Source organism: Nicotiana tabacum, chromosome 10 (assembly GCF_000715075.1).
Source record: "Nicotiana tabacum cultivar K326 chromosome 10, ASM71507v2, whole genome shotgun sequence".
Classification (NCBI taxonomy): domain Eukaryota; kingdom Viridiplantae; phylum Streptophyta; class Magnoliopsida; order Solanales; family Solanaceae; genus Nicotiana; species Nicotiana tabacum.
The window spans coordinates 40,358,448-40,430,536 of record NC_134089.1 but is presented as its reverse complement, the minus strand read 5'-3'; the positions used below and the strand labels follow the sequence as shown (position 1 = coordinate 40,430,536).

The 72,089-nt window shown below is 37.5% G+C and overlaps 1 protein-coding gene, 1 long non-coding RNA gene and 1 pseudogene across 2 annotated transcripts; 1 reads left to right on the top strand and 2 right to left on the bottom strand.

The window, feature by feature from the left end:
* The first annotated feature begins 15,843 nt into the window (after positions 1 to 15,843).
* Positions 15,844 to 23,085, top strand: LOC107797767 (wall-associated receptor kinase 2). Its single transcript, XM_016620687.2, has 4 exons — positions 15,844 to 16,526; positions 17,795 to 18,285; positions 21,138 to 21,314; positions 21,669 to 23,085. The coding sequence occupies exons 1-4, from the start codon at positions 16,006 to 16,008 to the stop codon at positions 22,946 to 22,948; spliced, it is 2,469 nt and encodes an 822-aa protein (XP_016476173.1). The 5' UTR covers positions 15,844 to 16,005; the 3' UTR covers positions 22,949 to 23,085.
* A 417-nt stretch (positions 23,086 to 23,502) lies between these two features.
* On the bottom strand, positions 23,503 to 28,814 carry LOC107797769 (wall-associated receptor kinase 2-like; annotated as a pseudogene).
* Positions 28,815 to 45,411: 16,597 nt separating this feature from the next.
* On the bottom strand, positions 45,412 to 49,034 carry LOC107804861 (uncharacterized). Its single transcript, XR_001652316.2, has 2 exons — positions 48,865 to 49,034; positions 45,412 to 45,962 (listed from the first exon to the last, which is right to left on the bottom strand). It is a non-coding gene; the product is annotated as an uncharacterized LOC107804861 (long non-coding RNA).
* Between the last annotated feature and the right edge of the window lie 23,055 nt (positions 49,035 to 72,089).

Below are 72,089 nucleotides of genomic sequence, written 5' to 3'. Positions count from 1 at the left end.
TCTTCTTCAACTTTTGGGCCCGCCTTACATCTGCTACCGTAGGCTTGAATCCTAGCCCAAAAGTGTCCAGGTTCTTGGGCAAAGAAACTGGTTAGACCATACCTTGCAGATCAACCCCCAAACCTTTTTCTGGTACAAACCCGTTGTTTAGCATTTCCGAGGCTACCATGAATGTCGCAGATGCGATCCTGGGAAGTGGAAGGTCCTCGCATTCAGAAATTTTATCCACTGAAACCGCGTCGAAAACCTGGTACACCCATGGACCTTTGTCGTCATCAGTTTCTATGAATGGCACAACGGCATCACTCACAATGCCTGTACCGTCATCCCCGTGCACCACTATCTCCTGCCTGTCCCATTCAAATTTCACCATCTGGTGCAATGTAGAAGGCACTGCTTTGGCGGCATGGATCCAGGGTCGCCCCAATAGAAGATTGTATGATACTGCCACGTCTACCACTTGGAATTCCATGGTGAATTCTACTGGACCAATGGTCAATACCAGTATGATATCACCCACCGTGTCGGTACCACCTCCATCGAAACCTCGGATGCATACGCTGTTCCTGTGAATCCGGTCATGATCAACTTTCAGCTTGTTCAGAGTAGTCAAAGTACAGATGTTGGCGCTTTATCCATTATCAATCAATACTCGGGTGACCACCGAGTCTTCGCATTTCACGATCAAGTATAAGGCTTTGTTGTGTTCTGTACCCTCTACTGGCAATTCATCATCAAAAAACGTCACTCGGTTTACCTCGAAGATTTTGTGCACTATCCTCTCCAAGTGATTTACAGAGATTTTATCCGGAACATGGGCCTCGTTCAGGATTTTTATCAGTGCCTGGCAATGATCGCTGGAATGGATCAGCAGTGATAGTAACAAAATCTGCGCTTGGGTCTTTCTTAACTGCTCCACAATGGAGTAGTCTTGTGCCTTCATTTTCTTCAAAAACTCCTCAGCCTCTTCCTCCGTCACTGGCTTCTTTACCACCGCTGGGTTGGACTTTCTTAACTCTACGGGAGCAAAACACCTTCCCGAACGAGTTAAGCCCTGGGCCTCACATACTTCTTCCACAACCTCCTTCCCTATGTACATTACCATCGCTTTACTGTAGCTCCATGACACGACTTTCTCGCTGGTTATCGGCATCTGCATTACTAGCCTGATGACAACTGGCCCTATGCATGCTGGCTTGCTTGGTACCCCTCGCACCGTTACTTTGACCGGCTCTGGATTCTTTGCAACAACAGGAGAACTCTTCCCCATCACCACTACTTGCTTGACGTCTACCTTTTCCAACTGTACCACCTCTTCTCCACCTGTCGACTTTTCTTTTGGACTAGCACGGATTATCATCACCGTTTGTGAGGGTTTTTTTAGCTCCCCTCCTTCGTGCACAAGCTCGATCATGTAGGTTTCGTGGTGTGCTGGCAACGGGTTCTGATTGATGTTGGGTGCCTCCGGTGTCTGAACCTTGATCTTGTTGGTGTTAATAAGATCTTGCACTGCACGTTTCAACTTCCAGCACTTCTCGGTATCATGTCCGGGAGCCCCCAAACAACACTCACAGCTTACCGAGTGGTCCATATTTTGGGGAAGGGGATTCGGCAATCTGGGCTCAACAGGACTCAACAAACCTAATGGCCTTAATTTGTGGAACAAAGCAGTATAATGTTCTTTGTCTCTGCACCCTTTCATTTCTAAAAGCTTGATTCCCCCGGAAACCTGGCCCTGCGGGATTCCTGTAGGCCCTTGGTGGTGGATATATGTTTTGTGGAGGTGGATATGTATTCTGTGGAGGTGGATAGGTATTTTGGGGAGCCAGTGCGCGCCACTGTGGGCGAGCCGGAGGCTGGGTATGTGTCTGGCTTGATGGATGGAGAAATGTGGTTCTTGTGGTGGGTAGTAGGGCTGTGGGGGTAATTTGGAGTGTGTGGGTAATTTGGGTGATGGGGTCTGGCTTGGTAGCGGGGGAAAGGACCTCTCGATCTGGACCAATTACCTGCCTCTATTGTTGCGACCTCTTCTCTTTTCTTCTTCCCGAGCGCACCTCTCGTGCCGCTCTGAATAGCCTGGGTTGTTTCTTTGATTGCCGAATAGCTCAGGATTTTGTTGGACTTAAGTCCCTCTTCAATCATACCGCCCATTTTCACCACCTCGTTGAAAGATTTGCCAACTGACGTCACCAAGTGACCAAAGTAAGTTGGCTCTAGAGTCTGTAGAAAGTAGTCCACCATTTCCCCCTCTCTCATCGGAGGATCAACTCTTGCTGCATGTTCTCTCCACCGGAACCTAAATTCTCTAAAGCTCTCTCCCAGCTTCTTCTCAAGTTTCAGCAATGTGAGACGGTCAGGGACGATCTCAAGGTTGTACTGAAAGTGACCTGCGAATGCTTGTGCTAGATCGTCCCAGGTGTACCACCTGCTCGGATCCTGTCTTGTGTACCATTCTAGTGCAGACCCACTTAGACTTTGACCAAAGTAAGCTATTAGCAGCTCATCTTTACCACCTGCTCCTCTCATCTTGCTGCAAAACCCTCGCATATGTGCCATTGGATCACTGTGCCCCTCGTATAGATCAAACTTTGGCATCTTGAACCCTGCTGGTAATTGAACATCAGGGAAATGACATAGATCTTTGTAAGCTACACTGACCTGATTGCTTAACCGATGTATATTCCTGAAGGACTGCTCCAGGCTTTTAAATTTTCGAAGCACTTCGTCCTACTCCGGGCCCTTAACCGTCTTTTCAGTCTCCACCGGGATTTCAAAGTGAGGATTATAAGTATATGGCTCGGGTGCTTTGAGGGTAGGTTCAGGGGATAATATTGGTTATCGTGAGCTTGAAACAACGGGCCACTAGATGATCTTTGTAACGTGGCTGGTGGGGGTGCCACGAAAACAGGAACATTTGGTGGGGGAAGGTTCTGATTGGGTGGTGGAGCTTGGGGATCATAGGGATTTCTTCCCTGATAGTAGTGGTGACTTGGGAAGCTTGTCGAAAGGCCGAATGAAGGGTATTCCGGCGTGTGTCCTGGTGGGAGAGTAGGAGTAACGGGTGGTTCGGGCCCCTTTTGTACCCTACCCAGGGCTAGCTGCATTTCGTTCATCTCCAGTCTCATTTTTTCCATTTTTCCATTGCCTCTTTCAGCATCTGACTTTCCGTCCTTTCCTCTTCAACACTATTTTCTGAGTTAGTCATGCTTTTCGATATGGGCCCTTTGGATCTTGTTTGGTAATGGTAATCTGCCAGAACGTTCTAACAAACTAACTTGTTTGAAATCTCTTAAAAATAACAAACTTGTTAGCGTTAGAGTTTAACACATATTGCAATTGCACGTTGGGGAATGCAATGTTCCTAGGCAGTTTAACCATTTCTAACATGTCTTTGCTCCGTATGCATCATCCCGGCTTATTTTACTTGTGTCCTTTAGGTGTTTCTGAAACTTTCCTTTATTTGCTTTCTCTTTCTCTCTTTTTCTTTCTTTCTTTTCCTTTCTTTTGTTCACTTTTTCTTTTAGCGGTGGTCGAATCTTATGTGGATTGCCTACATATCATGTCCCCACATGAATCAGACCGTGCGTAGTTCTACCACAAATAAAGACACCAATTTTTGGAAAATTTATTTCATTACTAAAACTTCTATTACAAACTACCCATTTGGAAAAGGAAAACAAAATACAGACTCCGAAGTACTAACATAATTTGATGCCAAAAGGAAACACACGGATAGACAACAAACTTTTGAAACTAGAAAAATACAGATTTGAACTAGGAGTACATTAACGCTTTGAATTTTGGTGCCCACGGGGCATCGTTCGGCCTTTCCGCGGGCTTTGGTGCAAGGCCCCTTTGCAAGCTTTTTAATTCTTCCATGATTCGGTGGACGTAAACCATGACTGAAGCAAAAAGGGTATTACGGGGTATTTCCTCACATGCTAGGCACCTCATGGTGACGTAATGCCCAATCTCCTCAATTCTATCACTGATTCTATCCCTTTCCATGAACAGTTGCTCTATTCATTGATTCTTTGTTCCTAGTACTTGAGCGTTGTCAGCGAGTTGATCTTGGGACCTCTCCATTTGTTCTTCCATTCGGGCCATTAAATCATAGCAGCGCTTACTGTCCGTTCTGGCATCTCGGGCTTATTTAGAGACCCGATCTTTGAGAGTGGAATTTGTTTCTCTTAATATTTCAATGCTCGCTTCATAATCCCTTCTCACTTGTCGTAAGTGCTTTGCTCGCGCTGTTGTACCTTTTGCCCATCTGGCCTGAATTCTTGCTATGCAGGCCTCTGATCTTGCCAAACCTTCTCGGCTTTCAATGACTTGGTTTCTCAACCCAGTTATCAGACCTTCGTCGGACCGACTCTTTGTTGGTTGTCGGCATCCATTCTGACTCGTTGGATTTGGGCTTTCAAGGCCTTATTTGCTTGAGTCAATCTGTTCTTTTTTCCTGTGTCAGCATCGACTTGCACGCTATTTTCATATTTCAGATCCCCAATTTGTTGTTTCAGCTTGCCAATTTCAACCCGATAGCCTTCTTCTCTTGCCAGCCAGCCCCATTGTTTTTGCGAGTCATTCGTGAATTGCTGGACATGGGCTCTTTTAGCAGGCCTTTGATGAATCCGGAACCTTTTCCCAAACCATGCATCATACTTCGGGTCCACCTCACCTTTGGCTAAATCTCGCACCATAGTTTTGGGCTCAAGGAATCTGCATTCATGCCGCAATTTGCGAATTGTATCTTCCGGGACTGTGGCATTCGGTCTTAGCTCGATGGTATGCTTGCTCAAATCTTCATCATGAGGGATAATCTGGAACCTTCACAATTGACGCAACACCCGCTGGGGAGCATATGGTTGGATAATACGGACACCCATCAGAAGAACATAACATTCTTTGGCCGACATGTATATTGCTTCAATAGAGGGCAATTACCCAAACGCCCATTCAATTTGGTCCGCCGTTAGTGATCTCAGTCGTATAAACCAATCTCCAGTACCCTCGGGGAACGCAACACCCGTTACCCGCTTCTCCAACTTTTCAATGCAGTTTAAACCAGTTAGCCCGAAGTTCATATACCCCACTCGATGGCAGAGATGTTCCTGTATCCACAACTAAAGTAATAGATTGCAACCTTGGAAAAAACTTCCTCCCTCCTTACACACGGTCAATGCTCGGTATATTTCTGATAAGATCAGGGGAACTATAGTGTTGTCAGCCCTTTTTATTGCGACATCAACCATCCCCACGAGACTTATCTCTATTTTCTTGTCGTCTCGTGGGCAAACCATGATTCCCAAGAATGCCGTTATGAATGCCAAGGTTCGTCTTGCTTCCCATTTACCTCTGTTTCCGGCGTGAGTCAGTCCCAAATTTGGCTCGTCAAAACCCCGCGGATTACTATAACGCTGATATAAGAACTGAAGAGCGCAACATCCTTTTGATAAATCATTATTTTGCACAGTCCGACTGATATTTAACAAGTCCAGAAATTGGTGTGGCGATACCGGCCTTGGTGACAATAGATACTGACTTCTCAGATTCTCATTCATACCCGCATAACCTGCTACTTCCTCCAGTGTGGGTGTAAGCTCAAAATCCGCAAAGCGAAATACATTTCGGGTCGGGTCCCAAAATGGTATCAAAGCCTCGATGACATCCGTCCTTGCCTTGAAATTTAGTAGAGTGATGAGACCCCCCAAGACTCTGACCACTATTTCTTTGCTACTTTTTCCCAAATCGTCTCACCACATATGGAGCTGGAGAGGGACCTCGCTAAAGACGGTGAAGGGTTTGTTTTCACTTGTGCTCATCCTGCACATTTATTAAGGCGATTTAAACAAAAGCAAAAAATTATTTGACTCAAAAAGTGATTTGACTATATTTTCAGAAAGAAATATCCGATTTTCCGAACATGGCCTTTCAGCACTTCGGGGATGAAGATTTTAAGGCTGTGAGGGTCAACCGATCAAAACTCTAAAGGATGATCAAAAGTGGCCGTTTATGCAAAGTCAGCCTTCCGGCGTCCCTTTCGGGAACATTTGGCTATTTTTGACAAAAATAGCATCACTTGATTTATTTAAGACTCTTTTCTTTTTTTTCCAAAATAGTAACCCGACATTGAGAACACAGCCTTACAGAGCCTCGGGGACGAGGATTCTAAGGTTGTGTGGGCTAATTGGTCAAAATTCAAAAAAAATGACCAAAAGTGGCCGTTTATGCAAAGTCAGCCCTCCGACGTCCCTTTCAGGAACATTTGGCTATTTTTGACAACAACGACACCGCCCGACTTATAATAAAATTTTTGACATTTTCTAGGTATTTTTGCAAAAAGGGGAAGTTGGACCCGATGAGGATTGCCTACGTATCTCATATCCGGTAAGAATCAAACCGACGTAGTTCGGGCAAATAAAATAGACTATTTTTTTTCCTAAATAAACTATTTTGAAAACAAGACAAACTAAAAATAAAGACTTTTTGTTTTGAATAAAACAAACTATTTAAAATAAAAACTTTTTTTTCATTTTCTAAAAAATTTGGCAGAATTTTGACACTATTCGGGCATTGGTATTTTCAAAACTAGTGATTAACTCTTTTAACTCTCTACACTGCTATTTCTCTTCTTTTTTTTCATTTTTTTCATATTTCCCAATATTTAAAAGTCGGTCAGCATGCGAGTCCGAAGCATATAAATGCACATGTAGCAAGTAAGATGCATCATGATGGTCTTTTTTTATTTCAGGTACACCTGTCCTAGACAGACCCAACCCCTGTGTTGAGTCTCCAAAGTCAAATGCACATGATGCAAACAAACGTTCCTACTAGGGATCCGGCATGTGGTTTTGTCATACTAGGTTTAAAACCTGAGTGTATTGTTTTAAACCTGGATTACCCGAGCGGACAACTCGAGCCGAGGAGGAGGCAGCGTACCGGGAATACAGAAGCTTCACCGGCTTAGCAACTTATTCGGACCTCGTTCTAAAAAATGGGATTGACTCTAAACAGAAAAGAAGTCACATGAAGTGCACCCTTCTTCATGATTTAGAAGACTCAGAGAGAAGATGGGTTTCGTAACAATTTATATACAATTCACAAAATAACAAAGCGGTAAAAGCAACATTTAGCACATTAGATGAAAAAACTGTAATAAAATCAGATAATAAATAAAGCCAATATAACAATTATTCCAAGCTCAAATTTCTAACCCTGAACCAGTGGTTCTGGGTTAACGTTCCCAGCGGAGTCGCCAGAGCTGTCACACCTCCTTTTCACCTACACCCCGAGGAGAGTATAATAAAGGGAGTTTTTTTTCTAATTTAAGTGACAATTGAAACGGGATTATTTTAATTAAAATTCAGAGTCGCCACTTGGGATAATTAATGGTTTCCCAAGTCACCGGTTCAAATCCCGAATCGAGGAAAAGATTGACTCTGTATTACAGTCTGCGAACACAGAAATCCGGGTAAGGAATTCTGTTAACCCGGGAGAAGGTGTTAGGCATTCCCGAGTTCCGTGATTCTAGCACGGTCGCTCAACTGTTATAATTGGCCTATTATCTGATTTTAGTACATGTTTAAACCTATGTGCAAATTTTAACTTAAACCGCTTTTCTTTATTTAATTTTTTAAGAAAAATTCAACGTCATCTAAAACACGTCTTGAACCCCGTCACATAAATGCACCCGCGGTCCGTGACGTATTTTATCCAACATTGTTGAGATTTAGATTTGGGTCACATAAATGCGCACCCGAGTTTAGGAAGATAAATTATTAAAATAACGCGCCTAAAGCAACTACGCACTTTCAAATTTGCGAGGGCCATGGATAATTCAACTAATGGCACGCCTCAATTTCTAAAGGGTTAAAATTAGTTATATGCGGGCTATGGATTATGAACAAAATATATTGTGGAAAACCATCTTCAATAGGAGAACTATTGTGGATACATCTGCGGTACATTACTGCTAAAGTAAACATTTGCTCCAATATGTGCAGAAAACAAGCATATCAAAATTGTTTGACATAGGTTCAGGTGAAACCAAAATAGAAGAGATCAAAAGGTATTAAATTCTTTATTGACAAAATATCGTGAGAATATTCATAGGATTTAATAATATGAAACATGGCCATTTCACAAGTAGATATACGATACAGCACATCATTCAGGCATCTTTAAAGTTAACCGCTAATATAATAAATAAAGGCACTAATTTGACAACTACATACAACACATCGTTAAAACACATCTAAAGGACACAATGATATAAATAGCAATTCTTTTCAACTTTAGCTAACAATTTCCATAGCTTTTGTTGTTTACTTTCTAAATAATGAGTTTTAAATTCAAAGGGAAATCATGTACTTCTTCAGCAACCTTCAAATAAATCAAAAGGCCTTCAACTTAAACTCACGTTTCCAACTAACCAAAGAAAATAAAATATTTTACGTCAAACAAATACAGGGATGCAAAATCGACAATAACCAAACTAGCTGAGAAGATCAACACTGATACAGTAGTACTATCAAAGTGCTAGAAAATAGGAGCTGACCTTATCTTCCAAATTCAAACAAAACAACGGCGGAAAAGTCAAACAGGAACCGCAAGCAAAATCGAGACCTCGAACCGAAAACCTCAGAACTACGTTCTTCGACGACCTCGAAACTCGCCGGAACAGTTTTGGAAGTGGACTATTTGGGGCGTTTTATGGGGTATTTTTCAGGTGGAGAAGATGAGCTCTCATGGCTCTTTCATGGTGGATGTTAAGCTCCAGATGTAGAATTTTTAGGAGGAAGAAGACCCTCTTTTCGTTGGTTGTCCGTGTATATCCAGTGTATATCGAGAGTATCTCTAATGTATATAGAATGTATACTGACCTTATATCGAGTGTATACCCTCTGTCTCCGTTAAGAAGAAGCCATCTTTTTTTCCTCTCTATCTTTTGAACTTCCCCCTCCTCTTTCTCCAGCTCTCTAATCTCTAAATAGGCATCAAATTAGTGCATCTTCCATTACAAATTATACTTTTAACTTATTTAATTATCCACTAGTTAGTGTTATTATTTAATTTTCATTAGTGTTAGTTTTACCCTACCAATATAGAAGCTTCCTAATTAGTTAGGTAAGACTCTTTTTTTTATTTTTTTTAAATAAAACCTAAATTAATTTCTATCCCCAAATTATCTTAGACAATTAAATTAATTAACCCTAATACTTATTACAACTAATTTAAAATCAAATTAAAAGAAAATTGTCAAAATTTGAAAATTAAAGAGTAAAATGTAACATGACTATTTTTTATGATCTTTTTCTATTTTTTCAACAACAACTTACTTAATTAATCTAAAAATGTAAAATAAAATCCAAAATGCAGATGCAATATATATTTTTTTTGTATTTTTTCATAATCTGAAATACTACATAATGCATTTTAAAATAAGATAGAAATATTGCACAATACCAAAGCTAATCCTAATTAATTAAACTAAATATAAACTATTTTTGTGTTTTCGAAATTATATAAAGATAAAAATAAGGTACTATTTTTTTAAAATTGTTTTTTTATGAAAAGTACATAAACTAAAATACTTGTTTGTAATTTTTATTTTTCTTGTAAGAAAATAAAATAAAAGAGTTAAAATGAGTTGAAATAGCTATATTAGGCCTAAATTAAATATTTACACGCTAAAATATGAAAAAATCTTGGGGAGGGTCAAAAACTACACGTCTACACTTAGCCTAGAGCTCGAGTGGCACCACCAGCAGTGGGGCCTCAGGTGTATTCTGATGAGGAGGTTCCAGATTAGACTGTACCTATTGGACAGACTCAGGTCCCAGAGGAGTTCATATCCACTCTAGTGCTTTAGGATGCTCTAGTATGTTTGGTTGGCCTTATGGAGAGTCTGGTCCAGGCCGGTACATTTCCCATGGAACCAGCCGTCTCTCAAGCTGGGGGAGGAGCACAGACTCCTGCTACTTACACTCCGGAGCAGATGGATCCCCAGTATCAAACTGCAACAGTGCCGCTAGTTGGGGTAGTTCAGCTAGTTGTTGCGCACAGGCCGTTGATAGGCCCGTCATGTCTTCTAAGGCTTTATTGAGATTGGAAAAGTTTACAAAGCTCTTCCTAGTTCACTTCAGTGGTGCACCTTATGAGGACCCATAGGATTATCTTGATTGTTGCCATGAGGTTCTGCGGAACATGGGTATAGTTGAGACCAATGGGGTCGATTTTGTGGTGTTTCGGATGACGGGCTCCGCCAAGAGGTGGTGGAGAGATTATATGTTAACCAGACCAATTGGGTCGCCTGCTCTTACTTAGGATCAGTTCTCACAGTTATGTTTAGAGAAGTTTCTCCCTATCAGATTGAAAGAGGATTACCGCATGCAATTTGAGCGTCTCTAGTAAGGCAATATGATTGTTACTCAATACAAGAACCGTTTTGTGGATCTAACACGTCATGCCCTTATCTTGCTTCCTACTGAGAGAGAGAGAGAGGGTAAGGAGATTTATTGATGGACTCACCAATACTATCAGGCTACAAAGGAGACCGAGGGTCAGATTTCCTTTCACACGGCTGCAAATATTGCTAGGCGAATATAGATGGTTCTTGCACAGGAGAGGGGGCAGGGGTCTGATAAAAGGCCTCATCATTTTGGTGGGTTCAGTTATGCCTCGTCTGGGTTCAGGGGTACTTATGGCAGAGGCCATCCTCCCAGGTCATTTCATTCAGCACTCCAAGCATCCCACAGTGCTTCAGGTAGATTGCGACCCTTATGTGTCTCATCCTGACTAGGTAGCCTACAGTGCACCATCAGCTCCTATTAGTGCACCTCCACTCCAGAGTTTTCAGGGTGGTTACCCAGGTTGACAAGGTCAGTTCCAGGATCAGCAGTCACAGCAGCTGAGAGCCTGTTATACTTGTGGTGATCCGAGGTAGATTGCTAGATTTTGCCCCGAGGCACCGGGCGACACACAGCAGCAGGGTTCTCGTTCCATGGTTCCAGCACTAGTTGCTTCACCGCCAGCTCAGCTAGCTAGAGGTAGAGGTTAGGCATCCAGAGGTGGTCAGGCCGTTAGAGGTGGAGGTCACGCCATTAGAGGTGGAGGCTCAGTAGTTCCTTGAATCTCGGTGCCAGCTCGCACACGGGCTACCAGCCCGGAGTTTTCTTCTTCCTCTTCCTCGTCTTCGGACTTATCCCTTATTCGTAGGACTAACTCCAAAGTTAGAGGGATGATGTTCCCTTTGGGTTTACGGGGCCTCATCGCTGGTCTTTTCTTTTCCGGGCCCGAAGAACTCGGAGAGCTCGGATCCCCTTTTCTTTTTTTTTTTACTTTGGCCTGCTTCGGGGCAGGTGGAGGGGAAAACGCCTCTTCTTCAGCAGATGGGGGTCTCATTGTTACATCCTTCCCTAGGCTTATGAAAGGAAAAAGATGCTTAAGCTCAATTCGAAGCCCGAATGGAAACCTTAATAAGAATAGAAGATTACTATGGTTACGGGCCTCTCATTGACCCTTTGATAACTCTGTCCAAGCATGCACGGAGTAAGACTTCTGCGACACTAAGCCCTCGATCCATTGCCTGAGATCGGGGATTACTTCCGGCACATGGGCCACAGATGCAACACAGAAAAAAACACATAGACGAGGAAAAAAGATGAGAAGTAAAACGATGAAGTTAGATATTCAAGGCAAAGCAACACTTACCATTCATGTTCCATTTTTCAGGAAATAGCCTGTCTTTGGTAGGGATTAGGTTTGAAGTCTTTATTCGGACAGATAGGCCCATCCAACCTCGGTCTTGGGTATCATCTATGCTTGAGAATGGGGGTTTGGTGGCTTGGTGGTAAAGATTGATCAATCCTCCTCGATAAAGCCGAAGACTGTAGAGACGCATAAGGTGGTCGAGGGTAAAAGGATGCCCCTTGATCTTGTTTACAAAAAATCGGAGGAGGATCACGATCCTCCAAAACGATGGATGGATCTGGCCAAGGGTCACATTGTATCTCTTGCAGAAGGCAACGATGATGGAGTCTAAATGACCCAATGTGAAAGGATAAGTGTAAACATTTAAAAACCCTTCCACATGGGTAGTGATTGATTTCCTCAGGCGAGGGCACCACCATGTGCTTGTCAACCCAGTTGCAGTCCTTTTTAACTTGGTAGAGGAGACCGTCGGTAATGGTGCATATGTACCTCGACATTGGTTCGCATCGACCCGGTACCGAGGGTGTATTCTCTACCTTAAAATCTGCAGCAGTGGGGCACTTTGTCGGAATGAAGTCCTCTAGGGGAGGTTCCGCCGCGGTTCCATCACCGGCGGGCCTTGATGATGAAGCGGTTTCCTTGTGCGGAACAGTTTTTGAGGTCTTAGCCATTTTACTTTTATGAATGAAGAAGAATGGAAACGGAGAAAAAATACTTGGTATTTTGTGATGAAACAGGTAAAGAAACACCCGAGATCTAAAAACACAAAGCTTTGAGGAATGCAAAGGAATTTTGAATATTAGGGCAAAGAAGATTTGAAAGTAAAGTTTGGGCAAAAGAACAAAGATATATTTATAGGTTTAAGATTACAGTTCCAATCCGGTAGTGGCCGACTGTCGACTTGCACACATTAAATACCTGAGAAATTTTTCCGATGAGACATTTTGGTTACCTCTGTTGCTTACAGCATGATGTTTACGTCACGGTACCGAGGTGAAGATCAAGGACTCAAATCATTTCTTGTCATTACTCTCCCAAAAATGAGGGGACTATCTATTTACGGTCAAATCAGGCTTGCCCTTTTTGTGCGACTGATCGAGACTGGAGTATGATTAGTTAAGGATCGACTTCGATTTATCTCAAGCTTGGGACCCTGAGAGCGATTAAGATCGAGACTGACCAAAACCGAGATCGACCAAGATTGAGATTGACCAAGATCGGAACCGAATAAGATGGAGATCGAGGGAAGCTTACTGGGTCGAATAACGGAAAGACGAAATATCCGCAATCGGGCGAGGATCACGGCGCAAATCCCGGCACGTATCAAGAAGATGTCGATTAATTAGCCAATCATGGGATTTCTTACAGTATTTAGAATTGTACCATAAGTAGGACTCCCTACTATATAAAGGGGGGCCTGATCATTTGTAAAGGGCATCATATTCACGTCACATAAAGCAATATACTACTTTTCTCTTAAGCCTTCAATTATCAACTGAATCTTCACTTGGTTCATGGGTGATTAAATTCGAGAACCAAGGCTACTTGATCCATTTGGTTTGCTTTAATTCCTATTTACTGTCAATTTCAATATCAATTTACGTTTTCCTCAATTTGTACTAAGTAAGATCACGTGTCCTTAAAATCACAGTACAAATTCAATTGTTATCACGTGTACTACGTAATTTCGTTCCATTTATTATTGGGAATAAGGTATAATACTTTTAAAATGGATTAAGTTAAAAATTATACTATCAGTTCATTTTAATATGTGATAGTAGGTTAGTTAATTACCTATTTTTACTAGATTATCATTTATGGTTAATTAAAAGATTTACATCTGATTAAATGAGCTACACTATATAAATTTTTCCTATACAACTATTTTGAAATGTGTACCGACGTCTGATTAGATAGACCCTTTCTTGTACTATATCTTTGAATAAGCAAGTTTATTCTTTTAGATAAAAAATATGTGTCTGTACTCTTTTGACAGTTGCTGGAATGACAAATCCAAATACAAAATATAGTAACAGAAACACTTCAATAATTGTCATTTGATCAGTACCCTTTGGAGAATAAGTACATGATTTTTTTCCACACAAACACAGCAAGAAATTTGTTTTCCTAATTTCTTTACTTTACAGTAATTTTCACAACAAAATATACACTCCCTCCGTTTCAATTTATGTGAACTTATTTGACTGGGCACGGAGTTTAAGGAAAGAGAGAAGACTTTTGATCTTGTGGTCTAAAATGAGACACATATATTATGTGTGACTATAAATCTTTGTGTAAAGGTAAATTGTTTCCAAATAAGGAAATGGGTCATTCTTTTTTGCACGGACTAAAAAGAAAATAGGTTCACATAAATTAAAACGGAGGTAGTATTAATCTACCGATATTTTCCTGATATTTTAGTGAAGTCTAAGTTTCAATAAAGTAAGGCCTATATGCTGGATTCTCCTTGATAATATGAGATTCACTCTGGCATTATCTATATCATATAAGTTGAAACTCAATTGCACAAGCATTTAATTTGCAATCAGTATCCAGAGATTCTCCCTGTGTTCCATGTCTGTTAGATCGTGAAAAGAAAATTTCTACTAATTAAATTTATGTCGCATAAGACTCATTAAAGGGAGAGCACTCTCTATCAGGATTTTCTCCATTATTGTTAATGCTTGAAACATTTACCTATATTAACAAAGAAATTATTTGTCTTTAAATATTCATGCTAAACCTGGGGTCTCCATCTTATGAGCAGAAGTGACGTCTTATAAGCTAGTTAGGTATTTGTATACGTAACTATCTTACGTTGTACTTGGTTCTAAAGTTGCATGAACAAATGCAAATACTAAATGCTAAATCTTAGGAGGAAAAAGAAAATTTATGAGACACCCTACACAGATTCTTACGTACTACTTTCCGAGAAGATATTAATAACCATTTTACGCCCATTATAAGTGTACTTTTAGTTATATAGTCATTTGACCCTACGTACTATTTTTTTCTATCTATCCCCCGTAAAGTTTGAAATTGCAACAAATAGAATCAAAGGATTTGCCGAATGTGTACGAAGAGGACACATGTGTGTACAAAAAAATTCTAGAAGAAATAACACATTCGGAAAGATGAGGAAATTGAGTTAATCTTACTTTAATAAGAAGTGCAAATTGCAGACTACATGTCCTACTCAAACAAGAAAATTGTTTCTATCAAGATTAGAGGAAAGAAAATCCTACTACATTAAGAGCAATATATAAAATTGCAAATTGCCAGCCAATATGTACTGCCATAATGGTCAGAGAAAGAGTGCATGACTTGCTGTGACAGAAAGGTGAAAGGGTAGAGCGTTGACTAAACGTAGTCCATGGATTGGTTTGAAATTGATAAAAAGCAGATAAAATAATCCCGAGAACTCAAATTTGCTCGCCTCTCGATTATTCCACTACTACATGTTACTCCTTCCGCTCCAAGTCTTTTTTTTTTTATAGTTCAAAATAAGTGTTTTTTTTTAGATTTCAAGAATGAATTAATTATTTTTTTCTATATTGTCCTTAGAGTAAATAATGTTGGAGTATGTGTTAGGAGTATTTATGTAAAAGAGATAGTAAATGTTAATATGGTCAATTTCATTACTAATTAATATTAAAAGGTGAATTTCTTAATATGTGCGAAAACAGCTAGAAAATCACTTATTTTGAACCGGAAGGAGTAACTTCTTTCAACATACTTACACTTTTATCTACCCAAACTTAGAAAGAGAGAATTTGTACCGAATAAGATTTTCTACCCGGACTTAGACAGAAATTTTTCTTCTCTGCTCAAATTTCAACCCGAATTTCGTATCCATTCACCTTAATGATTCCTTGTCGACTTTGATTTTGTCAAAGTTTTTGCTGTGTGGTGGGCACACTATTAAAAAGACAGAACTGAGATTGTCAACGTCGTCGACATTTTTATTAGCATGCCTAATTGTCATTCGCAATAACAGAAAAAGAAAAGATACTTTTATGAAATATTACTGAATACAGTTACGTAGTTTACTAATAACCACTAAATTTTGCATCTCAGTATCCAAAGTCATATTTTCTTCTTTTTCTTTTTTTTGGTTTTCTCACCCGGTATCCTGTATTTGCATTGGGCCCCGATTACATCCGGATTTATACTGAAACTCCATAATAATACTTACCACGGTACCACATTCCTAGTTGCTAAGCCATTTTCTCTTAGTCCTATATATGACACCCGTTACTCAATACGTTCTTTTACATTATATCTCCCATAACCATGCAGCATAATCAAGTTGCTCTGCTTTCTTTCCAACTCCCCAATTTCTTTTTCTTTTTGCTAATCTTGACATTAGCCACCGCCCAATTTACCACCCCTAACACCCCTTCTCCTCCTCCTCCCACCACCAGTCCCACCACTTCTCCACCCACCAACACCACTTCGCCGCCAACCAACACCACCACTCCGACCACCACCATAACCAAAGCTGCTAACATCACAAAACCAGGATGTCCGAAACAGTGTGGAAATCTTACAGTTCCATATCCATTTGGAATTGGTTTAGGATCTGGTTGTGCATTAGACGCAAGTTTCGAGATCAACTGTGTCACTAACGCAACAGGTTCTCAAACACCCTTCATATATAACATCAAAGTCTACGACATCTCAGATGCTGAAATGCGAATATCAAATAGCATAAATAGGAAGTGTTTCTCATCAACAGGAGTTTTGCTTCAAGATGATCTTGCTTGGATGGGTTTAGGAAGATCAAGTCCTTACAGTTTCTCTTCCCTCAACAGGTACCTGGCCTATCCAGTATCTAGAACTGAACCTATAGTTTTCTGCTCCAATCATATACATGCAAAATGATTTTTAGAAATGCTCATATATAGCATGCTCAATCAATCGCAGTTAGCTTAGACCAAAATTGTTGAATTAAGATGGGTCAAAAAAATAATGGGTCATAAGCTAACCCATCTAACATGAGCCAGACTCCAATCTCTCTTTAATAATATTTTTTTTTCGAAACAAAACCAATGTTTTCTCTAATTACTCTCTCCATTCTATGAACATATTTCTTCTTTAGTACAGTTTAGAAAGAATGATCATTTCTAAATTTGGTAATATTTAATTTAAATTTTCAATTCAACCTCAATGAAAAACTTTTATAGTCACACAAACACTTTGGTATATTTAACACCATAAGTTTTAAAAGAATTATATATATAATATTATGATTTATTTAAGATCACATGTTTTAAAAATGTTCATTTCTTACTTTGGTATATTTAACGCCATAAGTTTCAAAAGAATTATAATCACACAAATATTATGCCCTTGTTTAGGGCCACAAGTTTTTTTTTAAAAAGTATTTCTTTTATAAATTTTGTGCCCAGTCAAAATAAGTTCACGTAAAATTGAAATAGAGAGAGTAGTTTATATTCTTCCTATGTTTACATAATTTTCAATCTCAAATCTGATTTTGTATGTATAAATTGGGAGAAATTCAAAAATAGCCATATTTACAAGTGGTCATTCAAAAATAGCCACAATTTCAAAAGTAATCGAAATTTAGCCACTTTTCATGTAAAGATAAATCTGAACGAAAACACTGTTCAAAATCCGGAAAAATACTCCAGCATAATATACTGGAGTTTGGAGCACCGGTGCTCCAGTGCAAAGTATACCGGTCCAGCATAATATGCTGAAAGTTCATACACAGGTGCAGCGAATTCCAGTATATTATGCTAGACCGGTCTCTGTTGCAACAAAATAATGGTTATTTTTCATTGACTTGGCAAACGCTTGCTATTTTTGAATGACCAGTCCAAAAACTGGCTAGACCGTGCTATTTTAACTATAAATTTGGATTGTAGTTTGACATATGGGGTTATACTATTTTAACACTTTTTGACCCAAAGATTGAAATCCACCGGATCAAGTATGCTATAACTCAACCCGTTTAAATTAACACGGACCGATTGATAGTATTACTAAAAATGAGTTGATTTCGCCATCTTTTTACATCTAAAGTTACTGATTCTAAATTGTAAATTCACCTTGGCAGATTCACTGTGGTTGGTTGTGATGATGGTGGTATCATAAATGGACGTAACTTCGCGAATGGTTGCCCCGCTCTCTGTAGTAGCTCAAGTGAAGTAGTTGAAGGAAAATGTATGGGTTTTGGTTGCTGCCAAATATCAATACCAAAAGGCTTGAAATATTTCAATACATCTATGATAAGCACGAAAAATCATAGCGGATCGTGGTCGTTTAATCCATGTGGCTATGCATTTCTTGGTGAGGCGAGCCGCTTCGAATTCAGGGGTGTACAGGATCTCACTGATGTTAATTTTGCGAAGAAGATTATGGATAATGTTCCCATTGTGTTAGATTGGGCTATTGGAAATCTTACTTGTGTTGAAGCACAGAAACGCGACGATTATGCTTGCCTGGAGAATAGCATGTGTGTTGATTCCGACACCGGTGTTGGTGGTTATAGGTGCAACTGTAACTCGGGATATGAAGGCAATCCATATATTGGCTTTGGCTGCCAAGGTAACTTGATTTCTCTACTTTATCACATGTTTGAACTTCCTTTTTGTTTATAGAAGAATTTTTTTTTTTTTAACACCACTATCCCTAGAAAATCAATAGTAGTACTCAATTTGCTCTTTCGATTCAAATCTGGACCTGACATTGGAGGTGAAGTTGAGTAATCACTAATACATCCCTCTCATTGAAGTTTGACTTAGTAGATATTCCTACTGTTTCAATTTATATGATATTGTATGATTGAGTACGGAGCTTAAAGAAAGAGATGAAGAACTTTTTTTAAACTTGTGGTCTTAACTATTCCATTTGGTTCAATTTAGATGACACATTTTCCTTATTAGTCCGTTCCAAAAAAAATAATACATTTCTATAATTGGAAATAATTCAACGTTAAATTCTTCATTTTACCCATTTTATCTTTAATGAGAAGCTTTTATAACCACACAGATGTCATGGCCCCACAAAATTCTTAACCCTTAAGCTCTTAAGACCACAAGTTTCAAAAACCTTTTTTGTTTCTTAAACTCCGTGTCGAGTCAAACTATCTCATCTAAATTGAAATGGAGGGAGTATGTCATCACTTTTGTGTGGACATAAAAAGTTTCAAACTTATGATTTTAAGCATGTCATAAATTTATATGGCTATAAAAGTTTGTCACTAGACAAAATGGGATATTCAAGTTAAATTTTTCTTGACGTTAGGAAAGTGCATTGTTTTTTTAACGGACTAATAAGAAAATAGTATCACTCTTTTTTGAATTGAGGGAGCAGTTCTATGTTTGCTCTTTGGGTTCAAACCTGGATTGGACTTATTACCTAAGTTGCACAGACTCTTTATTTTTTATGCCGAACCCGTCTCAGCATGACATTGGACAAGTGTGGGTGCGGTATAAGTTTGGGATTCGGTCAACAAACTTCGGATATTTTGACTGGATTCGATAGAAAAATTTGGGAAAAAATTTGAGATTTTAATTTCTCAAATAAAAGATAAAACAGATTTAAGATACGGGAAATAGCATACCTTCACTATTATAGTTCTTTTGTCTCATATTTGTTGTTTCAATAAAAATTTAGAATATCTTTATAGATCTATATTTATAATTTTGAATTTTCTTAGTCGAATCTGAACAATCAGATCCATACCCGGATACGCACCCCCCTCCCCTCGACCCCCGAATATTAAAATTTAGATTTTATCGAATCCGACTTTTGAATCTATACTCTGTATCGGATATCTGCACCGAGTCTGACCAAATTAGCTTATGAGTAATTCATCCCTCTTACCAAAGTTTGACTTAATAGATATAAATTGCCGAGTCTTGTTTTTCTCTTTTTCTGCCTTTTTGTTTTTTCTTTCTTTTGCAGGAGGCAGTTTGATCACCTCTATTTTTTTAATCTCACTTAATACTTTTAAAAGTTGAATTCGAATTGTTCTTCATCAGCTTATAGTAATTTGTTACTAACTTATACGAAAATTATGTGGAATATTAATAATGTTATAGATAAGGAGGACTTTATGCATGATAGACAACGCAGCTGTAATTTTAATTGAATAAACTATTTTGAGTTGCATTGTTCTAGCAATGAGGTTGTTAGTAACTTATTTGCTCAAAAAAAGATTCAAAGCTACATATATTTAATACCTTTTATATGATAAAGAATATGGTTCAACTTGTTTCGTTATCTTAAGTGGAAAAGGTCAAGATACATTGAAAAGGAGCAAGGCAGAGCAAAAGAAGCAAGATCTGAGAGCTGTTTAAAATTTAAATGTTCCTAGTTGCCAAGCTTAATTAAATAGTCCTAGTTGCCATAAGTGCACAAAATAATGCTGGAATTTTCGTTAAACAATTTCACATCTTACTACGGTGTAATCACAATTTTTGTTAGTAAATATGTATATATAAAACAGAAAAGGGTTGAAAATACCCCTAAACTATTGGAAAAGGTTTAAAAATACCCTTCATCCACCTATTGAGCTAAAAATACTCCTCCATCCACTTTTTTGGTTCACTTATGCCTTTTGACCGTTAGGTCAATGCTAAATTAAAAATAATTATTATTCTTTTTATAAAAAACTTAAAAAAAATATTTTGTTAAATATTTTTATTTTTTAAACTAATGAACCAATAGTCCACTAATTTAGTAAAGTCTTCTTATTTTTTTCAGTTTTTACAACAAAATTTTTTTTCATTTTTTCCGTTTTTTAAAGCATTTTTTTTGTAAAACCTGAAATTTTTTGTAAAAACAGAAAAAAATGTTTTTAATATAATATTTTCATTTTTGAAAAATATATTTTTTTTCATTTTTTTATGTTTTTTAAAGCATTTCATTTTATTTTCGTTTTTTAAAAAAACTGGAAAAAAATATTTTTCAAAGACGAAAATATTTTGTTAAAAATATTTTTTTCAGTTTTTAAAAAACGAAAATATTTTATTAAAAATAATTTTTTTTTCTGTTTCTACAATTTTTTTCAGTTTTTACAAAAAAATACTTTAAAAAACTGAAAAAAACAGAAAAAAAATATATTTTTGTAAAAACTGAAAAAAGAAGAAGAAGAAGACTTACTAAATTAGTGGACTACTGGTGCATTAGTTTAAAAAAAATAAAAATATTTTTTTAAAGTTTTACAAAAAGAATAATAATTATTTTTAATTCAGCATTGACCTAACGGTCAAAGGGCAGAACCAAAAAGGTGGATGTAGGGGTATTTTTAGCCCAATAGGTGAATGAAGGGTATTTTTAAACCTTTTCCAATAGTTTAGGGGCATTTTGAACCCTTTTCCGTATATAAAAAATAGATAAAAAAGACAGCGTCAGCGATTAATAAGACTAATTTTCTCTGTTTTGCATGCCAGATATTGATGAATGTGCAGATCCAAATGCTAATTCTTGTGAAAAAATCTGCATAAACACGCCGGGGAGTTACAATTGTTCTTGTCCAGAAGGATACACCGGTGATGGCAAAAAAAATGGTCGTGGCTGTATTGCGCCAAGCTCAAACTCTGAATTCCCATGGATTAAGTTTTCTGTAGGTAAGTTTCCCCAGAAAATTAAACTTGTCTCTACTCACATATAGTACAGAGTATCTTCAAAGTTAGGAAATCACTAGAAAAGATGCAATTTTCATCTTTAGTAACTATTGATTATGATGTTGTATATTTCTCCAATCTTTAGAGACGCCCGTCCCAGTAACAAAAAGTGATATAAAAAAGAATTAAAGAAAGAGACAGAACAGGCAAACTGATACCACACTGTAAAGGATCATACATGTCCATTCTCTTAGATCATGAAGCTCCTTGATCCCTTTATGTCTTTAATCCGTCCAAATAGCTAAAATCCAATAAAGAGGGATTTAATTTTATTTTTTTATATATATACAAACACAGGTATGGGAGTAGGTTTTATGTCCCTAGTGGTTGGGACAACTTGGCTCTATTTCAGCATCAAGAAAAGAAACCTCATTAAACTTCGGGAAAAATTCTTCCAGCAAAATGGTGGTTTGCTCTTGAAACAACGGATCTCTTCCGACGAGGGAGGTGTGGAAGCAGCCAAAATTTTCACCGCTGAAGAGTTGAAGAAGGCTACAAACAACTATGCCAATGATAGAATTCTTGGTCGCGGTGGAAATGGAATTGTCTATAAAGGTATTTTACCTGATAATCACATAGTTGCGATTAAAAAATCTAAGTTTGTGGACGAGGATCAAGTTGAACAGTTCATCAATGAGGTACTTATTCTTACCCAAGTCAATCACAGAAATGTTGTGAGACTCTTTGGATGTTGTTTGGAAGCTGAAGTTCCTTTACTGGTCTATGAATACGTTTCTCATGGAACTCTTTATGAGCATATCCACAATCAAAATGGAGTGCCTTGGTTATCTTGGCAAAATCGGCTAAGAGTTGCTACTGAGACAGCAAGTGCACTTGCATATCTTCATTCATCCGCGGCAATGCCTATAATTCACAGAGATGTCAAGTCTGCCAACTTATTATTGGATGATGTTTACACTGCAAAAGTGGCAGATTTTGGAGCTTCCAGATTAATCCCTCTTGATCAAACACATCTCGCTACATTGGTTCAAGGGACATTAGGGTACTTGGATCCTGAATATTTTCGCACAAGTCAACTGACTGAGAAAAGTGATGTTTATAGTTTCGGAGTAGTCCTTGCAGAACTTTTGACAGGAATGAAACCTATTTCGAGGGACAGAAATGGCGAGGACAAAAATTTGGCGGAGTATTTTGTTTTGTCCATGAGAAAGAATCAATTGTTTCAAATTCTTGATCGCAGAGTAGTAAGGGAAGGGAGCCTCGAGCAACTTCAAAAGGTGGCTGAGCTTGTGAAGAGTTGCCTTCAACTGCACGGAGAAAATAGGCCTACGATGAAAGAAGTAGCAATGGAACTTGAAAGTTTAAGAAAGTTCACCAAAAATAACCCTTGGCCTAACGGACATGGACATGAAGAGAATGAAGATGAAGTATCAGATCTTTATACAATTCCAATTGATTCTAATACAGGTATCAACAATTTCTCTGGACAATATAGTTCCAACTCCAACACAAATAGCAGCAACTTTTCTGGACAATATAGTTCAGATAGTTCTTCATTGATATATAGTACTCCTAATACAAATAGCCCATTGATCCAAAACAGAAGGGCAATATGATGATTGATGAAGATTTTATGCTCCTTTCGTCCTCGTCTTTCTTCAATGTTGAATTTTCTGATGTAATTTTTTTTGCTTTTAATTTGTACCTTTCTCTTTGAATTTTGGTTTGCATATATAGAATACTTTTCCGTCGAGGATTCTATTGCCTTGAGAGTCAAATTCCTACCTTTTATGTATATTGTTTCTCGTTTTATTATGAGATAATAATTTTATGTATATAATTATTGTATATTTATATTTCTCCTCACTTTCCTAGCTAAAATGTTGTCAAGAAAACAAATTTGTCGTCCTGTTTTCTATGATTTTGGTTATTGTAAACTGCATCAACTCTGTAAGAGCAGACACCAAATAAGTTGATGAATTGCTGTAACAAATTATAAACTGAAAAGGAGTTACCCAAAAATGAGAGACCTTAATTAGATCAAGCAAACACATCTTCGTATTCCTAAATCGAACATAAATCAACTTACTTTTCAATAAATAATTAAAATGATATACAAAGATACCATAAACAACAAATTTTTCTCATATAAAAATGAAAAACAACACATTTGAATCATAAGTTTAGTCGGACTTTGACTCTCAAGAGAAAAATACAAATCAAAAAGCAAACAAAATACATCAGAAAATTCAATATTAAAGAAAGACGCGAAGGCAAGAACATACAACTGCAGAAAATCTTCATGAATCATCATATTTTTTAGCTTTCTGGTTTAGATCACCGTGGGATATTTTTGTTAAACATCACTGAAGAACTATCCAAACTATATTGATCGAAAAAACTGCTACTATTCGTGTTGGAGTTGGAACTATGTTGTCCAGAGAAGTTGTTGGCGCCTGTATTAGAGTCAAAGTGAATTGTATAAAGATCTGAAATTTCATCTTCATTTTCTTCATGTCCATGTCCGTTAGGCCAAGGGTTATTTTTGGTGAACTTTCTTAAACTTTCAAGTTCCATCGCCACTTCCTTCATAGTAGGCCTATCTTCACCATGCAAACTAAGACAACTCTTTACTAACTCAGCCACCTTTTGGAGTTGCTCCAGGCTTCCTTCTCTTACCACTCTGCGATCAAGAATTTGAAACAATTGATTCTTTCTCAAGGATAAAACAAAATACTCTGCCAAATTTTTGTCCTCGTTATTTTTGTCCCTAGAAATAGGTTTTATTCCTGTCAAAAGTTCCGCAAGAACTACTCCAAAACTATAAACATCACTTTTCTCAGTCAATTGACTAGTGCGGAAATATTCAGGATCCAAATAACCTAATGTCCCTTGAACCAATGTAGCAAGATGCGTTTGATCAAGAGGGATTAGTCTTGAAGCTCCAAAATCTGCCACTTTCGCAATATAAACATCATCCAATAATAAATTAGCAGACTTGACATCTCTGTGAATTATTGGCATTGCCGCAGATGAATGAAGGTAAGCAAGTGCACTTGCTGTCTCAGTAGCAACTCTTAGCCGATTTTGCCAAGATAACCAAGGAGCTCCATGTTGATTGTGGATATGCTCATAAAGAGTTCCATGAGAAACGTATTCGTAAACTAGTAAAGGAACTTCAGCTTCCAAACAACATCCAAAGAGTCTCACAACATTTCTGTGATTGACTTGAGTAAGAATAAGTACCTCATTAATGAACTGCTCAACCTGATCCTCGTCCACAAACTTAGATTTTTTAATTGCAACAATGCGATTATCAGATAGAATACCTTTGTAGACAATGCCATTTCCACCACGACCAAGAATTCTATCATTTGCATAGTTGTTTGTAGCCTTCTTCAACTCTTCCGCTGTAAAAACTTTTGTTGTTTCCACACCACCCTCGTCAGAAGATATTCGTTGTTTCAAGAGAAAACCACCATTTTGTTGAAAGAATTTTTCCCGAAGTTTAATGAGTTTTCTTTTCTTGATGCTGAAATAGAGCCAAGTTGTCCCAACTACTAGGGACATAAAACCAACTCCCATACCTGTGTTATTTATAAGAAAACATTTAACCCTTCTTTACTGTACTAGAAAGAGTGGGGATTTAAGCTATTCGGACGGATTAAAAACGTAAAGGGGCCAGGGCAGGGGCGAGGCCACCTTTTTCAAAGTGTGGTATGACCACCCTTTGCCAAAATATATTATAAAAACGTACACTGTGTATATAAGTAAAATATTGATTTTAAATGTATAAAACATATATTGAACACCCTTTGTCGGAAAATTTTATTTACTTCTTCCAAGTCTGAATACCCTTGAAAATATTTCTGGTTTTGCTTGGATAGGGGCTTCATGATATAAGAGAAGAAACATGCATGAATATTGGCAACTTGTAAATATTATACATATACTATCCTTTAAAGTTATGAGCTATTGAGCTGTACTTTCATCTATTCTTTTTGTAAACTAATTCAATGTCTAGTGATTTCACAAGATAAGCATTTGACTTTTGACGGAAAATATTATATTCCCACTAAAGTTTGTTTACAACGAATAATTATGGAATCCGTGTTTATGCTAGTCAACATCATTCTTGGCTATAGAAGACTAGGTGATCAGGACTATGATACAAATACTTTTGGTTCTTATAGAAGATGAAAAATTCTTGTGCAACAAAAATACCACTTATATGGAGCATGTATCACAAAAGAAATACTTCATATATCTCAATTTATGTGAAGGTGTTTGACTGGGGAGTTTAAGAAATAAATGAGGATTTTTTAAACTTGTGATCTACAACAAATATAGAAATTTATGTGGCTAGAAATATCTTATTAAGGGTAAAAGAAAAATTTTAAAATTAAAAATATTACTATTAAATATAGAAAGGTGAAAGAATGTTACATAAATTAAAATAGTTCTACAGAAACTCAAGTTGGTCTACGATGGAAATAACAAAAAATATAGAAAGGCGTGGAATTTTTTCATATTTACTTGTGCTATCCGTTTGCCGGTTCTGTCCCTCTCCTTTACTGTAGTGAAATATCCAATGCCATAATAATAGTTAAAAACAAAATTTGCATCTTTTCTAATCATTTCATAACTTAGAAAATACTATATTTACTATATGCGATTAAAGACAAGTACAGTATATGAGAAACTTATACCTACAGAAAATTTGATCCATGGAAATTCAGAGTTCGAGTTCGGTGCAATACAGCCACGACCATTCTTTCTGCCATCACCGGTGTATCCTTTTGGACAGGTACAATTGTAACTCCCCGGCATATTTATGCAATTTTTTTCACACGAATTGGTATTTGGATCTACACATTCATCAATATCTGGCGCACAAAACAAAGAACATATAGTCACATTAATCCATGATGCTTCAACACCCAAGAGTATGGCCGGCCAGTCAATCAAGTGGGATGAAAGACCATATATATTCAAATTCTAATAGTGGCAAAAAATACTAGGTAATTTCTTTTTTACTTAAAAGTCTCATGGACAAAGTTATCTGTTACTTGTGCTAGTGGATTAAAAAAAATAATTCCTGATAATTGTCCTTTTTATTTTTCTTTTTCACATATTTAATTGCAGAAGAAGCTGTTATATATATATACATACATACATATATATATACATACATACATACATATATATATATATATATATATATATATATATATATATATTTGTGTGTGTGTGTGCTAAAGTAAGACCTGAATTTGTTTAATGAAAGTTCCAGCATTATTTTGTTCAGTGGCAACTAGGAGTATTTAAATAGCGTTATTTCTTTTACAATATTTCTTGGTCCTTTCCACTTACCATGATGAGACAAATTGATGTTGAATCGTATTTTTATCATATAGCTTAAATAATTTATAACTAAGCAACATTTATAGAGCTTTGAATCTTTAAACAATACTTAATAAATAAGTTGGTGGCAACCTCATTGCTAGACCGATTCACCTCAAAATAGTCAACTAAATTTTTTATGAAAAAAATATGATACATTCATGCCTAGATAATCAGGATTTGCAAATATGAAGAGTGCTGGGAGGATGGGAATCCACTATCTGCAGAAATTACATTGTGTTGCTCATATTCCAAAAACTTTAGTACAAAAAAAGACAGTCGTGTTACAGAGGACTCCTCTAACGCTACCAGAGGTGGAGATAAGGGCAACTTTGTCCATTCCTAAACCATTTTAGGTTTGAAATTAGAAACTTTAGCGCGTTACTAACAATATTAATATTTGTGTAGGATTTTTATAGTACATAAGTGTTTAATTTATAAATACAGGGGTGTATTTGAATTTGAGTGATGTTATAGGAGTGTTTACGGTGATCAAACTACTATTGTTTGATCCAAGATTGAAAATTGACTCGAAAGAGGAAATAGACAACTACTACTGATTCACCACAGATAGTCTTAAAAAAGAAAAATTGCCAAATACAAAAGGAAGTTCAAAACAATGCGTGAAAGTTGAAATCATGTTACCTTGGCAGCCTGAGCCGATGTATGGATTGCCTTCATATCCCGAGTTACAGCTGCAGCGATAGCCCCCGATATCATTGTCAGAATCAACACACTGGCTATTATCCAGGCATGCATAATCGTTACGTTTTTGTGCTTCAACACAAGTAACATTTCCGATAGCCCAATCTAGCACAATGGGAACATTATCCTTAATCTTTTTGAAAAAATTGAGATCACTGAGATCCTGTAAACCCTTGAATTCGAAACGACTCGCCTCACCAAGAAATGCGTAGCCACATTTACTATACGACCAAACTGCAGTGTGATTTAGTTTCGAGCTTTGCATAGATGTGTTGAAATATTTCAAGCCTTTTGGTATTGTTATTTGGCAGCAACCAGCACCCATACATCTTCCCTCAATTACATCACCGGAGGTAGTACAGACAGTGGGGCAACCATTACCGAAGTCGTCTCCAACTATTATAGCAGCTTCATCACATCCAACGACGGAGAATCTGCATAATGAGATCGCAAGATTATTACCAATTTGTTTACTTGACTCAACGTACTGAACTCGAAATGACTCATCAAATTATTGGGTCAAAACAAGCCAAAGTAGTGTAACCCATTAGGTCAATTGTAACCAAATCCAAACATACCTAAGCTAGAATAGAAGTAAGGTTCTTGTTGGAGTGCTGAGTAATGACTCGTTATTTGACTTAAGCAAACTTTGGGCAGGTCGGATCATAGCTCATTTATTGATTTGACATATTTTGATTCACTCAAGGTTTTTCTAACTCGCCCATTTGCCATGTGTTATTTGTTATAGTATATGTGAACATTCTTAATTAAGTACCTGTTCAGGGAAGAGAAACTGTAAGGACTCGAGCTTCCTAAAGTCATCCATGCAGGTTGATCTAGGATCAAAACTCCAGTAGATGAGTAACATCTCCGATTTAAGACACTTGATATGCGCATTTCAGAGTCGGAGATGTCATAGATTTTGATGTTCCCTAGAAGTGGCGTCGGAGAACCTGTTGTTTTAGTGTCACAGTTGATTTCGAAACTTGGGTCTATGGCACAACCTGATCCTAAACCAATTCCAAATGGATATGGAACTGTAAGATTTCCACACTGTTTTTGACATCCTGGTTTTGTAATATTGGCAGCTTTTGTTATGGTGGTTGTGGGGGTGGGGGTGTTGGTGGGTGTGGGGTGGTGTTGGTAGGTGGTGGTGGGCTTTTGGTGGGTGGTGGAGTGGTGGTAGGAGGAGGAGGAGAAATGATTATAATAATAATTTGAGCAGTGGCTAATGTCAAGATTAGCACAAATGAAAAGAAACAGGGAAGTTGGAAAGAAAACAGAGGAACTTGCTTATGCTGCATGGTTTTGAAAGATAATGTAAGAGAACGTATTCAAAGGTTTCATATATAGAACTACGTAAAAAATGACCTACCATCAAGGAATTTAGTGGAACCCAAGATCTTTAACAAGAGCTCCTATGTTCAGAGTCCTAAAAATAAAATAAAAAATTATTGGAAGCGCGAAATTGAATTAACCGGGGTTTCAGTGAGCATTAAAATACCAAATAGTTATAAAACAAAGTTATTCCACCTGGCTAAGCTAGAAAAATAGATTAGATATAAATTATAAAGAAATGACTTGAAAAACAAAAATGAAACAGTAAAATAGTGGGTATTAATCATATTCAGTATAATATCATACTACAATTTTGTTTTCTTTTTCTGATAGTGCGAATGACAATGAGGCATGACTATGGAAGAATCTCGACGACGGTGACAACAGTAGTTTTGTTTCTTTTTAATAACGTGCCCACCAAAGAGCAAACCCTTTGAAAAAATCAAAGTCGACGAGGAATCATTAAAACAAATGTCAGTGGTCTATTAGCTGGGTGGGGTCTTAAGATGATAATGTGTGCACAGACCTTACTCTTATTTTGTACAGGTAAAAAGACTGTTTCGTAGATTTTTGGCTCAAAAAATAAAATAACGAAAAAATTATGTTGAAAATTATGAAGACAAGAACACTAACAACGGCAAAATAGCACGCAATGAGTAAACCAACACAAGATAAACAACATGTAATAATAGAAATCGAAGACTAAGATAATACGAGAATAATAATAATAATAATAATAATAATAATAATAATAATAATAATAATAATAATGATACGAAAACATGACTGTCACGACCCGGATTTCCCACCCTCGGGAGTCGTGATGGCGCCTACTAGTACGAGCTAGGCAAGCCAATCCTTTAAACTAATTACTTCATTATCCAATTATTTTTTTTAACAAACATAAAGCGATAACGCAATAACAACTGAAATTTAAATTTAAGCGGAAGGAAATAATAAAATATCTGAAATCTGTATCTATTACAACTGTTGAAGCCTTATCACCCAAAACCTGGTGGCACAGTACCACAGACAGTCAAAGACTGCTAAATACAAGGTCTGAAAGTAAAAGACACACTGTTTCTGAAGCAAAAGATGAAACAGGAAATAAAAGATGGAGGAGACGCCAGGGCCTACGGACGCCTGCAGGTCTACCTTGGATCTCCGCGTGGACTGATGGTAGCCTCCAACTACGGTCCAAGAGTTGCTCCGGGATCTGCACATAGTGCAGAGTGTAGTATCAGCACAACCGACCTCATGTGCTGGTAAGTGCCTAGCCTAACCTCGGCAAAGTAGTGACGAAGCTATGACCAGACTACCAAATAAACCTGTGCAGTTATATAATATACAGCGAAAAGTGAAGTAGAAATAAACAAGTAAAGATGGGAGAGGGGAAACATGCTTCGGGGAATAACAGGTAAAAACAGAATACCAAGAGAATTATAAAGGAACCCAAAATCCAACTACTAACAAGGATAAGGAAAACAAAGGCAGAATTCACTTTCATTTCACATCTTGTTGCAGGAGTGCAACCCGCTCCCATTTCATATATCTCGTTGCAGGATTGCAACTCGATCCCATTCCAAATATCTTGTGGAAGGCGTGTCACCCGCTCCCATTTCAAATGTCTCGTGGCAGGCGTGCCACCCTGGCTCCCATTTAAAATATCTTGTGGCAGGCGTGTCACCCGCTCCTATTTCATATATCTTGTTGCAGGCGTGCCACCCGCTCCCATATCAAATATCTCGTGGTAGGCGTGTCACTCGCTCTCATTTCATTTATCTTGTGGCAGGCGTGCCACCCGCTCCCATGTTACAAATCAACAACAATCACAAAGAATCCCGGTAAGGGAACAAGAACAATATAACAACTTCCCGGCAAGGGAACATTAATATTTCAATAACATCATGGCAAGGGAACAATGATATTTCAACAGTATCCCGGCAAGGGAACAATGATATTTCAACAATATCTCGGCAAGGGAACAATGATATTTCAACAATATCCCGGCAAGGGAACAATAATATCAAACAAACGTCCTGGCAAGGGAACAATGATGATAATAACATGAGGCACAATAAACCACAACGGAATCATAACAATTATAATACAAGACCCACGTGCATGCTTGACACGACGTATAGATACTCGTCACCATGCATATACGTCGTACTTCACAATTAACACGTAGCAAATAAGACACAACTCCTAATCCCTCAAGCTAAGTTTAGACCAAATACTTATCTCGATGCCACGAACACAATTCAAGCCTCAACTATCGTTTTACCTCTTGATTCCACCACCAACTCGCTCGTATCTAGCCACAAGTTACTTAATTATATTAATAAATGCTAAATGAATCAACCCCAATGCATGAAAATGAGTTTTCCAAAATTTTACCCAAAAAGTCAAAATTTGTCCCTGGGCCCGCATGGTCAAAACTCGAGGTTCGAACCAAAACCCGATTAACCATTCCCCCACGAACTCAAATATATAATTTGTTTTGAAATCGGACCTCAAATCGAGGTCCAAATCCCTAATTTTTGAAAAACCTAGGTTCTACCCAAAACACCCAATTTCCCCCATGAAAATTATTAATTTTGAGTTGAAATCATGTTAGAAGATGTTAAGGATTGAAGAAAACTAGTTAAAAACGACTTACAATTGATTTGGAGAAGAAAAAGCCTTTGAAAAATCGCCCCAGAGTGTTTATGTTTTAAGAGGATATGAAAATGGGTTAAAAATTCGTCTAAGCATAAAAGTTGCAGGTCGTAAATGTGGGAATTGCGAACCCCGACCTCTGTTGGCTTGGGAATTGCGAAACAGGGCTCGCATTTGCAAACCCTTCAGGAAATTTAGGATTTCGCTTTTGCGATCAGAAATGTCGCATTTGCGACTTCAAGCATTTCCAGCATACATCGCATTTGCGAAGGCACCCTCGCATTTGCGAGGTCGGAATTGCGAGGAACATCTCACATTTACGAGGAAGGGCAGGCCTGGGTTGGTTCGCATTTGCGACCAAGCCCTCGCATTTGCGAGCCAAGCTTCGCAAATGCGAAGCCTGCAGGCTTGATCATACTAGCAAAAATCCTCCAATTTTCTAAGTTCAAAATGTACCCCGTGGCCTATCCAAAACTCATCCGAGCCCTCGAGGCTCCAAATCAAATATACACCCAACCTCAAAAACATCCAACAGACTTATTCGTGTAATCAAATCACCAAAATAACATCATGAACATCGAATTAAACCTCAAGATCAATGAAATTTCTCAAAACTTCTTTAAACATCAAATTTTGCATTCAAGGTCTGAATCACGTCAAATGGATTTCGTTTCTTACCAAACCTTATCGACGACACATATAAATCATATTGAACTTGTACTAGGCTCCGGAACTATAATACGGTCCCGATACCACAGGTTTCATATAACATTTCACTTTCAAAAACCTATATATTTATCAGAAAATAATTTCTTTCAAAAATTCATTTCTGGGGCTTGGGACCTCGGAATTCGATTCTGGACATACGTCCAAGTCCCATATTTTCCTACGGACTCTCCAGGACCGTCAAATTACAGGTCCGGGTCCGTTTATCCAAAACGTTGACCGAAGTCAAATTAATTCATTTTATAGTCAAAATTTATCATTTTCACAGATTTTCACATATAGGCTTTCCGGCTATGCGCCAGGACTGCGCACACAATCGAGGTGATGCTAAAAGAGGTTGTTGAGGCCTCGGAACACAGAATTCATTTTAAAAACAAGTGATGACCTTTTGGGTCTTCACAATGACACAGATATGGTGACCCAAACTCGACTACCTACTAACTTCTACCCTAATCCTCGACCTTCATATCTTTCTATCTAGGGTCATGTCCTCCATAAGCTGAAGATACATGTGTCATGTACTGTCTAATCACTTCTCCCAAATATTTCTTTGGCGTATCTCTACATCTTCTCAGACCCCACAACAGTCAACTACTCATACCTCCTCACTGGGTATCGTGCATCTCCTCTTTACATGCCTGAACTATCCAAACCTCGCTTCTTTCATCTTGTCAACCAACGAGGTCATTCCCATCTTGTCCCGAATATCTTTGTCCTAATTGTATCTCTCCTAGCTAGTATGCTCATACATCCATCTCAGCATCCTCATTTTCGCTGCTTTCATTTTTTAACCGTGAGAGTTAGGGCTGCTCGGTGGGCCGGTCCTGAACCGGACCGGACCGGGCCCGTGGTCCTAACGGGCCTGGTGGGCCGGTCCTGGGTGGGCCGGTCTTGGTGGGCCTCCTGAGCTCGTCACGGGCTGGTCTTCAAGGTTGAGCCCACGAGCCCGGGACCGTTTAGATGATACACCTACTAGTCCTCTTAATAACCCAAGTGATGCACCGGTCGACCCACCTGTAGAAACTCCTACTTTTAATAGAGAACCTGCTAAACGCCTAGAAACATCATTAGTTTGGAATTTTTTTACTCAAGTAAGAGAAAAAAATAAGGCTAAGTGTAAAACTTGTGGGAAATTAATGTCGCATAAATATGTAGGAGACCGTAGCGGCACAGGTAGTTTGACTAGGCACATAAAAACACACCCTAGAGATAAGGCTAGATTTTTTCAAATGAAAGCGCAGCTAGAGGGGACAAGTGTAGATTCTGCGGTTAACGCTAGTACAGGTTCAAATCTAGTTCAACCAGGAATTAACACTGTCACTGGAGGTATTTTATATTACGATCCAAATAGAGATCGTGAAGAATTAGCAAAGATGATTACTGTTATGTGCTTACCTTATACTTTTGCTTCTAATCCTAATTGGGTTCATTATATTAGAAGAGTGTTTAATCCTACTTATAAAGGTTGGCCTCGCGCAACAGTTAAGAGTGATATTTATAAATTCAAACATGAATATGAATAATATTTGCAGTATTTATTTACTCATATACCTAATCGGATTTCTATTACTACTGATATTGGTAGAAGTGGTAATGATTGTATTTTAAAAAATGTGATGAATATGGCCTTAGAGAAAGAAAGGTTCATAAACCTTGCCCGACTAGATGGAATTGTATGTACGAAAGTTTAGTAGTAGCATATGAATATAGAAACCCAATTAATGCAACGTTTAATTCTCGGGTAGGTGGTGAAGATGATGATGAAATGCTTACCACTCAAGATTGGACTAATGTTAAAATTCTTTTAGATTTTTTAGAACATTTTCAAATTGCAACAAATGCATTTTCTGGGCAATATTATCCTACTATTTCAAACTGTTTAGTTTATATTGCAGCACTATCTGATTTGTTTGTTGAATTTAGTGAGGGTGGGGATATTTATGAACTTGCTATAAATGAAATGAAACAAAAGTTTAAAAAATATTTTTTTCCTATCCCTCCTATTTATGGTCTTGCTGCAATGCTAAATCCTACAATGAAATTGGGAGGTCCTCATTTTTGGTATTCAAATATTTATAAGGCTTTAGATCTTTCAAATGAGGAAATTGCGACACTTGCAGATGCAAAAGCTTCAATTAAGATTAACGCTCAAACAGTTTATAATGCTTATCAACTTGCCTTAGAGCATGCTAGGCCAACTATTCCAACCCCTACTTCGTCTAGCTCACAATCCTCTAAAAGAGTTGCGGGCTTAAAAGCTCTTAAATCTTGGACGGAGTTCAGGGGGTCTCAAGGTGAAAATTATGATGAAACTTCACATCTAAATGAGCTTCAAGTTTATTTGTCTCAGGGACTTGAAAAGGAGAATCCAGACGGCTCTTTTGATCTTTTGGAATGGTGGAAGGCAAGGGAAAAACATTTTCCTGTTCTTGTAAGGATGGCTCGAGATATTTTATCAATTCAAGCTTCAACTGTTGCATCAGAGAGCGCTTTCAGTCAAGCAAGACTGCAAATAGGTGATCATAGAGCGTCTATGAGGGATAGCTTGGAAAAATCAGTATTGTTTAGAGATTGGATCCGCTAGGAAAGAAGAAACTTTGGAATTGCAGAAGCACAACCGGCGATAGATGAAGCTTATGAAGAAATGATAGCGGAACTTGCGGAGGATTCGGCTTCGCCCGGAAGTGGTGATGAACAAGCTTTTTTTCCACCACCACCAACGCAACCTCCTCCGAACCTTGAAGGATTTATGAGATTTGTTAGAGATAATACATAGAATAATATGTAACTTGTATTTTGGCACATCTTCCTTAGTTTTTTTCCTTCTAATGGTGGTATTAGTACCTTGTTGTGCTCATTCCATTGGGGGAAGGATGACTAAGAAAGATATGTCATTTTTTGGTAATAAAATTTATTGCTTCTACCCATGAGCTTCTTTTCGCAATATTTCTTTGTCTATACTTAGAATTATTTATAAGCTACAATATATACATAATATACAATATATATACTACAAGAAAATATATAAGAGAATATATATACATAAGATACAATATAATATACTACAAGAAAATATATTATGCTACAATATATACATAATATACAATATATATACTACAAGAAAATATATTATGTGAATATATATACATAAGATACAATATATATACTACAAAAAAATATATAAGAGAATATATATACATAAGATACAATATAATATACTACAAGAAAATATATTATGCTACAATATATACATAATATACAATATATATACTACAAGAAAATATATTATGCGAATATATATACATAAGATACAATATATATACTACAAGAAAATATATAAGAGAATATATATACATAAGATACAATATAATATACTACAAGAAAATATATTATGCTACAATATATACATAATATACAATATATATACTACAAGAAAATATATTATGCGAATATATATACATAAGATACAATATATATACTACAAGAAAATATATAAGAGAATATATATACATAAGATACAATATAATATACTACAAGAAAATATATTATGCTACAATATATACATAATATACAATATATATACTACAAGAAAATATATTATGCGAATATATATACATAAGATACAATATATATACTACAAGAAAATATATAAGAGAATATATATACATAAGATACAATATAATATACTACAAGAAAATATATTATGCTACAATATATACATAATATACAATATATATACTACAAGAAAATATATTATGCGAATATATATACATAAGATACAATATATATACTACAAGAAAATATATAAGAGAATATATATACATAAGATACAATATAATATACTACAAGAAAATATATTATGCTACAATATATACATAATATACAATATATATACTACAAGAAAATATATTATGCGAATATATATACATAAGATACAATATATATACTACAAGAAAATATATAAGAGAATATATATACATAAGATACAATATAATATACTACAAGAAAATATATTATGCTACAATATATACATAATATACAATATATATACTACAAGAAAATATATTATGCGAATATATATACATAAGATACAATATATATACTACAAGAAAATATATAAGAGAATATATATACATAAGATACAATATAATATACTAAAAGAAAATATATTATGCTACAATATATACATAATATACAATATATATACTACAAGAAAATATATTATGCGAACATATATACATAAGATACAATATATATACTACAAGAAAATATATTATGCGAATATATATACATAAGATACAATACATATACTAAAAGAAAATATATAAGAGAATATATATACATAAGATACAATATAATATACTACAAGAAAATATATTATGCATGACAATTTAGTGTTTTACTATTGTTTTGTTATTTTCTTTTTCGTCAAGCACTTTAATAATTAGATATACATATATACTACATATATATTTTTAATATAGCCATGATACTACAAGAAATTGTCTTAAAAAAAAAAAAAAAAAGCCCGCTAGGCCCGCGAAGCCCACGAGCCTGGCACGTTAAGCACAGGACCATGTGGGCTTAGGCCCGTCACGGGCCGGTTCCACCCATTGAGCCCACGAAGACCGGGACCGCCAGAGCCCGGGACCACAAAGCCCGGGACCGCGAGGCCCGGCCCGTTAGGCCCACTAAGGCCCGAGCCCGGGACAAAATACAGCATTAGTGAGAGTTCTTGATTGGCAAACTCTCCGCCCATAAAACATAGTTGGTCTAACTACTTCTCAGGTAAGTTCAATAAAACAATTATTCAACCAACTATATTGTATGAGATAGAGTGTTGGCCAATCAAGAACTCTACCACTAAGAAGATATAAATCTTAAAATGTGTTTACATTGTAAAAAATTGGTAAATAACTACTTTTAAGTCGGCTATTAGAGTATAGCCATATTTTAAATTATATTAGCAAAGTAGCCACGTTCATAAATACAGATATACAAGTTTGAATAAAAAAATTCCTATTTAAAATACGAAAAACTCTAGGAATGACTACTGGACTTTGAATATCTACAAGTTCAAAATAAAGAATTTGTTCATGGAGTTTGAATTACCTGAAGCATTAGCTCTCAATCGTTGAACTATAATATGAATTCAAAATCATAAATCAATCTTGAATTTTTTTTTTTTGGATTTTTCACTAGTAAATATTTAAAATTTAGTAATCTATCTTGGATTTTGTATTTAAATATTACAAATTATTGAAGTTTAATGTGAATTCAGAACTCATAAATCATTCCTGAACTTGTTTTAATTTTGCACTAGTAAAGGTTTAAATACCAGTTATTTAAATGTTAAAAATTACTGAAGTATATGTGAATTCAAAAATCATAATATATTCTAGATTTTGCATTAGTAAAGGTTCAAGAATCAGTAATCTATCCTGGATTTTATATTTAAAGGGGAAAAAATTGCTTAAGTATAATGTGAATTCAAAAACCACGAATCGTTCTTGAATTTTCCTGGACTTTGCACTAGTAAATATTCAAAAAACAGGAATTATTCATGGATTTTTAATTTTTCTCTAGTAAAGGTCCAAAATTGCTGAAGTACATTGAGAATTCAAAAATCAAGAATCATTCTCGTATTTTGCACTAGTAAAGATTCAAAAGTTAAATCATTTTTGGGTTTAAGAGTTCAAAAAATCTTTGAATTCCAGCATAAGCTACTGGGGTTTCACGTGTCAAAAATTTACAACTCCGATACCAATTGCTGGAATTCAATTCCATATTTTAGTTGGGGGAAAAATGGTCAATTTAATCGAATTGATGACTACTTTACCATTATACTTTAAAATATGATTAAATTCTAATAGCCAGCCAAAAAAGTGTCCTACCCAGCTAATTTTTAAATTTTAATAGAGACAAAAAGAGTTCGTCTAAGCTTTGTTGGGAAGAGTTATTACATGTAGGTAGAAGGTAGCATATACTCCCTCCGGTCCAAAATAAGTGATTTTTTGGCCTTTTTCTTATGGTCCAAAATAAGTGATTTTTCTAGATTTCAAGAATGAATTAATTTTTTTTCCTACATTGTCCTTGGAGTAAATAGTGTTGGAATATGTGTTAGGAGTGTTTATGTGAGATAGTAAAGGTTAATATGGTCAATTTCATTGCTAATTAATGCTAAAAGGTGGATTTCTTAATCTGTGTGAAAACATCCAAAAAAATCACTTATTTTGGACCGGAGAGAGTAATAGTATGAGATATGCACAAACTATAGACGAATACCAACGATATAAAAAAGAATCATTAAAATTATTTATGGGAGTTATTTCATCAGGTTTGTGTCAATTTCCAAAACACACCAACTTGCTTATGCTTCATGGTTTTGAAAAATGGAAAAGAACGAATTGAGTAAAGGGGTTTCATACATAGAAATAAGATAAAAAATTAAAGGACCAAGATAGTGAGATGCAAAATTTACTTTCATAGGATTTTATTTTCTTTTTCTGATATTGCGATTGACAATGATGTATGAGTAGATTTAGATTTCGACGAAGTTGACAAATGTAATTTTGTAGTAATTTTTTAAAATGTGCCCACCAAAGAGCAAAGGCTTTGATAAAATCAAAGTCGACGAAGTTGACAATCAAAATTTTGTAATTTTTATAATATGTCCACCTGTTATAGTGATGATGTTCGTACCAATTTGTTCAAAGTCGACCACGAATCGTTAAACGATGCAATGAGGGTCAACAATCAATGAAGTGGGTATAATTTTAAAGATTAGGGTTCAAATTTGAGTAGAGATACAAGAAAAATTAGGTAATTTATTTTCATTGGCCTAAGCTTTGGCGGGACAAGTTACCCGTTATATATTGATGGAAGATTACTAATATCATTGAAATAATTGAAGCATGAGCAAGTTGATATTATAAAAAGATCATAAAATAAATTCTAGGAATTATTTAATCTGGTTGTATCAATTCTCAAATCAATCCATGGACTAATTTAGTTGATGTGCTACATTTTTTATCCTATCACAAGTCATGCACCAATTCGACGCATTGCATAGGGTCCCTAATTTTGTAGAGACTCCGAGGTGCTGTAGATTTAAAGTCTGGAAGCTAAAACCTTCAACAGGTATAGACTTAACTGAAGTACAGAAGCGGACATATGCCTAACTATCTGCAGTAATAGAAAAGAAAACTTTGAAAAGAATATATAGAACAGAGAAAGAGGAGATTGAAAGGGCAAAGGTGTAGACTCGTCAATAGTAAATACTGTAAAAACATACTTTGTAGCAGACAAGAAACATGTACTGTACCTCCCACTCCCAGAACCAGGATATTTGAGGAACAGTTTGTTGTAGCCATTCTAATCGATATGTGCTCTCCAGTCTTCCATCTACAGAAACAGCATTATTTCAGTCAAGATCCGAAGAAAGCATTCTCGGAGCGATTGGTTAGTAATTATGTCAGCAAAATCTCGATATGACAAAGCGGTGTTGAATAAGAAGATTAACATATATACTCATCCCCTGACGCGGAGCTACATAGCTCCAAGGGGTTCTCCCGAAAAAAATACATGGTTTAGGTAGGTAAAAATTATTCTTTTATACTTTTTCATGTATTTACTTCTTTAAATTTTGACATACCTTAGTGAAAAAATCCTGGCTCTGCTACTGCTCATCCCAATTCTCACTGTTTCACAATGGTATCTTTCCCATTGGGGCAAAGCTTAACCACTTTCCCTGATCTCAACTCTTCAACCTCACAAAAAAAGTCAGGCCTAGGGAATCTTGATTCACCAGCGCCGGATTATATTTTCTTGCAGCCACTGTACAAGTATGGATCTTCATCCTAGTGTCTTCCAACGAAATATTCTTTCGAGCTAATTGCAGAGAGTGTCACGATCGAAAATAATCAGGTGTCATGCGGAAACTAGCAAAGCAAACCTTGAACGACCATAAATCAGACAATAAAAGAGAAATATATCAAAAGAGACACAAACATCTAACGTGGTTCGGTCAATTCTACGTCCACGGCAGAGATGAGCAATCCACTATATAAAAAGAGAGTACAAAATATCGAGAGAACAATCTCACAAAGAGGCAAACACAAGTGACACACTAACACTTGTCCAGTAAAGTTTTCCCCCTAAATGCGACTCTCAAACCCCTTATGGCTACATTGTGGATGCTACTGAATGAGAAGAACGGATTTTTAATTTATAGAAGTCCAAAACTTTTCCTACAAGAAAAGAGACTAGCCAAATATGGAAGATTTATAATTTCCTTCTACAAGAAGGAAAACCCAACCAAGGCAAATATGTTGTCCTTTCCTTCAAGAGATAGGAAAACCAAATATGGTAAGAAAAGCCTTTAACAGGTCGCATCTCCAAATCTCCACCACAAATTTTGTCTCGACGTGCGTAGCACACTCGTCAAATTTCTTAGAAACAAAGTCATGATTACCGTCAAATATATTGCGGCTAGAACTGAACCCGCCAAGATGAACCTGTCTTGAACCTCGCTCTGATACCACTTGTTAGGACCGAAAAAATCAGGTTTCATGCGGAAGCTAGTAAAACAACAATTGAACGATGATAAATCAGATAACAAAAGAGAAATCTACCAAAAAGAAACACAAATATTTAACGTGGTTTGGTCAATTATCCTACGTCCACGACGGAGATGAGTAATCCACTATAATAAAAGAAAGTACAAAATATCGAGAGAATAATCTCATGAAGAGGCAAACATAAGTGACATACTAACACTTGTCCCGTAAAGTTCTCCCCCTAAATATGACTCTCAAACCCCATACGGCTACACTGTGGATGCTACTGAATGAGAAGAACGAATCTTCAATTTATAAAAGTCCAAACATTTTCCTACAAGAAAAGGGACTAACCAAATTTGGAAGATTTATAATTTCCTTCTACAAGAAGGAAAACTCAATCAGGGCAAATATGTTGTCCTTTCCTTAAAGAGATAGGAAAACCAAATATGGTAAGAAAATCAGGACAACACCTAACAGAGAGAACATAAGATCAAACGCAATGCTGAATTGTACTTTACGCATTAAGACCAATGCAATCATCCTGCCAGAGAAGATAAAATACTCAAGGTGCAAACGGTCCACTTTATATGGTGCAAGCACAAAATGCAGATGAGCATCAAAAGATTGTGCCAAGCAGCTTGAATCATCTTATAAATGCAGTTATGCTGCAAGATTCATCCTAATCTGGAGCACTCTGATGGAGTAAATTCTCAAGTGTCTTAACACATCTCAACAGGGAAAAAAAAATTATAATATAACTAGGAAGTATTCATATGCTACACAATCCAGGTACTCTTAAGGCAGCTTCATTGAGAAAGATTTGTAGGCAGAATCACTTATCTGATTCTTCAAGATCAGTAGAACAAAGAAAAGATATGGGAACTTAAATTGGGAGAAAATTAATCTCAACATGTTAGAATTAATGGCTGAAACTCCTCAAGGTGGATGACATTACAAATATATTATCAGCATCTACACCAACATGCGCTCCCTTATAATTCATAATTTAGCATATTCAAAAGTTATTCTTTTTGAGAAAGATAGGGGTTAAAAGTTATCTGCCTAAGTATCTGGGGGTTGTTGCACATATATGTACAACCTACTTTATGAATCTGGCCTGGGGCTGGCACATTGAATCCTGAAACTTATTTTCAAATCCAGAAAATACATTAATCAAAAGCCTTGCAAGACCTAAGAAGCAAACATTACTTAAAACACCATAATCTGAAGTAGGACTGATTTTGCTGGAATATATATAATATATATTCTAAATAGTAGTGGTCAAATGGTTCAAAGAAAACATTTAACCACCCATATTATCTACTAAAAAATGGGTTAGATAATGAATTTTTTATAAATGGGTCAAATATGGATAAGAATCATATTATCCATTTAGAAAATGGATAACCAGTGAGTCTAACTTTTACATTTGTAAAGCCTCAAATTGGGAGTTCCTTAAGTTAGGGAGACTAACACTACTAGAAAATGGCTATTTTGTGACTGCAAAAACGGACAGAAAATGGTCAGAAAATGCTAATTTCCGACTACATTTAGATCGAAAAGTCGTAGTCGCAAAATAGCTGGTCTGAAATGTTTTGCAACCGAATCCGTCCGTAATTTGCGACTACAGCAGTCGAAAAGTCAAAATAGAAAAATGACTAATAAATATGGTAAATTTTCCGACTGACGTGGCTGCAAACAATTTAAATTAATTTTTAATTTGATATTAACTTTCCAACTACTTCAGTCGCAAACGGTATACATAATTATAATTATTATGTAATTTTATTTGAGTTTTCCCACTATTGTTGTGGTCATCACTTATTTTAAAACGAAACTCCGTATTCTGAGGCCTTGAAAACCTCATTTTGAGTCACTTCGGTTTGCGTGCACAGTCTGGGCACGTAGCCGGAAAGCTTAAATATGATAATCTGTGAAAAATGATAAGTTTTGATTATAAAATAAGCTAATTTGACTTCGGTCAACGTTTTAGGTAAACGGACCCGGACCTGTGATTTGACGGTCCTGGAGGGTCCGTAGGAAAATATGGACTTAGGCGTATACCCGGAATCGAATTCCGAGGTCCCAAGCCCGAGAAATGAATTTTCAAAGAAAATTATTTTCTGAAATTGTTTAAGGAAATTTGAAATGAAATTTGATTAGAACATAATGGTATCGGGCCCGTATTTTAGTTCCGGCGTCCGGTACAGGTCTTATATATGATTTAAGATATTTCTGTGGAATTTGGTGAAAAACGGATGTCATATGACGTGATTTGGACTTAAATTGCAAAGTTGATGTTTAAAGAAGTTTTGAGAAGATTTCATTGATCTTGAGATTTAATTTGATGTTCATGATGTTATTTTGATGATTTGATTGCACGAATAAGTCCGTAAGATGTTCTTGAGGTTTTGTGTGCACCTGGTTTGGAGTTCCGAGGGCTCGGGTGAGTTTCGGATAGGTTTCGGGATGTTTTAGGCTTAAAACCAGAAATTTGCAGGTCTCTGAACCCCACCAGTGCGGTCCGCGGTCGACCTTGTGCGGAGTGCGGTGAAGGCTGTGCGGCCACAGTCGGCTTTGTGCGGTCTGCACAGGGCGCTTCTGTGCGGCCGCAGTCGAGTTTGTGCGGTCCACACAGGGCCTTGCTGTGCGGCTGCAGTCGACTTTGTGCGGTCCGCACATGGGGTCTGAAAGGGTATAAATAGATGGGATTTTCAGTCATTTTTCATTTTTCAAAACCCCAAAAACATAACAGGCGATTTTTCAAACAACTTTTCTTCTCCAAATCAATTATAAGTCATTTTTAACTAGTTTTTTTCAATCATTAACATCTTTTAACATGATTTCAACTTCAAATCAAAGATTTTCATGGGGAAATTGGGTGTTGTGGGTAGAACCTAGGTTTTTCAAAAATTGGGGATTTGGACCTCGATTTGAGATTCGATTTCAAAACAAATTACATATTTGAGCTCGTGGGGGAATGAGTAATCGGATTTTGGTTTGAACCTCGGGTTTTGACCACGTGGGCCCGGGGGCGATTTTGACTTTTTGGGTAAAACTTTGGAAAACTCATTTTTCATGCATTCAAATTGATTCATTTAGTGTTTATTGATATAATTAAGTAACTTGTGGCTAGATGCGAGCGAATCGGCGGAGGAATCGAGGGGTAAAGCTATAATTGAAGCTTGAGTTGTGTTCGAGGCATCGAGGTAAGTGTTTGGTCTAACCTTAGCTTGAGGGATTAGGAGTTGTGTCCTATTTGCTATTTGCTTCTTGTTGAGTACGACGTATAGGCATGGTGACGAGTATCTATACGTTGGTGTCAAGCATGACCGTGAGTCTTATATTGTGATTTTCATGATTTCGTTGTTCATGCCTTGGTGAAGATTTCTAATTGTTGTATAAAGTTTGTGGAAAGAATTGTGACCAATGAACATTGAGGAGCGTTAGCTCAAGTTGTATAGTGAAATTGTGAAAGTATAAGTAATAATTGAACTTTCAGGGCATTGGCTCGAGTTGTGAAATGAGTTATGAAAGTATAAGTGAAAATTAAAACTCTAGAGCATTGGCTTGAGTTGTGAAGTGAATTGTGAAGTAAGAGTGAGGAAAATAAGAGATCATTAAGTTGCCCCCTTGCCGGGCTATTGTTGAATTGTGGTTCCCTTGCATTGTGTCCTTAATTGATATTACAGATGCTTAGGTTGAGGATTCTTTGTGTTGGGTAGGGATTATGGGTATAACTGAGGTAGTTAGGTGTCGGAATGAGGTTGGTTATAGCTGAGGTAGTTAGGTGTGGTGACGAGTTTGATTATAGCTAAGGTGGTTAGATGTTGTAACGAGTTTGGTTATAGCTGAGGTAGTTAGGTGTGGTATCAAGTTTGGCTATAGTTGTTTCTCCCTTGCCGGGATATGATTGCTGGGTAGGGATTATGGGTATAGCTGAGGTAGTTAGGTGTCGGAATGAGGTTGGTTATAGCCGAGGTAGTCCTGTAGGCGTCTGCAGGCCTTGGCGTTTCCTTCTATCTACTTTTCTGTTTCTTACATGTATTTCCAGAAACAGTGTTGTAATTAATTCTTTCAAACCTTTATTTGTAGTATTCTTAGACTGTCTGTAAAACTGTGACACCAGTTCTGTGTAGTCGAGACTCAAACATTTGTAATAGATATTCATGTTCAGATGGCTTATTGTTTTCTTCCGCTTATGTTATATTCCGTTCTTTAAATGTTATTTCTTCGTAATTGTTAAAGAGAATAAAATTGGTAAAAAGGTAGATGGTTCAATAATTGGCTTGCCTAGCTCACATTAGTAGGCGCCATCACGACTCCCGAGGTGAAAAATCCGGGTCGTGACAATTGTTATCGCAAATCTAATTTAAAAATATTTATTTATTTATATTTGCGACTACCGTAGTCGCAAATATAATTTAAAATTATTTATTTATTTATGTTTCCGACTACAGTAGTCGAAGATGTTCCTGAATTTAGAATATTTTGATGCATTTTGCGACTACTATGGTCGGAAAACTGGGAATTTTTTGTCAAATTCCAGCTCTTTTAAAGCAGTACCACCTGCCAATTCAAATATACAACAACCAATTAATTCAACATGCCAACCAATTATTCCACAATGCTAGACAATCAATTCGTCATCTCAACCAATCAATCCACCATTGCAACTAATCAAATCCATAAAATGCAAAACATAAATATTTGTAACTAAAAGATCCAAAAAGAGTTAAACATTCTAGCACCATTCAATCTAGTCTAAAACATTACAATCATAGTCAAGTGTAAATATTACCAAGTCTAAACATCCAACTACAACAAATAATAATGTCTCAAACATCATAACCATAATAAATTAAAACTCATTATCCCCACCATCCTCGCCATTCAAAGGACCAAATGGACGTCCGCTCATAAATTTCTCCACTAGACTCTACAATTTGTTAAAATTTGCGTGATCTTCTTTCCGTTACTCCAACTCTTTAACTTATTTTCATAATACTTCCATCTCTTCGTGATCTTGCGAATAACTTGCATCACCAGACAACAATGTCGTAGAACGACCTACGGAATATTGTGATCCAAGACCTTAGGTTCTACCTTTATTTGCGCCACCAACCATCTGCGACCATATTGAAGCTACATCATTGAGTGATACTTGGGTTGACCTACCATTCTCGGAATCGGGTTGACTTTGACGCCATTCCTCAAAAAGTTGCTGATAGGCTTCCTGAAATTAACATGACACAACCAAATCTTAGGTGTAAAATGAAGTAAATAGAGGAAGGGAAAAGGTATATACAAGTCCACAGAAAAATTCACTAAGCTACTAGTATGCTTGTCATCAAAATCTCTGGCATTCCTTTTTGAAAGCAAATTATTTCTCAAAATCTTAGAATTAGCACATACAACAGTAAAACAAATACACAGTAGCAACATCAAAATGGCAACAACAATGAAATAGAATGAGCATCGACTAGGGGCATCACCTCCAAGTAACATTTTAAAGATCAATTGCTCAGCAAAACAGATCCATTAGACCAATTTATGGCTTGATATGAGTTTTATTTGACTGCATCCATTAAATGATACAGTCTCAATAGTTTTTGAGCTCTAAAACAAACATGTACTGGTAAAAAAATATTCAAAATTGGCAGTTGATTATGACAAAAACTCAGGAGAAACATCTAAAGTCTTATAGAATATAGGGTACCCATCATCATTTTTGAAAAGGGTTAATAAGAATGCATGAATTTGGAACGAGGGGATAGGTTCAAGCAACCACCTAAATTTATTTTTACATAGCAAAAAACACCACAGAACAAGTCTTCAAATTGCAGTAATGTCTCATGTCTATGGATTTAAGATAACAAGTCTATGGCTTGAGAGCCAAAGCGAGTCCAAACTTAGTATTTAAAATGTAGTTCAAACTTATTATCTCACATGTTATATATAGTGCTAAAAAGAAAACTAACTGAGAATCTGAATCAGTAATGTCTATATTCACATTTTGACCAAAGGATATGATTGTGCTTTCTAATATTGTCCCTTTGGCCTTTGCCAAACACTTTAACCATTTCCCTCAACAAGGCAATTGCCAAAAGACAAAAGTTAACAAGGGGGAGGAAGAAGGAAATTGCAATTAATCCACTGTTCTAAGCTTTGTTTCCCAAAATTTGACATCACAATGAATTACAATATATAAACAAAGCGCCCCCTAACATGATTTACATGGTACATTAATATTATTTTTCTTTAACAAAGTGGTACATTTTTTAAATTCATTGATTACTAATAGTTTAACTCACAAGAGTTTCTTGTGCTAATCTTGTACGAATCATTAACCTTAGTCATTAAACCTTGCCTTTCATAGAGCTTTAAACACAAACCTTGTGGTTCGATCGGTTTAATTATTTTTTAGAGATTCATTAACACCCTTAGCTTCAAGTCATGTCGATCCATCATGATTTCTAAGCAAATATCAGAGTATAGCAATCAGCACGCCTAAAGGATATTAGATTAGCTTGCCACATAATATAACAGAGTAAAAGAGCAATGACGATATTGAATGTCAAAACATCCATCACATTATAACTTGAAACAACTGCATCTAAAAAAAGCAGAATCTGCATGGACCAAATAAAATGAAGCTTAACAAAATTCCAAAGATTTTAACTCATCTTACAACTACTTGTCAAAGAAAGAGGGAAAAATATATGGGCAAAAGCAGGTAAGAGCTGAACTTTTTGACAACAAACAGACTGAAAACAGGAGATTTTTTTTCACCAAATTAAGTTCAAAACTAATGAGCAAAGAAGTATAAGTCAACAACCAAAAACGAGAGAACCCAAGAGAACAACTCATAATAGCATTTCGTCCAACCTAATTTTCTCAATAATATTACACACTTATGTATCCAGAATAGCTCAACCAACTAGCTTGAAAAATAGCTAGTTCATAAAGCTGAGTGACCACTACTAATGACTCTTTTTTACCCTACAAACAATGTTAGATCACATTTGACACCTTGATAGAGCAGTAAATGCAGGTATACCTGCATATATCAAATAAGATATTTTCTGCAAGCCTACTTATATGATACATAATGACACCTCACAACTGAAATCGGGATCTTATGCTAACAACACATTTTCAATGTAGCCCTGAAATTGTGATCTTATGATAACAACAATAGAGTTGCAATGTAGCCCCCTTGACTTGCTTAGAAAAGCAGGGAAATTCTTTTAAATATTAAATGGAAACTTACTTTGTTTTATCTTCATCTCATCACTGATTAAAAAATAAAAATTTATTCTGACATAAACTACAAGCAAAGTGATTAGCACTATCAAAAAGAAGTTGCTCCAGACCAATTCAATCTACAAAATACTAACCTATCCAAATATTGGACCAAATGCAGACTAAGAACTAACTTGTAGTTGATAAAACTAAGTATCAGGCAATTGTGGGAGCAGATCTAAGATAGAGCTCCATTGTCCCGTTTAAAAGAGATATACTATTCGGTATTCAGTTCTTTAAGGTTCTTTTTTAACAAACCTTAGTCTAAATCTACTTAAACATATGCTTCTCATGGAAACAACCCTTAGTTACAAAATAATGTACAGGACGGGGAGGTTCCGCCGGGAACAAATTTCGAATGTCACTGGATTTACCGGTGGCGGCTATAGTCAACTGGAAACCTTGTTGGTGATATATATATATATATATATATATATATATATATATATATATATATCACTATAAAGCTTGTATCGACAACATAAATCCTTTTAAAAAGTGAAATGAAAGCACTATCATCTATGTGAAGGAACCTTCTTCTTTATCGCCCCATCCCCTTTGGGAAAAAAATAAAATTAGTGTCAAGTAAACGAAACTAAGTGAATCATTACAATGAGGAGATTAGAGAATCTAGTTCAAAACAAGGCCAAATTTGAGATTATATACATATTCAGGATGCATTCAGTGGGGAGATTAATATTGCTAAGTGCTGACCGATTAAGATCCTCCAATTTCAGATGAACAAACAGTAAAATGGAAAAATTAAACAGAAAAGGGAAAAAAACTTACCTATACGAGAAGAAAGAGAGAGAGCTGAGTGATTAGTGATTTACCTTAAAAAATTTGGGGAAATAGGGATCGGTCGAGCAGAGAGAGGGGTTATCGGTCGAGCAGAGAGAGTGAGAGAGAAAGAGGAAATTGGGAAAATAGGGTTTGGGGGTGAAATAGTAGATGAAGGTTAGTGACTACGGTAGTCGCAAACCCGCTTAAAATTCTTTTATCATTTTAATTTTAATGTTGCGACCGACGCAGTTGCTTAGTGGGTCAACATAAATTTTTGACTTTTTAATGTCCGACCGAATCAGTCGCAAAAGCCAAGGCGGGAAATTGGCGCGCTGTTTTCTCACTGCCTTTGTCGGAATAATAGTCGATTTTCCTTTTTAAAAATAAGTAATAAAAATTCGATCATTTTCCGACTACTGCGGTCGCAAAAGTAGTCCCATTAGCGACTGCTTCATTTTCAGTCAGAAAATTTGGTCACAATTTGATGTTTTTCTAGTAGTGTAAGAATTTTCCCAAAAGTGATCATATATGCAAAAAGTCAAATACTCTTATTATCCGCCGGTTAACTCATTTTTTATCCGTATTAAATATGGGTCGGGTCGGATAATTTATCCGTTTTTTCATTATCCATTTTCGACCCGAACCATATCCGACCCGACCCGCCCGTTTGCCACTCCTAATTCTAAACAACATAAAATTTAATGCAAAGCAAAAATGTGAGGGCTAACTCCTGCGAAATGACTAGACCACCCCTTATTAACCCAATACAATGACTCAATTACCCCTGCTTATTAACTAATGGTAACACAAAAACTTTCCATAAAGTAATCCCACCAAGATACAAGTTGAGAAAGAAAGACAGATGGAGGGATTAGAGTATCAAGAACATCCAAATTGCATAATTAAGACGAGAGTTTCACATGCCTTCTGAAGCAAAATATTAAACAGTGTTTTCTTTCAGTTCACCTCAGCAATAACATCTCGCTTGACTTGGCTCCACAACATGTTCTATTCTCCATTTTGCTCTATCATCTAAAAGTTACTAAAGCGAAACGTCCAAGCATTTACAATTTCCAGTTCTACTTTTTTTTCTTTATCGTTTTTCTTTTATAAATTAACTAAAAGGTATTCATATAATTGCATCCAGTGGTTGCATGTAAAAAGAAATTTACATACTACTAAGTGTTGGATCCCTTCTCAAAGCTGTAAGGAATAAAAAAAGAAACTATAAAATCCATAGAAGAAAATTTACACCCGAAAGCAAATATTGTAAACAAGAGCATTTCAGACTATGTAAAGAATTTGCACCATCTTAAAAATGTCTAAGAGATCGATATCATATTGCAAATCCTATCGTAGCTTATTTAATTGTTCCTCCATTTCCAACCATACAGAGACTTACAACATTTAGTGAGTTTGGCATCACCTATTGAACGCGGAAATGCTCAGGAATAAGCAGCAATTGCATTGATTTGCTACAACGTAACATAATGTAAAATAAATTATTTTAAATTTTCCAACGCCTTCTTACACATGTAACACACGTTCAATTATCTGAGTTAGACAATCCTCATGAATTTCTATCGAATCAAAATATACTACGAGGAGTTCCAGTTCTCCATAAGAATCTCCGTGGCATTATAAGTCAAATCTAACAGTTCACTTTAAAGACAGGAAAGGATGCAAAAATTAATTTGAAGTAGAGGTGCTGCAAGAAATGAGCTACGACTTACTTTATGTAGCAAAGAATTAATATAACTCTCAGACATGGGTTTCTTGAAACAGTCGAAAAATAAAAAAAAATAAAAAAAATAAAAAAAAGCATAAGAAACATCTTTCATACTCAAAAACTTTAAATCCAAACAGTAATAAAAGATATAAGTGTGAACAAAATGTCATATGGACGTGGCATAAAGGCAACATTCTGTGATATTTTTTTCTTTTTTAGTCAATCCCAAAAAGATTACTACATTCTTTTTAGAAATAATTTATCTTTAGAATTTTTATTTTACCCTTAATAAATTAATTTACAGCCACACAAAAATTTATGGTTTGCTTTAGGCCACAAGTTCAAAAATCTCTTCTTCTCTTTTAAAAAAAGAAATTGTATCGAGTCAAACACCGTCACATAAATTAGGATGCAGAGAGTAAGAGATTTGTGATTTATGCGATTTTATGAATCGAAATGCGAGCTCAACCAGTGAATTTGAGCTATAGAGCTAGGGCGCGGGAATATTAAAAAGGAGAAGAAGGAAGAAAGAAGATGAGAGGGGAACTAGGTTTTTCTTATTCTATTTTAGGAAAATAATCCTAATTATACATATGAACCACTTTGTAATTTATAATTCTTTGGTGCTGAGTTTTAAAGTTCCTTTATTCATTGTTAATTAAGCTTCAGCTTAATCCTCCTTAAACTAAAAGGTTTACCAAATTGAAGACTTAATATGGAAGCAAATACCCTACAGCAGGATAGCATGAAAGCAAAAACCCTAGCGCCTGAGCTCAAACCCTACCACCTTTTTCACTGGTTTTTCAACACGATGGAATGAATGACAATACTGTTTTCTTTTATGGGTGTGCATAATAGTCTTTTCTTTTGGTTAGGATTGTAGGAATGTGAATGCTAAGTCCATTTTTAAGTTACTTTATTCTCTAAAGATGTAACTTTGATACCTTGGCCTGTTTTGTTTTTTTTAATAGATGAGTGTGCCTAACAAAATTCTCTTTTGGCTGTAGAATTTTAGGAATGTGAATTCTAACATCTATTTTTGAGTTGCCTTATGGTTAAAGATATACTTTTGGTACTTATAGAAAGTACAAGAGAGGGTGAATTGTCGCCTTTTTAAATTTTTAGTCGACTACTCGTCAGACCTAGTCGATTAAAGAAAAGATAGCGTGCACAAAAACTGTCAGTACTTCAATTTAAACAAGTACTACTAACAACAAACATTAAAGGTGTATAATAAAATATGAGAGCAATAAAATAAATGACGCCAGAAATTTTATACTCACTACTAGAAATTACAGCTATGGCAACCCTTCAAAAACTGTTGCAATAGATACGCTAATCGTCCCTATACGGCTATTAGGACGGATTTGGACGCGTTCCGGGATTCAGCGTTACAATAGGTCTACTGGAACGGTCATTTGCAACGGTTTAAAAATCGTCTCCATAGATAGGGATATCATAACGGTTTGAACTGCTACTATTGTTCTATCTGTAGGAACGCTTTTCTTTTCTGTTGGGACGGTTATAAACCGTCATGGTATAATAATCACTACAAGAAAAACAGCCTTTAAGGAAAGGAAATCTAGTCCCTAAAGATCAAAATCTGGTCCTAATAGAGCAATTACGACGGGAATAAGCTGGTCACCACCCGTCGTAATAGCTTCCGACGCTAAAGGTCAACAACGACGGGGCAAGAAACCCGGTCGTTAAATGTTTTTAAAGACGGACAAAATATCTGATCGTTAAAACCCTTTAGAGACTACAAATCTCGTCCTAGTAGACGATTAATTTTTTATGAAAAATATATATTTTCCCGTCGTTAAAAAGTGTTAGCGACCATCCTTCTCTTCCCTAATAGATAATAAATATATTATAAAAAATATATATTTGCCCGTCATTAAACAGTTTTAGCGACCAACATTTTCCTCCCTGATGGTTTCATATTGAACTTGCAAAGAGACAAAAGTAAAAAATAATTAAGAGAAAATGTGTGACAATATAATATTAAAAGAAATCATGCCATCAGAATATTTAACAATGAATATACTAATTCATAAAGAGATACTTCACCTCATCATTTCTTTTTTGTTTCTTTTGTGAAGGATTTTCTGTCACGACCCTAAACTCGGACCCGGTCATGATGGCACCTCTCGTGAAGACAAGGCCATCCAACTCTTCCCATTTTAATTTTTAACAATTAAACAATAAGAAACAGTCTAAGCATGATAAAATAATCCAAAGTTTAAGCAGATAACAACATAATTTGCGGAATACAACCCAACACAGCCCGATACCGGGGTGTCACTAGTCATGAGCATCTAAACAATCCGGAATACTCAGAGAAATCTATAGAGTTTAATAAAGTAACTAAGAACATGGAGAATAAGATAGGGAAGAAGCTCCGGGCTGCAAACGCCGATAGCTACCTAGAGACTCCTAGGATCTGCCTGAGCTGGAAAGATCAGCACTCGGGAGCGGGACCAGATGCGCCTGAATCTGCACATGGGGTGCAGGGAGTAAAGTGAGTACTTCAACTCAGTGAGTAATAATCATAAATAAGGACTGAAAGCAGGAAATCACTTAAAGCACATTTGCAGACTATAATGAAGCAGTAAAACCAGTGAAAGATATGTAGAAGTCATTTAACTCGAATTAAACTTCACGAAAACCTTTTTCAACAATTTAAGCAGTTAAATGATAGGCAATTAAGGAAAATAAACACATAAAGGTTTGCCCCTCGAGCACAGTATCAGCAAATCCGCCCCTCGGGCAATATCTTAGAGCAATACCAGCCCTTCGAGCTATATCTCACATCACAGTGGGTACCCGCACTCACTGAGGGTGTGCAGACTCCTGGAGGGGCTCCTTACGGTCCAAGCGCAATATCAAGCCATCTCATGGCATCATAACTAGGCCCTCAGCCTCATATCATCAAGCCACCTCGTGGCGTACATATCTCAGGCCCTCGGCCTCATAATCAATATCAAATGTTTCCTCACAACATAGGCCCTCAGCCTTACTCAGTCAAAATCCTCACAAGTCACTCGGGCAATAGTAAAACATGATTCTCAGCCCAAAATCATTTAAAAGATCATTTAAGTGTTAAAACAGAGTAGACATGGTTGAGTACAAAAATAGTGAAATATAACATGACTGAGTTCAAGTATAAAGTCAAAACAGTGAGGAAATATCAATAAAAGCCTCCGAAGGCTTCAAATAGTTGGCACGAAGCCCAAATATGGCATTCAGCCCAAATAATGATGATAGCAAATAGATTTCAGTCAAACACACGATAAGATAGTCATTGGGGACGGACTAAGTCAGAATCCCCAATGGTGCACGACCCCACGCTCGTCATCAAGCGTGTGTGTCACCTCAATATAGCACAATGATGTGTAAATTCGGGGTTTCATACCCTCAGAACATCATTTACAATCATTACTCACCTCAATCTGATCAAATCTCTAGCCTGCGACGCTTGACCCTCGAATCGGCCTCCACTCGCGTCGAATCTATCCAAAATCAGAATCACGGCGTTAAAATATGCTAAGGGAATGAAGCCTAAGCGAAAATAATTAATTTATAACATAAATTCGGAAATTACCAAAAACCCACCCCCGGGACCACATCTCGGAATTTGATAAAATTCACATCAATAGGTTCCTTATCTCCCCACAAGTTCATACATATCAAAAGTACCAAAATCCGACCGCAAATGGTCCTTCAAATCCTCGATCAAAGGTCTAAGTTTCCAAGCCCTAGTTTCCCCAAACTTTGATCCTTAAATTCCATAAATTACAAGCCTAATCCGTGAAATAATACCATAAAAATGAGTTTTAGGTCCAAAATCCTTACCTCAATGAAGTTCCCTTGAAATCCCTCTTTAAAATCGTCCAAAAAGCTCCAAAGTCGACTCAAAAATGGTGAAATAGCTCAAAAATCGCGAAGGATGCAATTTATACCTTCTGGCCCAGGCATTTTCGCATTTGCGGCCATATACCCGCTTCTGTGGTACCGCATTTGCGGTCCTTGAACTGCTTCTGCGGAAGTCACTTAAAATACCCAATTCCACATCTGCGATGAAATATTTGAAACTGCGCCTTCGCAGATGCGGTCCCACAACCGTTTCTGCGGTTCCTGCCAACCTCACCAACTTCCGCTTCTGCAACCCCTCTTCCGCATATGTGACATCGCGCATGTGGTCTCCAATCCGCAGGTGCGGAAATACTAGAAGCAGAAAAATCTGCAACTTCACAAAATCTCAAACTTCTCCGTCAACAATCCGAAATTATCCCGAGGCCCCCGGGACCTCAACCAAAAGCGCAACCATATCCCATAACCTTATTCAAACTTGTACCAATCTTCAAAATACCTCAAACAACACTGAATCAACCAAAACACATCGAATTCAAGCCTAAGTTTTCAAAATCTTTCGAATCCCGCTTTTGATCAAAAACCCAACCAAACTACATCCGAATGACCTGAAATTTTGCACACACATCCCAAATGACACAACAAAACTACTGCAACTCCTGGAATTCTATTCCGACCCCTACATCAAAATCCCGCCTACCAACCGGAAATCGCCAAAATAACAACTTCTCCAATTCAAGCCTAAATCTACTCTGAACCTCCAAAACTCATTCCGATCACGCTCTTAAGTCCCAAATCACCTCCCGAAGCTATCCGAACCATTAGAACTCACATCCGAGCCCTCTAACACATGAGTCAACATCCGATTGACTTTTCCAACTTAAGCTTCCTCAAAAGAGACTAAGTGTCTCAAACCTTACCAAATCATTTACGAACCCGATCCAACCAACCCGATCACATATAGAATCGATAGACAAAGCAATAAGAAGTAGAAATGGAGGAAAATGGAGCGATAACTCATGAGACGACTGGCCGGGTCATTGCATTTCCTAAGTCTACAGTATCATTGTTGCGACCAAAAGCACTCACGCAAGTGCACGTGATCGTCAAGTAATAGAGTAGTGAGTAGAGTATCGTTCCCACAAAGACTTATGATCAACTGTTGACTGATTCAAACCCAATTTCTTTATCTACCCAAGAGATTGTTCACAAAAGAGATGTAATTGTTTTACTACTTAACTATAAAGAATTAATCTAACTAAAGCAAGTAACCAAACAGATAGCAATCACAAGTAACAAACAATAGGGGAGGATATTCCAGGGTCACGGGCGTAATACAATCGTGTTGTGTTCTTGGCTCAAAATGACTAATCTTTTATCTGGGTTATTGATTGACAGGGTTGATATTACTCATAAGAATCTGTTGAGTTCTTACTCGCCTATTCAAGTCAACTCAATGCCTATATGTCTATGGAATTACGATTAACAAGAACGCATTTACAATTCCTATATTTCAACCAAACAAGGCAATTGGGTATATGTCTATCCCAATTGCAAATCCGTTCCCCGAGGCTCGGGTTCAAGAACTTGCTCTATTTAATTCTATATGCAATCTAAAGTTCCCACTTTTGAGTTCAACTAAAGATTCGTAGAAAGTATTTCACTGTTAGCTACTCAACAAAATAATTAAGAACAGAATTAAATAAATAACCCAATATGGTAAACCAATTTTGTCAAATTAAACTTCAAACAACAACATTCATGTTTTACCCACTACCCTAGAACAATGAGTCTTAGCTGCTCATACTAGGGTTCATCATAAACAAGTTCAATTTCATCATAAACAGCAAAAACAAAAGAAAAAAAGAAGAACTTGATGATCAAAACTCCTCCTTGCCTCTTGCCTCTCTATCTCCTCCACTCAACTATAAAAAACTTGATATTTTAACCTTGGGCGAGCTTGACTTTATATAGGTTAAGTGGATTTCCCTCCAGATTTCCAATTTTACCCCTAAGCAATGTTTCTCCGGATCGGACACACGCGAACTACTGCGCGACTTTGCGCGTTTCTTCGTGCGTGATTATGCCTCCGTTCTTCGTACGCGCGAACTAATGCGCGATGTTTGGAGTTAGCGCGTTACTTAGCGCGCTTCTGAAGCTCGATTCCGTCCATTTTTCCGTCTCGTCCTTGCGCACACTCGACTCCTAGGGGTTGTTCTTGCTCATAAATCATTCCAATATCCTCTTGAAAGCATTATTTAGGCTCCTCATCCTGCAATGTATACATATCACAATTAGAGCCTATTTCTCATCAATTGACCATAATATGACATCGGAATATAATCAAGCGGAAGCATAAACAATAGCTAAATCACCTAGATTTCGCCTATTATCAACACCCCACACTTAATTCATTGCTAGTCCTCGAGCAATCAACTATACTCTCTAGAGACTCCTTCACTCAACCATTTCCCTTAACGCATTACACCTAGAATAATGTACATGTATTACGCCTAGCAGTGAACAATCCTAGCCCCAAAATCGACTCTTAAGTGTCATGCAATATTCACACTTCCTCAAAGTACTTTACACAGAAGTCAAGACTTGCTTTTCCGTCACGAATCATATGCCCTCACAATTACATCAATAAAAACTGAGTTTAATCCCCCACATTCAATTCATATATTCACATATATCAAGGAAATCACTCACTCTTACAAAAGAGGTCACATGCATGCAATTGGTACCATAAACTTGCCCTTAATGTAAATCTCTACTAATGTAGGCTAGCTCGATCCAAAATCAATTAGGACTTTTCATGGTTGTAATGTGGGCTAAGGGATGAGTACGATGTATTTAGGAATAGTGACTCAACCCCTAAGCACTTTAACACATCGCATGAGCAAAATTTTTTTTAGCGCAAATTCTTCAACCCACTTCTCATTCACACACAATATCATCCCACAAATACTCCCTTCTTCTTTAAGCACTCCATTAATTCATTCTTACTAGCCGGAACAAGACACAATGTAATCATCTCTTTTTTTTCCAGTTTATTCTTCTTGTCACTCAATTTCTGCTAGTGGTGTATTCGTTTACAATATAAGTGCACCTTTCATCCTTTTATTGGTTCCACTCAAAAGTCACCCCACACTTATTTCCTTATTACTTCTTTTAGCGCTCCTCTCATAATTAAAGTGCTTTAAGAGGTAAAAGGATCAAACAATGTCAATTAAGAACAAAAGGGTATAGGCTTGTAATGCGGGTGCCAAACAAAAGTTTAAAGGCTCAAAAGGGTTAACTAGGGACAAATTTTATTTGTGATAAGCCATTAAGCTCAAAAAGGTCAAAGAAAGCCTAACATCATTTTTCAAACGGAGCATCACCTCAAATTTCGCTTCAACTCACATACCGAGCAAGTTCTAGACGCAAGTACAACACATGGACTACACAAATACTCACCACACATGGCATATGACTCATTCATATCAGCTTATCAAGACACTCCATTACGAGCATTCAATTCTGTACAAATATACAATTTAAGGCGCTTTCAGTGAGATTCAACAATTAGGACTAAGCGTTACACTCTAGGGTCTATTGTGTTCAGGTGTGTCAACGCTATGGGTTCTCTTTCAATTTTATAGCTCGTAGCCCATTACCCTAATCTACAAATCAAAAAGAAAACACAAATAAAACTACATATGCCCGATTCAAGCTAAACCCTTGGAAAAGAACCGCGGCTTAAAGAAAAACCAATGGGGAATTGCTACACTACCTAAGAAAAAAATTAAAAAAAATCTTTTTGTTATTTTCTCTAGACTCACTTCCCTCAAGAAAATCGTCTAAAAGATCCGTCATCAGGAAGAGACTACAAAAAGAATTTTAATTATTTTTTTTAAAATAAATAAAACTACTCCTGCTTAACAAAAAAAAACTGTCAAGTCAACATGAGACAAACAAAACAACCCGGCAATTTGTACAATTATATACAGCATACAACAAAGGAATCCCCCACCCCACACTTAAAAATAAGACATGTCCCCATGGCTTAAAGGTTAAAAGAGCAGTGAGGTAAAGAGACTTCCCTAGAACTTCACTCTTGATTGGACACGGTTTCGGGGTTCACGTTGCACGCACGCCCTAAAGTTCGCAGCCAACCCATGAACTTTTTTCCGACTTGACTTGTCGATCAGCTATCGCGTCCACACGAGTGCTCAAATCATGCATGGAAGTGCGTATATCCGCCACCTCCTGTTCCAATGTGGTGGACCGGGATACTCTGGCACTTCTTGAAGAGGATGCTGCACGTGACAGTGCTGCAGCTAATTTTCTGGGCGCTTGAGCCTGTGTTTCTCCCTCCACATCCATTTGCTCTTCCTCCTCTGATGCATCAGAACCACTTTCATCCTCTCTACCTGCCTCTGCTGCTGAGGCTACCTCCGTGGTGTTCGTGCCAAGTCGAATCTTGTGGCTTTTTCTTACCAGCCTGTCCACACGAATGTTTTCAGGCACCTGAACATTCCTGCAAAGCCTAGTCACCAAAGATGGGAATAAGAAACCATACTGGCGTTGGGGGCATCGGATAAACATCTCGTCTTGGATCACTTTGGCCATGTCGAAGGGAAGACCCTTGATGAAACACCAAATCAACGTAGCCCGGGGTCCATTCACCTCCGTAGTATTTGTGGAGGGAATAAGGCGACTGTTGATCACATACAGCCAGCTCTTCGCCTCTTGAGTTAAGACGGATGAATGGAACTTCTCTCTATGTTCTAGCCACTCTACCATTTTTCCTGGTGCGCAAATTTCATCAAAGAAGCGCTCCCACTTGGCATCAGTTGGATTTCGCCCATATTCATAAAAGTCAGTGTTCTCAGGCAGAGGGCCGGGCAGTTGATAATCTGTGCGTATCGCCTCAATGGAGGCATCCACTGCCTTACGGCGCATTGTGACCACATGGTTGACATGCTCGGGTAGATTGGCATAGAATTCTCGTACCACCAATACATTAGCCTCCTTTGGCTCGTCAATGAGGGCTTGCAAACCCTGCTCCATCAACTCATTGAACATGTGGGGGCATCGTTCCTTGACCTTTTTGATGTTGATGCCCCTCTCCAGAATTGCCTTCTTGGCCGCCTTCTCTGTAAAACGGGTATGACCCTCAAGGGAGACAAATTTGTTGTTGTCATAGGAGCGTGCTGGAGCTGCCCTTTGGCGGCTTGATAATGGACCTGTGGCTTGGCGCTTTTTCGTTGGTGCCATAATACCTGCAAAACGTGGACACATTAGCTCAGCCCAACAAAAGTAGTGTGACTTGTTGCGGTTACTCAGACTTCACACGCAAAATTGGTCACAACTACATAATCATGCTCATTGAGGCCTTTCTACAAACACCTTGTGGGCATTAGGCTCTCACAGCTTTTTTTCTAAGGGTCTTGCAACAAGGGCTTCCCTCAAAAGCTCCTCCATAACTCAATTCAAGTACTACCCACCCCACACTTACAACAAACTAACCCCATAATATATTTCACCAAGTTTGAACACCAAATTACAAAATATATCTACATTAATGGCATAAAATACAACATGAAACTAAAATCTGAAAATAGAAAGAGAAAAAAAAACTAAAACTAGGGCTCATACCTTGTTAGAATTCGTGAGGTAGGGTGATGTTGCTAATGATTTTAGGGAAGAAGCTCGTGAGATAGGAGATGAGTGCTGGGAGTTAGGAGAGTTTGGGGGTTTTGAGGGTTTGGGAGAGATGATTGGGTTTTGGGGGTTTTGGGTTTGGTTTAATAAAAGGGGAAGGGGTAGTTGTTAATAAACCAATAGCTCATTTAAACTACAAAATAGAAGAAACAAAAAGAAAAACTAAAAACAAAAAGAAAACAACACGCCTGAAAAGTTCCGGGCTGGAAGGCTCGTCCAGGCGCGTGAACTTGTGCGCGAAGTATGGAGCGCGCGCGTTACTTCGCGCGTCCATTGAGTTCCAGGCAGAAAGGCTCACGAACTTCTGCGTGATGTTTGAAGTTCGCGCGTTACTTCGCGCGCTTCAGTTAGATTCCGGGCATAAAGGCTCGCGAACTTCTGCGCGAATTTTGGAGTTCGCGCGTTACTTCGCGCGCTTCTCTTAGATTCTAGGCAGAAACGCTCGCGAACTTCTGCGTGAAGGGAGCGCGAAGTGCGCTCCTGGGCATTTATTTTTGCATTTATTGTCACCTACTTTGCTCCCGGTTGATTTCCTTTCACCTGCCCTTCGTTGCCTGCATTTGTTAGTAAGTTAGAGCTCAAAATCAAACACTACTACTATCGTTGGGTTGCCTCCCAACCAGCGCCTTATTTTACGTCATGGCACGACGATTACAACATGTTTTTAAGCATCCTTCAAGTCCACTGAGGTCTTGTGACGTGCAAAGTCACCACCCCAGTAATGTTTTATCCGTTGACCGTTCACCAAGAAAGTGCCAGTGGAACTCATGTATCTCAGCTCCACAGCTCCATGAGGCTTCACGCTGACCACAACAAAAGGGCCCGACCAACGAGATTTAAGCTTTCCGGGAAAAAGCTTCAACCTCGAATTGAACAACAGAACTTCTTGCCCTGGCTCGAACTCTCGATGTTGAATGTGCTTGTCATGCCACCTCTTAGTCTTTTCTTTATACAATTTGGCATTCTCATATGCATGTAATCGAAACTCCTCGAGCTCATCGAGTTGCAGTAACCTCTTCTCTCCAGCTAAGTGCCCATCCATGTTTAGCTTCTTTATTGCCCAATAGGCCTTGTGCTCAAGTTCGACGGGCAAGTGACAAGCCTTCCCATACACCAATCTATACGGAGAAGCACCTATGGGAGTTTTGTATGCTGTTTGATACGCCCACAATACGTCGTCTAACTTTCCGGCCCAATCTTTTCTATTTGCACTGACCGTTTTCTCAAGAATTTGCTTGACCTCTCTGTTTGAAACCTCCCCTTGACCACTCGTGTATGGATGATAAGCAGTGGAAACCTTATGCTTGACCCCGTACTTTGCAAGGACATTGTTTAACAGTTTGTTGCAAAAATGTGTACCTCCATCGCTGATCAACACTCTGGGAGTTCCAAAGCGTGTGAAGATATGCTTCTTGACAAAGCTTACCACTACCTTTGCATCATTAAAAGGTAGAGCAATGGCCTCCACCCACTTAGACACATAATCAACTGCCACCAAGATGTATCTATGGCCGTTCGAGTATGTAAAAGGTCCCATGAAGTCAATTCCCCACACATCGAAAAGCTCCACTACCAGGATGTTTTGCAGCGGCATCTCGTGCTTCTTAGTGATCGTCCCAGTTCTTTGGCACCTGTCACACATTCTAACAAAGGTGTGTGCATCCCTAAACAATTTCAGCCAATAGAAACCTGATTGTAGCACTTTTTGGGCGGTCCTGTCTCCAACGTGATGACCTCCGTATGACGAGGCGTGACAACTATGAAGTATGACACTCATCTCCTCCTCAGGAACACATCTCCGAACCAACTGGTCTGCACATAGCCTGTATAAGAATGGCTCATCCCACATGTAAAGCTTCACATCATGCAAGAACCTTCGTCTATTGTCTGGTGTCAATTCTGGTGGTGTCACCCCACTTGCAATAAAGTTCACATAATCTGCATACCACGGGACTGTACTTGAGGTGATTGCCAATAACTGCTCATCAGGGAATGTTTCTTTGATTGCATCCCCTTCAGCCACATGGTTCCGATTTTCTAATCTGGACAAGTGATCAGCTACTTGATTCTCTGTTCCTTTACGGTCTCGGATCTCTAAATCAAATTCTTGCAACAGTAGGACCCACCGAATCAGTCTCAGCTTGGCATCCTTTTTCTTAAACAAGTACCTGATGGCTGAATGATCTGTGTAGACGATGACTTTGGTCCCCACAAGATATGACCGGAACTTGTCAAACGCCCATACCACTGCAAGCAACTCTTTTTCAGTGACGGTGTAGTTCATCTGAGCTGGATTCAGAGTTTTGCTCGCATAGTAGATGGAGTGGAATATCTTATTTCTCCTTTGCCCCAAGACAGCACCAACAGCCACGTCGCTAGCATCGCACATCAACTCGAATGGCTGCTCCCAATCTGGAGCAATTATGATTGGTGCAGTAACCAACCTTCCTTTCAGCTCCTCGAATGCCTTCAGACAAGCATCATCAAATTTTAAGGCGACATCTTTCTCAAGCAACCTGCACAAGAGAGAGGAAATTTTCGAGAAATCTTTAATGAAACGATGATAAAAACTTGCATGGCCCAAGAAACTGCGAATGCCTTTGACAGATATCGGTGGAGGCAATTTTTCAATCGCTTCCACCTTTGCCTTGTCCACCTGCAAACCATCTTTGGACACCTTGTGCCCCAGGACTATACCTTCACGTACCATGAAATGGCACTTTTCCCAGTTTAGCACCAAGTTAGTCTCTTCACACCTAGCAAGTACTTTATCAAGGTTCATCAAGCAGTTATCAAAAGAGCATCCAAACACAGAAAAATCGTCCATGAACACTTCCATAAACCTTTCAACCATGTCAGTAAAAATGGCCATCATACACCTTTGAAAAGTCGCAGGTGCATTACAAAGACCAAAAGGCATTCGCTTGAACGCATACGTGCCATAAGGACACGTAAAAGTGGTCTTCTCTTGGTCCTCTAGGGCTATAGCAATCTGATTATACCCCGAGTAACCATCTAAGAAGCAATAGTACTCCTGGCCAGCTAATCTATCAAGCATTTGGTCAATAAAGGGGAGGGGAAAGTGGTCCTTCCGGGTGGCATTGTTCAATTTTCTGTAATCAATGCAAATTCTCCACCCGGTGACAGTTCTTGTAGGTATCAAATCATTATTATCATTAACTACTACAGTCATCCCCCCCTTTTTGGGTACACATTGAACGGGACTTACCCATTTGCTGTCAGAAATAGGGAATACAATACCTGCATCGAGCCACTTAATCACTTCTTTTCTTACCACCTCTTTCATGATTGGATTGAGTCGGCGTTGTTGCTCTACACTGGGCTTGTGTCCATCCTCCATGAGGATTTTGTGCATGCAGAAGGCTGGACTAATGCCCTTAATGTCAGACATAGTCCACCCAAGTGCTCGCTTGTGCTCACGTAGCACTCTCAATAGCTTTTCTTCCTGCAATATAGACAAGTCAGATGAAACAATAACAAGTAAAGTGTCAGAGTCACCCAAATAAGTGTATTGCAGGTGAGGTGGAAGGGGTTTAAGTTCCAATTTTGGGGCTTCCTCAATTGATGGCCTTGGAGGAGGCCCCTCTGGTCTATTCAAAGGCTCGAAGGGGTGTATCCCTTGCAAGTACGCACAAGATGTATCAAGGATGTGCATCATCTCCTCAACCTCCTCATCAGCCCCCAGGTTATCTAGTAACATAAGTGCTTTCTCTAGAGAATCGTCTAGATATACACTAGGATAACGAATCTGTTCATCGGCCTCAACAACAGATATCATTGAGATCTCCTCATAGTGGCGGGGAAGTTGGATTGCTCTATAGATATTAAAAACTGCTTCCTCGTCATCTACCCACAAAATAATCTTTCCCTCTCTCACTTTAATAATTACATCACCGGTAGCTAAGAGAGGTCGCCCCAATATAATTGGAACCAGTTCATCAGCCTCATAGTCAAGGATAATGAAATCAGTCGGGAAGATAAATTTCCCAATCTGCAGCAACACTTCTTCAATCACCCCTTCAGGGTGTGCTATCGATCTGTCAGCCAGCTGCAACATCATAGTAGTTGGCCTTGGAGCTCCCAGACCCAATTGTTTGAACAAAGATAGGGGCATCAGATTTATGCTTGCCCCCAAATCACATAGAGCACGACCTACATCCACATTACCAATACGCACATGAATCGTAAAGCTGCCAGGATCCTTAAGCTTTTGAGGGAGCTTGTTTTGGACCCTAGAAGTGCACTCCTCAGTAAGTGCAACTGTCTCAAAGTCAGTTAATCTTCTCTTGTGAGCTACTATATCTTTTATGTATTTAGCATACTTTGGAATTTCCCAAAGCACATCAACCAGTGGAATATTCAATTGAACCTGGCTCAACATAGAGAGGAATTTTGTGAACATGCGATCATCATTCTTTTTCTGCAATCTCTGGGGAAAAGGTGGTGGTGGTCTAGGGGCCTCCACGGGCTCTGAAACCTCAGCAACATTCTTTTGCTCTTGAGTCACTTTAGGGATCAACTCTCCCTCAGGTATGGGCTTGTCTTTCTTTTTTTTTTGTTTGGCACTTCCTCTAGCTCCCTCCCGTTTCTAAGTGTAATTCCATTGACTTGAGGGTTCTTTTCTGTATCACTGGGGAGAGCGCCTGCAGGTCTAGTGTTTTGAGTTGTTGCTAACTACCCCATTTGCCTTTCAAGATTTCTGAAGTCGGTCCTGAGTTGCTGATTGTCAATCAACAACTTCTTTAGCAGATCATTGGTACTTTCTTCCATTTGTTGGGGTGGTCTCTGAGGCTGGTTGAAATTCCCTTGGGATCTATGCTGATTCTGATTCTGCTGATTTCCACCCCATGAGAAGTTGGGATGATTCCTCCAGTTAGGATTGTAAGAATTCCCGTATTGTGCATGCTGATTCGGTGGACGTCTGTTCTGTTGCCCCACATAATAGATGGACTCTGGATTCGTGGGGAACATATCACTCATATGATTGTCACCACAGAGTTCGCATCAAATATTCATCTGTTGTACGTGTTGCATTGTCCGTGGTTGCTGCATTGTCATCCGAGTAATCTGATTGGCCAGCTTTGCAATGTCGGCTCTCATGGCTGATACTTTGTCTAACTCAAGTAACCCAACTGATATTTGCTTAACTGCCTTTCATGAATCACCCTCACCTTGCCAGTTATTATCATTAGCAATGAAGTTATTCAGCAAGATTTGGATTTCACTGTACGGTCTGGCCATTCAACTACCCTCACAAGTGGAATCAAGATTCATTTTTGAAGAATCATCTAATCCATCTACAAAAGTGTGACCCAATACTTCGTCCGTCTGGCAATAATGAGGACAGTCTCTGAGCATCTTCTTGTACCTTTCCCATGCTTGACGTAGTGTCTCGCCCGCTCGTTGTTCAAACCCAAGAATTTGACTCCTCAATACCTTTGTTTTCTTAGTAGGGAAAAACTTGATTAAGAATTTCCTCGCCAGATCATCCCAGGTGCGGATTGAATTTGCTGGCTCTTTATTCAACCACTCCTTAGCTTCCCCAATCAGTGAAAAGGGGAAGAGTGTCAGCCTAACATAGTCTTTGGAAACGTTCGGATAGTTATAGGTATCTGTAATTTCCATGAAATTCTGAATGTGCCTCTGTGGGTCTTCATAAGGTAAACCCACAAACAGCCCTGTGGATTGGATCAGCTGCACCATGTATTGTTTCAGCTCAAAGTGCCCAGTGATGTCAGGCTTCACAATAGCCTGAGTCATATTAGCCAGACTGGGCCTTGTGGCTTCAATCACCGTGCGTTCCTCATTACTTGCCATCTCAATTGGTTGTGGTTGAACTTCGATGTCCAACTCTCTTTCAATTCTGGTTCTCGCATCCACCTCCCTCCTCAACCTGTGAAGTGTTCGTTCAATTTCGGGATCAAAAGGAAGGAGGTTGTTTGCGCTTCTACTTCTTCGCATTCAATAGAAACTCCTGTATTAGCACAAACAAAGTGAACTGAAAGTTAAAACTCGAATAAATAAGTAATAAAAGCTCAATTCAGTCAAGTAGCTAATTTCTAAGTCCCCGGCAACGGCGCCAAAAACTTGTTGCGACCAAAAACACCCACGCAAGTGCACGTGATCATCAATAATAGAGTAGTGAGTAGAGTATCGTTCCCACAAAGACTTATGATCAACTGTTGACTGATTCAAACCCAATTTCTTTATATACCCAAGAGATTGTTCACAAAAGAGATGTAATTGTTTTACTACTTAACTATAAAGAATTAATCTAACTAAAGCAAGTAACCAAACAGATAGCAATCACAAGTAACAAACAATAGGGGAAGATATTCCAGGGTCACGGGCGTAATACAATCGTGTTGTGTTCTTGGCTCAAAATGACTAATCAATTTATCTTGGTTATTGATTGACAGGGTTGATATTACTCATAAGAATCTGTCGAGTTCTTACTCGCCTATTCAAGTCAACTCAATGCCTATATGTCTATGGAATTAAGATTAACAAGAACGCATTTACAATTCCTATATTTCAACCAAGCAAGGCAATTGGGTATATATCTATCCCAATTGCAAATCCGTTCCCCGAGGCCCGGGTTCAAGAACTTGCTCTATTTAATTCTATATGCAATCTAAAGTTTCCACTTTCGAGTTCAACTAAAGATTCGTAGATAGTATTTCACTGTTAGCTACTCAGCAAAATAATTATGAACAGAATTAAATAAATAACCCAATATGATAAACCAATTTTGTCAAATTAAACTTCAAACAACAACATTCATGTTTTACCCATGACCCTAGAACAATGAGTCTTAGCTGCTCATACTAGGGTTCATCATAAACAAGTTCAATTTCATCATAAACAGCAAAAACAAAAGAAGAAAAGAAGAACTTGATGATCAAAACTCCTCCTTGCCTCTTGCCTCTCTATCTCCTCCACTCAACTATGAAAAACTTGATATTTTAACCTTGGGTGAGCTTGACTTTATATAGGTTAAGTGGATTTCCCTCCAGATTTTCAATTTTACCCCTAAGCAACGTTTCTCTGGGTCGGACACGCGCGAACTACTGCGCGACTTCGCGCGTGATTCTACCTCCATTCTTTGTACGCGCGAACTACTGCGCGATGTTTGGAGTGCGCGCGTGTCTTCGCGCGTCTCTGAAGCTAGTTTTCGTCCATTTTTCCGTCTCGTCCTTGCACACACTCGACTCCTAGGGGTTGTTCTTGCTCATAAATTATTCCAATATCCTCTTGAAAGCATCATATAGGCTCCTCATCCTGCAATGTATATATATCACAATTAGAGCCTATTTCTCATCAATTGACCATAATATGACATCGGAATATAATCAAGCGGAAGCATAAACAATAGCTAAATCACCTAGATTTCGCCTATTATCAATCATCATCCATTTGTTTCACAATCTCATAGGAATCACGAGGTTAAGTCTTCCTCACTACATGCCAACCTTTGTTGGGATTTTCATTAGCATAAAACACTTGAGATGCTTGCTCTGCTAAAACAAAAGGCTCGTTTGTTTTCAAAAATCTCCCTGGATTAGCACTCATGAATTCATACTCATCCTTTTTAACTCTGTTTATTTTATTATACACATCAAACCAATTACACTAAAATAAAATCACTCGTCTATCCATGACAAATTGCAATTCAATCGCATCTGTCAAAACTCCATATAATCAATATTCTCACTATCTTTATCATTCTCACCAACTACAACAACACCACAATTTTGAGTCCTTAACTTTTTATCATATTCTTCTACATGAAATCTATATCCATTAACAATGTAACCATTAAAATGTATCGTATATTGGGTAGGACCACGTAAAAGTGAGAGCAGATCTTCCATAATCCGACTATTATCTCCTTTATGCAATTGTGCAACCTATCAATAAACTTATTTGAATATTTTAGAATGAGTAACACAACATTAAAATGTCAAATTTGATGTTTACTTATTACTCACCCTAATTTTAAACCATTCAATAAAGTGTCGGCTTCATTCTGCATCAGACAAGTATTGTGCAGTATCCACATGAGTTTGTGCAAACTCTCTACAAAGTTTAAATGAACCATAAATGTCATATAGAAAAAAAAATACCCTAAAGAAAATAAGGAAATAAGACGATATAAAAGAACTATCCATACTCGAGATATGGTGTGACTTCATCACAATTCTTCAGTATGTATATATGTGCTTGTTCCAATTCATTCGCTTCAAGCTCTCATTGATCTTTAGCTCCCAAAGTACTTCCAGGTTGACAAAATATAGATAATCCTCCATTAGATTTTTTTTAACCCCCTATCATAATTCTGTTCAGGCCGATTGAATTTTGTGTCAATTTTGTGCAAATACCTTGAACATAAGGTCATACGTTCATTTGCAATATAACCCTCTGCAATAGAACCTTTTGGACATGCCGGATTACCAATTAGAGATTTCAAAAAATATAGCCATCGTTCCACAGGATACATCCACCGATAATAAATAGGTCCAACAATCTTAGCTTCACCAGTTAAATGAATAGGCAAGTGCACCATGACATCAAAAAAATAAAGGAGGGAAGACTTTTTCTAATTTGAAAAGTGTTATAGGAATGTGTGCTTCAATATGTTTCAAATCATCAATCCTTAACTCTTTTGATCCAAGTACATTAAAAAAAAAGATAACTCAATAAGCGGTTCACATACTTCTTTGGACAACATACCACGAAGTGCAAGGGGGTGTATATGTTGTAGAAGAACGTGGCAGTCATGACATTTCAACCCAGATATCTTGTGATCTTTTAGGTTCACACATTGAGAAATATTAGATGAAAATCCATCAGGAATTTTTAAATTCTTTAAAAAAAGTTATAATTTGTGCTTACCTTCGGGAGGCAATGTGTAGCATGCAGTTGGAACTTCGACTTTTCCCCCTCTTTTGATGGGCTGTAATTCCAGCCTAATGTTCATTTCTTGCAAGTCTAGCAGAGTTTTAATTGTGTCCTTAGTCTTTCCTTTGACATTCATGATTGTCCTCATAATATTATCACATATATTCTTTTCAATATGCATAACATCCAAATTGTATCGCAACAAGAGAAATTTCCAATATGGAAGTTCAAAAAAGATATTTTTCTTGTTCCAATTATCCTTTTGATTTTCATGTGATATCTTCTTCCTTTTCTTTGGATCCTTTGTTAATTGTATTCCTTCAAGATCTTGCACTTGATTAAGTGTCTCAATACCTACTACTAAAAAATGGCCAATTTCCGACCGAAATATTTTGATCGAAAAAAGTAGTCGGAATTTCCGACGGAATCGGTCGGAAATTGCATAAAAATATATTTTTCAATTTATAATAATAATTACAACTGATATTCCGTCCATATCTGTCGTAAATTTTGGTGGAAAATACTGCATAACTGTTAGCGACCAATTTGGTCGAAAACAATTAAAATAAATTAAAAATAAAAATAAAAAATTGTGACCGATTCGGTCAGAATTGTTTATTAAAATGAGGTTTGACTATTTTGACATAAGTTCTGACCGAATCGGTCGGAATATACTTTTAAAACCCTACCCGACCCCTTTCTTTTTCATTTCCCTCTTTTCTTCCTTCTTTCTTCTCTCTCACACTCAAAACTCCCTTTTCCCTCCCCCCACCCAACCCGCCGCTGCCATCACCAGCAACATTCACCGGCGACGCCGTCCGCTGCAGCTCCGTCGAGGAAGGTGAGATTTCTTTTTCCAGTACTTTGTTTTTTTGTTATTTTCTAGGTATTTCTCGTCTGATCTTTTGTCGAATATTTATTCACATTCTCATGTCTTCTTTTATGTTGTGATTGTGGGTTTCTTTTCTTCCAAAATTCACCCACCAGATAACAGATGTAGAGCTCATTTGAAAATTTTCTATCTTAAGTAATATAGAAAATCCCAAAATTAGTTTTAGATCTTTCCAAAGAAATAACACAATAAAGAAGATAGTAAAAGTAGCTATATTTCATAGTTCATGATCCAAATTTTAATATAATCCCACCAGTAAGGAAGAAAGTGTATTTATATTTTTAGCTAACTTTTCTTTTGCTTTTGATATGTTAAAGTTTTGGCTTAGAAGTAAAATAACAATAAGAAAGAGTGATCTCTGTAGGGTCAAGTTTGATTTAAAGACTGGCTACTGAGCTCAAACATTGATCATCACGAAAAATTTGGGGGACAGATATGAGTAGGGACAAGCTGAATTAATATGACCCAACATCCACTTCTTTTTATTTTACTTTTAGAAGAATAAGGTGAAAGTCAATTATTTTTCTTTGATTATTAGCTTAAGTTCTTTAAACATGGATCAATTTGGCTGGTTACTAAAGTAGGTTGATTTTATCACCTCTATCTTCAAGTAAATCAATGGTGAAATAGACTGTATTTTCACAGCCAACAAGTCAATCAGGCATAATATGCATTACAAAATAAGAATAATCTTATTTTACAACCTAACAATTTAGGACTTCCATTCAAAATAATTTTTGCATAAAAATCATCTGGAAAGTCGATGAATATTTGAAACTAGTAGCTTTATAATTAAGTAGGAGTACACTTTCATTTTTGAAACTACGAGTACACGTGTTAGGTTGTTTATTTATTTCTTTAGTCGTTTAATTATTTTATATTTACTATCACTTGTTATATTTTTTTGTTTTGTATTTTATTATGATTATATTACAGATATGACATCTAAGGGGAAGGAAAAGATGAAATCTAAGAAGAAAAAATAATTTGTTCCAACTTACTCAAGTATGCCAAATATGAGTCCTCCTCTAACTCATCCTCCTCCGTCGACATCATTACCATCTACCATGTTCACTATCCCCCCTCCATCTAATAATCCAGTTTAGTATTATTCTATGTTGTCACGACCCTAACCCCGAACCCGATCGTGATGGCACCTCTCGTGAAGACAAGTCCAGCCAGTTAAATTCAATTCACTTTTTAAAACAGTTAATCAACATAAAAATAGTCTAACTATGATTTAAATGTACTAAATAGCGTAAAATGTCGATAAAATGCGAAAATACACCCGACACAGCCCTAACCGGGGTATCACAAGTTATGAGCGTCTATAGGCCATAATACAAGTCTGCTAAATCCATAAACTAGTACAAATGTTTGATGGGAAATAAAAATGATAAAAGAGTAGAGACACGGGGTTGCGGACGTCAACAACTACCTCGTAGTTTCCGAACGCTCGCCTGAAACTGGAGGGATCAGCACTCGGGAGCGGTACCAAATACGCCTGAATCTGCACACTGGGTGCAGGGAGTAAAGTGAGTACTCCAACTCAGTGAGTAACAAATGTAAATAACGATTGAAAGTAAGAAAACACGTAAGGCATAAGGCATTCTATAATGAAGCAGTAAAACCATTTAAAAGCAGTAAAACAGTGGAAAGTCAAATAAAATCTTCTTTCAACAAGTAAACAAGTAATTGACAAGTAATTAAGATAAAGCAACCAAATAGAAGTTCGCCCCTCGGGCGCAGTATCACCACATCCGCCCCTCGGGCAATATCTTAGAATAATAACAGCCCCTCGGGCTCAATCTCACATCACAATGGGTACCCGCACTCACTAGAGGTGTGCAGACTCCTGAAGGGTCCCCTTACGGCCCAAGCGCAATAACAAGTCATCTCGTGGCATAATATCTAGGCCCTCGGCCTCATATCAATCAAGCCACCTCGTGGCGTATATATCCCACGCCCTCGGCCTCAAATCAGTATTAGTGTTTCCTCACAACTAGGCCCTCGGCCTTACTCAGTCAAAAATACTCACAAACCCCTCGGGCAATAGTAAAATAGTATTTCTCAGCCCAAACATCATTTAAAATATCATTTAAGTTTTAAAACTGAGTAAACATTGCTGAGTAGTAAAACTGTGGAAA

Excerpts from the sequence above, each read along its gene's own strand:
- LOC107797767 (XM_016620687.2), top strand. The coding sequence starts at position 16,006 with ATGCAGCATAATCAAGTTGCTCTGCTTTCTTTCCAACTCCCCAATTTC. Across the intron at positions 16,527-17,794 it reads AGTTTCTCTTCCCTCAACAG|ATTCACTGTGGTTGGTTGTG; the intron begins GTACCTGGCCTA and ends TCACCTTGGCAG. Across the intron at positions 18,286-21,137 it reads TATTGGCTTTGGCTGCCAAG|ATATTGATGAATGTGCAGAT; the intron begins GTAACTTGATTT and ends TTTGCATGCCAG.